The sequence below is a fragment of the Loxodonta africana genome, chromosome 8 (assembly GCF_030014295.1).
Source record: "Loxodonta africana isolate mLoxAfr1 chromosome 8, mLoxAfr1.hap2, whole genome shotgun sequence".
Taxonomy (NCBI): domain Eukaryota; kingdom Metazoa; phylum Chordata; class Mammalia; order Proboscidea; family Elephantidae; genus Loxodonta; species Loxodonta africana.
Genome location: NC_087349.1, coordinates 87,868,249 through 87,935,945, shown reverse-complemented (window position 1 = coordinate 87,935,945; position 67,697 = coordinate 87,868,249). Strand labels below are relative to the sequence as shown.

Below are 67,697 nucleotides of genomic sequence, written 5' to 3'. Positions count from 1 at the left end.
GTGTTTGGGCCCTCGATGCTGGAGCACAGGGCTAGGTCGCTAGCCACGGCCGGCAGCGCAGGGCTCTTGATTCCAGGCTGACAAGAAGCTGGACGCACGTGTGTGCTGGGCCCCGGCCCCAGGCCCGCCAAACGCGCGGTACAACCAGACCCTCAAACCTCTCGCCCCAGTGCAGCTGGCCTTTCCCGCCCAGCTTGTTCCTCGGTGGGGTGCTTCGCTGGAGGCACAGCCCTGAATTTGGGGGCTGCCCGGATGCCCCGCGCTCCAGGCGGGCAGGTTTAAGAGCCGCACCAGGCGGTGCCCTCCTTGGAGGTCTGTCTCTGCCCAGCGCGCTTGGGCAGGGGTGGCGGTAACTCTGTTTGGGACCGTGGCTGTGTTGAATTTGACTTTTCTTGGCCGGCTGGGGGTAAACTAGCATCTCCTGGGGGACCGCAGGGATTATTTACAGGGAGCTCACCAACCAAACACAACAGTCTAATTTAACCTTTCCAAGTCCTCGTAAATTTTTGCAGCTGGGAGCCACGGCGAGGCAAACGAATCTGTTGGTCGTTCCCGACTTCCCACCAGCCTGCGTGGCTTCTGAAACAATAACTCCTTATGAAATATCATAAATATAGATTTAAATACAGTAGAGCGAGAATGCTATTTGGCTGCTTTTTTATGGCTTCAATTATTGTCTAATTTTATGTGAGGGGCTCCGCTGGCCGCACTCGCGGGGGGACCAGCGCCTGCCTGATGGCGTGATTAATTGTGATATAAAATAGTCCTCTTAAGAAGTGTGTGTGTGTCTGGTGGGGGGGGTGTACAGAGGCAAGGCCAGATTTGATCTTTTAATCTTCGTTGGCCACAATTAAAACAAACCTGATCGTGGAGCAGCGCGATCCCTTTGCATAAAAACATATGGCTTTTGCTATAAAAATTATGACTGCAAAACACCGGGCCATTAATAGCGTGCGGAGTGATTTACGCGTTATTGTTCTGCCGGAGGGCACGTGACGAGCGTGGCCAATGGGGGCGCGGGCGCCGGCAACTTATTAGGTGACTGTACTTCCCCCCTGGTGCCACCAAGTTGTTACATGAAATCTGCAGTTTCATAATTTCCGCGGGTCAGGCCGGGCCGGCCAGGCGTGGGGCAAGGCGATGGCCACCACCGGGGCCCTGGGCAACTACTACGTGGACTCGTTCTTGCTGGGCGCCGACGCCGCCGACGAGCTGGGTGCTGGCCGCTACGCGCCGGGGGCCCTGGGCCAGCCCCCCCGGCAGGCAGCGGCGCTGGCCGAGCACCCTGACTTCAGCCCTTGCAGCTTCCAGTCCAAGGCGGCGGTATTCGGCGCCTCGTGGAACCCGGTGCACGCGGCGGGGGCCAACACCGTGCCCGCCGCGGTCTATCATCACCACCACCACCCCTACGTGCACCCCCAGGCGCCCGTGGCCGCGGCGGCTCCGGACGGCAGGTACATGCGCTCCTGGCTGGAGCCCACGCCCGGCGCGCTCTCCTTCGCGGGCTTGCCCTCCAGCCGGCCTTATGGCATTAAACCTGAACCGCTGTCGGCCAGAAGGGGTGACTGTCCCACGCTTGACACTCACACTTTGTCCCTGACTGACTATGCTTGTGGTTCTCCTCCAGTTGATAGAGAAAAACAGCCCAGCGAAGGCGCCTTCACCGAAAACAATGCTGAGAATGAGAGCGGCGGAGACAAGCCCCCCATCGATCCCAGTAAGTGCCTCCTCTCTCCAGACCCGCCACCGCCTCCACGCCGGCCACCCGGATCTGTCGGCCGGCCAGCTTTCTCTCGAGCCTGCCTTCGCTCGCGCTGGGGGCCTCCTGAGCGGGGGCCGGGAGCCAGAAGTTGCAGTTTGGGACGTCTCGGACGGGACCCCAAGTCCGGGGAGCAGTTACGATACGGCCCCCAAGGGGCTCGGGGGGGAGGGGAGGCTGCTGCTGCAGCCGCGAGAGGGGGCGGGGCAGGGCGCTGCTGGAGGATCCGAGACCCACCGCCCCTCTTCTTGCTGCCCCGGTCCAGGACAGAGATACTTTGGGTCATTCTTCGAAAGCAGCGCGGCGGAGAGAGTCTTTGTGCGGCTAGATTGTCCCGGAGCAGCGGCAGCAACGGCGGCTGGGGCAGCGTGGCCAGGGGAGCTGGGGGGAGATGGCCGATTCCCTCCTTCCCTTGCCTTCAGTCGGTGGCGGCGTAAATCCTGCCTAAGATCAGGCTACCCGCGACCGCGCTAAGAGGGTTCCCATCCCAGATTATGCAAATAAGTTGGAGAAGTGATCAACGCCCTTGCCCTTGAGGCGCCCAGTGGCGCGGGTCCCGCCTGCCCACCTCCCACGGGCTTCCAGGGAGGTCAAATAAGGAGTAGGAAGAGTAGAAGCAAAGACGAGGAAAGAGAGAGAGAGAAATTCAGAGAGAGAAAAGAAATACAGATCTTGCTACACCAATTCAGAGCAGCGTGGTTGGTTTCCCTCTAGACGGCAAGAAAGAGATCTGTTTTCAAATTTCATTCTTTACACAACGTGAGGAGAGTGGAGGAAAGAGAGGAGGGGACAGGAGGACGGAGGAGAGCCACGGAGGGGAGGGGGTAGCCGAGGTTTTACAGCGGGCGTGCAATTGTAAGTGACCATCCCTGTGTCTGTCTACCAGGGTTCCATTGTGTCCTAGGCTCCTTCGCCTTCCCTAACCTATTCAGCGGAGTCCAGCACTTCAGCCGGAGTCCCCAGGAGGCTCCCTGGTCCCCAGCCTGGGGCGCTTCTCCCCCTCCTAACACTGTGTCTCTCTCCCCGGCAGATAACCCGGCGGCCAACTGGCTTCACGCGCGCTCCACGAGGAAGAAGCGCTGCCCCTATACCAAACACCAGACGCTGGAACTGGAGAAAGAGTTTCTGTTCAACATGTACCTCACCAGGGACCGCAGGTACGAGGTGGCCCGGCTGCTCAACCTCACCGAGAGGCAGGTCAAGATCTGGTTCCAGAATCGCAGGATGAAAATGAAGAAAATCAACAAGGACCGCGCAAAAGACGAATGATGCAACGGGGGTTCATTTAGAAAAGCGAGCGAGCTAGAGAGAAGGGACTGCCTCCCTTTTCCCTTCTCCCACCCCCGCCCCAGCCTCCACCACCCCTCACAAAGCGGCTGTAAACCCCAGGCCTCATCTCCCCCCTGGCAAACCCTGCTCAGGCTGGCTCCTAGGCCTGCTGCTTTGATGGAGGAGGTATTGTAAGCTTTCCATTTTCTACAAGACGACAAAAAGGGGGCATTAGCGCTGATGGCTGTGTGTGGTAGCTTGTATATATTAAAAAAAAAAAAAAATCTACCTGTTCCAGACTTAAAGCAAAAGAAAAATAACTACCTTTTTGTAATGCACAACTGTTGACGGCAGGCTGTATAGTTTTTAGTCTGTGTAGTTAATTTAATTTGCTCTTTGTGCAGCGGAGCGATCTGCTGAGATACTTGAACACTGTGTTTTATTGTGGTAATTATGTTTTGTGACTCCAACTTCTGTGCTGGATGACGTACCGGTTGTGATTGTGGAAGCTAGAATTCAATTTGAACTCAGGTTGTTTATGAGGAAAAAAACAGTTTCATAGAGTATAGCTCTGTAGTAGAATACGTCTTCTGTATAACTAGGCTGTTAACCTTTGATTGTAAACTAGCCGTGAGGATTTCCCAGTAAAATTAAAAAAAAAATTTTTTTAATAAAGGATTCTCCGGAATGCAAAGATTCATGATTCTCTCCACTTTTGAAATGCAGGCATTTTGGTCTCTACACCCTCTATTGTCCTGTCTTATCTCTTGTCTCTATCATCTGTGTATTAAAGAAAAAGTACACAATCAGACAAGCTTGAACATTATTTTTACACCAGAGAAACAGTGAGTAAATGCGGAGCTGTAAGTATGTGCAGAAGGTTACTACCTATGGTTTACGTTTAACTTTAATGGGGAAAAATGAATGCTTATTGTAACGGAGTTAATTTTATTGATAATAAATTATACTCTCTGAAACCGCCATTGGGCTACTGTAGATTTCTATCCTTGATGAATCGGGGGTTTCCACCGGGCTGAACAGACACTGTATATTTTGCAATAGTTACCTCAAAGCCTACTGACCAAATTGTGTTGAGATGATATTTAACTTTTTGCCAAATAAAATATATTGATTCTTTTCTATTTTTTGTGGGTCGGCTCTTCACACCTTCTTCTCCAGGACAGGGGAGCCTGGGTAGTCTCTGGGCGGGGGGCCGGGCTAGGGTGGCTGGGGACCGAGCCCAATTTTGTCTCTGGCGGACTTTTCGGAGTCCGGACCTGCTCAAGCCAGCCCAGGCGGGCCTACGGGCTCCAGGCCGGTCCGGCTGCAGCGGCTGCGAGAGCAGCCGAGGAAGGATACGAATCCCGGCGGAGAGGCCGGCCTCCCAGCTTTGTGCCTATTGGGAGGGCGCAGAGGAGCTGGGCTGGGGACCCGGGCATCGCTGGTCAGTAGAGGCGGAAAGGCCACTCTTTCATCTTGGTGCCCTAAGAAAGTCTCCAAATCCGGGCCGCAGGAGACTTCTGGAGGCCTTTCCTGGCCTGGAGAGGGAAGGTGGGGCGGCAGACCGAGAGCCGAGGGTCAGCCTCCTAAGGAGGCTCAGAGGAGGGAAACAGGAGCCCGGCAGCCCAGAGGCCTAACGTGGCCGCCTAGGCAGAAATTTAGGGGTACCGAGGGGACCACAGGCCTGCGCCCCCGCACCCCTTGCATCCTGCCAGCGTGGCCCGGGGGATTCTGGACCCTGCACCGCGTGCCCCTCCCAAGCGACAAGTCCTGGCAGAGGCAGGGCCCAGGCAACCGACAAGCCCCGAAGCGCAATAAAAGAAAATGAGGGCTGTTACCCTTTATGGGGTGTAAAGGGCTGCGGGGGAACAGCCACGACTTCGGAGGCCTGAGCGCTTTCCAGATGTGGCAGGGGCGGCCAGAGGGCTTAGCCTTGCCTCCCCCTTTTCTTGTATCGCCCTCTGACCCCCGCCCCCCGAGACTTCTGTAAGGTTGGCGGTGTTTAGACGCGATGCGTAAAAGGAGAACCAGGACGCTGGAGAAGGAGCATCCCCTCACCCACCACCCCCACCCCGCCGCCGGGCTGGGACGCCCTCTGTTGTTGCAGACAGAAGGAACTTCAAAGAATGGGCAGTAAGGGTGTGCCATAAAGGCCGGGTCTGCGAACTGTCTGGAATTCGGCCCTTAATGAGTTTACAACTGTCCAGCCCCAATTAGGATTTTCCACCAAAGCCTTTTCATTTGTTTGCTCTGTCTGCTGCCGATAAAGAGGCTGCGGAAACAGCTCTCTTTTATAGGCACTGCCCCTCGGTAGCGTAGATTCCGGACTCCACGAGGCCACCCGGGGACTGGGCCCCAGCCGCCCATCGGGAGTGGGGTGCAAGGCCCAGAGGCCACGACGGCGGTAGACGAAGTTCAGGCCGACCTGGCTGCAGTGCCTCAGTGCGGCCAGCAGATGGCAGTGTGGCTCCACGCAAGAGGTGTCGGCGCCGCCATCTCCCGCAGCCGCGAGCCTGGGAAGTTCCTAAGATGTCGACTTGACGCGAGCCTTTCTGGAATGGGAGCCCCAGATTTGAGTGAACGGCAGCCGTATATTTTCGGTGTTGCTCACACCGGGCGGGAAGCTGCTCTGGCAAGTTGCGGGGCTCGCCTGGGCCGCATCGCCCCCACCTCCGCGCCCCCGAAGGCTCCGCGCTGCGGCGCTGCAGCGGTCCGGGTGACTGCGGGGCTGTAGCTCGTTGGCGGGGACGCCGCCGGGGTCACCGTGCCCAGCCCGGGACAGGCCTCGGGGCAGCAGAGAGCGCGGGGACCCCAGGTGGCCGGCGCACGGACTCAGGGACGGACGCCTACAGCCCAGGGACCTGGTGCCCCCGCCCCAGGGCGTGCAGAGGACACACACGGAGGCAACCGGGCCGTGGCGGAGCCGGCGGCCCCGAAACCCGCGCCCCGGCACAGGCCCGGAGAGCAAGGAACCCGTGGGCGAGCCAGGACCCGGGACTCCGCCGGCTTGAATTCGTGACTGTAAAATTGGGCGTAAAGACATTCTTGGTGACTGTCCGGTGTGGGTCCTGCGACCGAGTTGGCCGGGATGGGGAGTCCCGGGGGCCGGATCGGGAGCTGCTTTGGTTATTCTAAAATAAATGTGACGTTCAAAATAACACTGAAAATAACTACCCCACGCACGCTCCAGGATTGGAGCGCACGTCGTGGGAGCCGCCCGTACTTTCTCTCGCGTCTTATTATTTCGGCAGTGGAGGTACCGAGGCTGCTCCTGTGTCCCCGGTTTCAGGGACCGGAAGGGAGGAGACCCCAATCCTGGCCCGCCGCTTCCCGACCCCGGGAGGGTAAGACGCTCCGAGCTTCCCTGAGGCGGACCTGAGCCTGTCCACAGATCAGCCCCGGCCTGCGGCGGAGTGGTTTCCCAGGGAAAAAGGAAAAGCAAATAGAGAACCCTTCGGAGCACCTCCAGAGCCATGTGAACACGCTGCGCGCTGCATTTATTTGGGTCGTAATAGTCTCCGCCAAGCCCACAAAATGTTTATGACCCACATCTCAGCGCTGTACACGTCGTAAAGCTGGGGACTGAATTTTGGCTGACATCTCTCCTGGTGTCTGTGTGTGTCTGTGTGTGTGTGTTCTCTCTCCTTTTCTCAGTCTGTATACCCAGGCAGGTATTACAGACACACGTCTTCATTATATTTTTATATAATACACAATATTTCTCAACATCTGAGTGTGCGAAGGGTTTTATAGCTTCCCGGAAAGTCACGCGTGGTTGTGTATCCAACTCACAGATTTTGTAAAGCTCGGTTTATGTAACTCCAAATAAATGGAGAAGGAGCAGATAGGTGGCGACCACTTCTCTCCACCGATCACGGAGGCTCCAGGTATGTGTAGGCCTCTCCGGGTGTCAAAGGCTTCATGACCACCTAGCTGACCTCCCTTGCCCTTGGCCGGCCGGCGGCTGCTTGGCGGCTTTCTCTGCCTAGACCGCAGGGGAACGGCTTCCCAGCAGCGGCCCGTGATCTTTTGCTAGTGTCAGGACCCGACTGTCACTGCGCCCAGGCCGCGACCTCTCCGTGGGTGGAGAATAGACGCTCAGCCCGCGTGAGGGGTGAGGGTAGAAACGTTCGGAGATGCGAAACTCGAATCGAATCGTAGGGCTTCCAGGCAGGAACCATTCGCTGCGGAGAGCTGGGTTTACATATCTAGCTGGATTTAAATATTGAAGACTATTTGTGTAGCAAGAAGCAGGGGAAACACTCTCCAAATACGTAGGAACCCAGCCCTGGTAGAGCAGTGAACGGTGTCTTTATTTAAAGACAACTAGGCCGATTGGAAACCGGCCTACATGTGCCTGCGCCGGGTCGAGCGTCAACGAGCATTTCTGTGAATGTTATCACACATAACCAAGTGCATTTCTGTCTTTCAGCTAAATTACTAAGGAACCAATGGTTCTATGACATGCGGTTAAAGAGGCCTTATTGAAAGCCTGACTTTGTCCTGCCTTTTCGTTTTAAAACCCGGCCACAGAAGACGGGAGGGAAGAAGCCCAGGAACGAAAAGGAGGTTTCAGTGCCCGTGGGACTCGGCCTAGATGGCTGACTTCGGCCTAGAGGGACCAAGGCCTTGAGGGCAGGATCCAGATCCACCTTGGCCGGGATGGAAGGGCAGCGCGTCCTGCCAGGGCAGCATGGATGCGCGCCGGGCAAAACCCGTGCAACGATGAGCATGAGGCTTGGGCGGCCAGCCCTGCCTCCGTGAGGACGTTTGTTCCTTCCTTCCCCAGTTCCCTGAAATCTCTCCCCACTCGGGCTGTCAGTTCGCCTCGCTCAAGGCAGGTGCTACTTTAAACACCTTTGCTATAGGCAGCTTGGCCGCCTGAGTCTAGACAGAAGGCGGCGGCGGCGGCGGGGCAGTGGTCTTCCCCTTTGCGTCTTGCTCTGTGTCACCCAAGGAACAATTTATTGGTCTAAAGCCGCCTAATTCCGCCTCTTTGATCTCCTAGCTTTCTTCTTGTTTTCTTGTCTCCCTTTAATTTTCTTAGGTTTTTATTTCTTCCCAGAAAACGATGCAATTTGAAATATTTCTTTTCGTCCGACCCCCTCCATTTCCCATACAAGCTATCCTCCTGAACCACTATAAAGGGACATCCTTGGATACTGCCCCCCAGGGCCTGGTACCCCCTCCCCCCCCCACGCCACTGGTCTCCCACCTGTCTCGGCAGCCCCGGCCTCCCCACCCACCCCCAGCTCGTCCCCTCTACAGGAGCTGGGACTCATGCGCTTTCTGGTCTAAATCCTCCCGCCACCTTTTGTGCTCCCAGGACCCCCTGATAGGGTGCGGTGAACTAGGGGCAGCCGGGACCCTCTTAAAGTGATGGAAAGCGCTTTGTACACAAGGACCAAACTCTATAATTTAAAGAATTTCCGGGGCAATTCCATTGTGAGGTAGGGTTTATGGTGTGCAATCGAGCTGGGCAGTAAAAGGCGTCCTGACCCGGCAGTGGGGCTCCCAGCGTGGCCTGGGCAGTTTATGAGGCGTTTAGAGGAAGGGTTCACCCCACCACCCTCTCCGGAGCGGTGGGCCGCAGGGGCTTTGGGGCCCAACTCTGCCTGTGCAAGGGTGAGAGGCTGGGAAGGTAAGCGCCGGGAGTTGGGGGCCAAGTTGGGAGGGAGTGAGATTACTCTGCACTCCCTCTATCAGGGAGCTGGCTTTTGGAAAGGTGAAGCCTGACAAAGCTAGGTGGCTCCTCTGGAGGGTCTCCCTTTTATTTTTGGCGTCTTCAAAATAAACGAAGGTCCGCAGTGGGCTGTAACCCTCAGGCCCTGGGCCTCCTCTCTTCTCTCCCAACCGGGCTCTAAAAAATGCATTGCCTCGAGGCACCCAAGTCCACGAGGGAGAGCTGGGGTGGAGGTCCAGAGGTGGCTGGGTTGAAGGCTGCCAAAAACCTCAAGTTGCTAGAGGTGCCCCAGAAGTGTGCGGGGTCTGGAGTTCTTTCAAGCTGGGGAAAGGAGACCCGGCTCCCAGTGAGCCAGGGGTTGCGGGAAGGACAAAGGAGCGTGCAGCCATTTCTGCGGCTGCCGCGGCCAGCCAGGTGCCCAGGAGCAAACGCACCGAGCCTGCAGGGCCGCGGTGTCCGGGAGAAAGGGTGCGGGACTCCAGTTAATAAATCTGTTTGCAAATGAGGCTCATTAATAGATAAATACTTCACTGTTGCCTTTAGGAAGGAAAACAGTCCGCTACCGATTAAGGAAAGGAAGCTGGAAGATGTTGACTTTATTTGAACCACATGGTTCTAGCTTGCGGTGGCGTTCTCGCTGCAGCTGGAAGTGATGCTGCACCTTCCCTGTCCGGATCCGAGTCCAAGTCCGGCTTGTCGCCCACTGGACCTGGGTGGGGGGGACACATAAGAAGAGTCAATTTGCCCAAAGCAAGACCTGCCCGCAGGACCACTGTGGGGCGGCCGGGGGCGTGTGCTGCAGAGACCCTCCCGGGACTGGGTCAGCAGGCTGAAAGAGGGACAGAGAGAACTGGCCGGCTTGATCCGGGGTTCCATCCCCTCTGGGTCCCCAGACTCCGCGGAACAGGCAGGAGGGGGCTAAGTCGGCCAGACTCGCGTGGCGTCCGCAGTCCCCAGCGCCCGGGTTGGCGGCCGCTGGGCGCTGTCGCGGGGCCCATGGGCCCTTTTCCCACAGGACACTGCCTGGCCTACCCCGCGCGGGCAGGTTCGTTGGCCACATATTTGAGCCTCTTCCCCTTCCATTCTAGGCGGCCGCGGGCCCGGCGGAGCGAGACCACCTGTGAGGGCGGCCGAGATTGGCGGAGGCGGTCATGTGGGCGGTCACGTGCTGCAGCGAGCTCCGTCCAAAAGAAAATGGGGTTTGGTGTAAATCTGGGGGTGTAATGTTATCATATATCACGCTACCTCGTAAAACCGACACTGAAAGCTGCCGGACAACAAATCACAGGTCAAAATTATGAGTTCTTCGTATTATGTGAACGCGCTTTTTAGCAAATATACGGCGGGGGCTTCTCTGTTCCAAAATGCCGAGCCGACTTCTTGCTCCTTTGCGCCCAACTCGCAGAGAAGCGGCTACGGGGCGGGCGCCGGCGCCTTCACCTCATCCGTGCCGGGCTTGTACAATGTCAACAGCCCCCTCTATCAGAATCCCTTCGCGTCTGGCTATGGCCTGGGCGCCGACGCCTACGGCAACCTGCCCTGCGCCTCCTACGACCAAAACATCCCCGGGCTCTGCAGTGACCTCGCCAAAGGCGCCTGCGACAAGGCGGACGAGGGCGCGCTGCACGGCCCGGCCGAGGCCAATTTCCGCATCTACCCCTGGATGCGATCTTCAGGTAGGCGCAGCCGCTAGGCGGCCGGGACAGGCGGGCGGGTGGCCGGGAGCTGGGAGCCGGAGCGGGGAGTGCGGGGCCCGGGAGCGCAGAGCGCGGAGCTAGGCGGCTGTGAGGCGGCCGCCCTGTGACTCCTGGCGGCGCTGCTTTTCTGGTTTTAATTAAAGCCGAGGCGCCATTGCGTGGAGAGCCCGTAGCATTGTATGTAAATGAGGCTCATAAAACTTTTTATGGTCCAATTAATGGGTTCGATCCTCGTAAATTTATTTAACTCCATTTGCCTTGGAATTTTAGCATCAAGTTTGTTCGCTATGCTCTCTCCCCCTCTCTCTTTCTTCACTCTCTTTAGTCCTCTCTTCTTTCCTCCTCCTCTCCCTTTCAGCCTGGCTTTTCTTTCTCAAAAGCTAGGAGAGCCCATCTCTCCAGGGCTCCTCACACGCCTTGGTGCCAGGGGCCATTTCAAGGCGGGGGGCCCGGAGGAAGTGGGAGACAGAGGGTCGGAGCTCCCTAGGAAGAGAAGGGGGCGCGGGCTGCCTGGGAAGGAGGGCGCCCCAGGAGTGCAGGCTGCTCAGGGGTCGCCCACTTGCCCACAAGGCAGGGAGGCGACCGGCTCGTCTTTGAATGGCCAAAGCGCAGTGTCTCCCACTTGCCCACTCTCTATATTTACAATTTCCCTTTGTCAGGGGGAAGCAGGACATTGTGGAAGCGTAGCCGGCTGGAAAGAGTGGTTGTAAAGTTGAGAGTGCGCTTTCTCTCCTTACAGAGCTGCCTGAGCTTCTGGCACAGCAGTTGGGTCTGGTGAAAACACCCGCCCGCCCTCCTCCCCTAGCTCAGTCCTGGGGCACGGGGTGGAGCGGAGGAGCATCTGGGTCAGGGCGGGGAGGAAGGTGCAGGCTCTGGGAGTGCAGGCTGGCTAATGCCCTGTCCTATCCGTGTCTCTGTCGGCATGTCTATCCATGTGTGCGTGTGTCCCCACGTCTGCTCCAGGGCCAGACAGGAAGCGGGGCCGCCAGACCTACACGCGCTACCAGACGCTGGAGCTGGAGAAGGAATTCCACTTCAACCGCTACCTGACGCGGCGGCGCCGCATAGAGATCGCCCACGCGCTCTGCCTCACCGAGCGCCAGATCAAGATCTGGTTCCAAAACCGCCGTATGAAGTGGAAGAAAGAGCATAAAGACGAGGGGCCCACCACTGTCGCAGCCCCCGAGGGCGCTGTGCCCGCTGCCGCCACCGCCGCTGACGCCGCCACTGCCGCCGCTGACAAGGCCGACGACGAGGACGAGGAGGAGGAGGACGAAGATGAGGAGGAAGAATGAAGGGCCAAGGCAGGGCCCTGGCTGCACCGGACAGTCGGGAAAGCATCTTTAAGAGACTAACTGGTTTTATTTCCAAACATGAAAGAAAAAAAAATGTTTAAAAAAAAAAAAACAGCAAAACACCCAGCTCCCCTAACCCCAGTCCTACCCGCCCCATCACCGACTCCAGCTCCCAACTCTTCTGAACTGAGCGGCCACAGAGACTGGGTCCCCTTGGGGACCTCCTCTGGCTCCAAGGACCCCCCAACAGGTACCCCTCTCAACCCCAGGCCGATGGCCAGGCGCTGGCCCGGCCAAAATACTACCTAGCACAGGCCTCGGCATGAGGCACTCCCAAACTACCTATGGGCTCAGCCCTAGCGGGCCTCCACTCCCAGGAAGCCCCAACTGTGTCCCAACACTGGCAGACACTCAGCACCACTCCCCATGCCCCCCAAGGACCTGACTCTTTCAGTACTACCTATTTGCCCCAAACTACCTATTTTGTGCTTGCTGGCTCGCCTGCTACCTAGTGCTGGCCCCACCCCGGGCCAGGCCCTTGCTGCTTCTTGCAGGCAGCCTTTGGGGTCCCTGAAGGCTGCACTGGGATCCGGGGAACAGGGCTTTGGCTTCTATTTAAATTGAAAAATAATATATTTATTCCAAAGCATTCTAAGTGCTGCAACCTAGAGTCCCTCCTTCTCTGGCCTGGGTACCCCAAGTTCAGGCCCATTACTCTGCTTCTTGAAGGGAGCATTCCTGAGCTGGCTGCACACCTCTGGGTTAGCTTCAGCTTAGTAGGACTATGGAGATGCTGCCAGCTATACTGCCCCTTTCCCTGGCCCCTGTGTTCTACTGTCCAGCCGTGTTGAATATGTACACCCTGACTTTTCCTACAATAACAAATCCTGTATATTTGAACAATTTTTTTTTTTGGTCATTTATATAGTCTTGGAACTCATTTGTAAAGCAATGTCTTGACTCCGGAAAGATATGTTAATGGGGTGACTTTGTAGCATGGTGTGTTGTCTTGACCTAACTGTAGCGGGTAGGGGGGCCAAAGCCCTCCCAGCATCCTTCATCATCTCCTAGTTGTCCTGCATCCCCCTGGGCTCCACTCCGAGGTTCAGGGAAGGCACGCTTCCCATTTTACCCAGCTAATGGTGTTTTATGTATCAGAATAATAAAGATGCTTGGTAACAAAGAAACACAGACTGCTTGATCCAGAAGGGACCTGGGGGAGGCAAGAGGTGAGCATGGCTGGATGACAAGCCCTTGTTGTGTCTGTGCACCCAAAGGGGCAGTGGGGAAGCAAAGGTGGAGTGACTTTCCTTGAGTCCAAGTGTTGGGTGTCATGTCCTTTTGTGTGTGTGTGTTTATGTGTGAATATGTGTGGGTATGCAAGTACCTATATTTATATTTGTTTTCATGTATGCATATATTTTTACATGAGTCCATAATTATGTGTATTTCTGTGTCCATAATTGAGAGTGTGTTTCTGTGCCTATAATTGTATATATTTCTCTGTCTATAATTAAGTGAATGAGTTTCTGTGTCCATAATTGTATGTATTTCTGTGATCAATATTGTATGTATTTTTGTATCCATAATTGAGCGTATGTGTTTCCATGTGTCTGTAACTGTATGTGTGCATTTCTCTGTGTGGAGATGTTTGTCTGGTTTTTGTATGTGTGCAAAAACATCTTCCAGATCCCTTGAAAACAGTCTTCGATGGATATATCCTAGTCTGGGAACCTCCCTAGAAACCTCCATAAATTCTGTGAGCCGATCCCAAATCTGCCCTTTCTTCTAAGGCTGTGTGAGGTGGGTTTGAAAAGGGGGACTACCCTGCCATTCATCCCTGATCCCCCATGTGCCCTGAACCCAGCCCTAGACTAAAAGGTGGAATTCGGGGCATCTGCTGCAGCGGGCCACACTGCGGCAGAGGAATGCCGGGAGGGGCAGGGGTGCAGATCTCCGGCTGCGCAGCCTGGCCGGGGTGTCAGGGTTCCGGCAAGGACCAGGGACTGGGGAAAGGACGACGGGTGGTGGCGGCAGAGCAAAGTAGCCTCAGCTGGGCTGCCAAAGACCTGTACTCCGGTATCCTTACCTGAGCAGGGCCCGCCTCTTACGGTTTTTTAAAATAAAACCGGGCCCAGCCAGGTCTGTAAAATTCGCTGCCCCAAGTCGGGGAGGCCTGCGTGGTAAGATGGCGCCGGTGGAAGAGCTGCCTCCTCTTAGGGATGGGGAAAGGGTCATAAATCCGTTGTTGTTTATGAAAATTTACAACTTTGCAATACAACTTTATGAGTTGTTCGGCCCTTCCATTGGCCGCTGTCGGTCATGTGGATGGGAACCGTGAACATGAACTTTTTTATAATTTCCCTTGCGAGAATAGAGCCGCATTCTTTTGCTCGCCTCCGTCCTGCCTACTTCGGAGCTCTGCCTTCCAGCCGGGCTCGACAGCGCTTTGTCCGGCGATGGCGAGCGAGGGGAGGCCCAGGCCGGGCCCAGCCTGGCCGCTCCCGCCGGAGGTGGGGCGTGTGCAGCTCCCATCGCCGCAGCGGCCGCTTTGCAACTCGCAACCTGGCTAATTTCTGCGTCCTCTGGCACCAGGAAAGTGGACAGTTCGCTTCCCCGGCTGCTCAAGCGACAGCTGTCAGAGGGTCAGGAGCTTCTGGGAGCCGCCATCTGAAGGTGAGACATGCGAGGAGGAGACAGGAGCAAAGGTAGTGAGATGCAGCCTGCGGCGGCAGCAGTGGGAGAGGGCACCCAGGGCGGCTTTGGAGAGGGGCGCTTCACCCTCAGCCACATACAACAGCCCACATTGGCCCCCCCCCACACACACACTACGGCCCCCACACATCACTCACTCACACGCACGCTCCCCTCCCTGGCTTATTATGGAGTAAATGCCCTCCTTCCCTCCGTGGCACAGGGCCCGGGCACAGGGCGGCAGCACTGGGGTCTTCTCCCTCGCTCCCCAGTGACCCCACGGAGCCCAAAGGGAAGTGGCCCGTTTCCTCCGTCCCCCACCGGCCTCTTGGGTTTGGATTTTTATTTTTTCATTCACTACTCAATTGGTTCGATTGAATTCTCTAACAGCAGGAGACAGTTTCCGACCTGGGAAGGTGAGATGAGGTAGGGGGAAAGTGAAATAATCGACAGGCGTCTTCCTAGCTCCAGCACGGGGGGACCTTCTACTTTCTGTGAGAGCTGGTTTCTGGAGAGAAAGATCGAACGGCGGGGAGGAGGGGAACTTACTAATTGGGCCAGAGACCGCCGCTGATTGCTTTCTTCCCTCCGCGCCGTTTCCTGATGAGAGAGGTCTGAAACGTTGGGAGGGGGAATAGGTGCGTAGATGGGATTCTGTATCGGAGGAGAAGATGGGGTTAATTGGTTGAATGTTGCTTGGCGGGAAGCTTCTGTGCAGAGAGCGCTGTGGGGTTAGTGCGGGTGGCAGGGGCCCGCAGCTAAGGTTGAAGGAAAGGCGCGAACCGGGTCTGGGCGATAGGGGGACCTCCACCCACCCACCCATCCCAGCGCGGCGAGCTGGAGACAGCGCGCCCCACCCTCGCGAGCCGAGAGAGGACTGTGCGGCTGCCTGGAGGAGGCGCAGAGGGCACCGCAGGCGCTGACTCTACTAGCAAGGGGGGCACGGACCCGACCGTAGGTCGGTTTGGGTGTGCGTGGTGCCAGATTTGTTCTGGGAGTTCCCGAGACAGCTACAAGGAAGGAGCCCGAGGTTCTGGAGTCGAATTCTTGTTTTGTTTGTTTGTTTTTCGTTTTTGGTTGTTGTTGTTGTTTTCCCGTCTTGAGACGTTATCTTGGTATTCATTCGATTATGAAGAAGGGATGTTTGGGACGTTCGCCCGCGCTGTGGGTGCGCTCCCGCGGGATAAAGAGGCGTACTGGCATCGCAGGGCGGCCCGCCGCCTGACTGCGGCTGCCGGGGGCGGATTATTTATTACTGCCACGCAGGGCGCTCGCTGCTGCCACGCTGTGGCCGTCGCCGGGACCGACGCCAGCCGCAGCCCAGCGTCGTACAGCCTGGCGCGATTGCTGTGCGGGCCCCTCGGAGATTCCCCAGCAGGCCGGGGAGAGAGGGGTGAGGTGGAGGTGTAGGGGGCGGCATCCGGGGGCCCGATTGGCCGGGAACTCTCCCCCCGCCTCGGCCACCCCACCGGAGCTGGATGCCGGACTAGACTCGGTGCCCCCTCCCGCAGGGAGACCGGTTGCACAGGCGTCACGTCATGGCTGCTTCTGTCCAAACTGCGCGTCCCAAGGCGCCCCAAGGGTGCACGCTGGTTCGGTTCGGGGAGCTCGCCTATTTTGGGATTCTGAAATCGGAGACACCACTTGTAGTCCTGAGGCCTGTGAGCCTGGCTGGCCCTGAGGAGGACTGGCTATGGCAAGAAAGGCGGGCTTTAGCTCCAGGCGAGGGCCTGCGACGGGCAGAGGCCGCACCTGTGTGCGACGGGCTCTGGACTGGGCTAGAGATCTGAGCAAGATGGCCTTCCAGCCCCTTCACACACACCTGCCCGGTCACCTGCCCCCGGCCAGTGGAGGTCGAGGAGCTCAATGGGCAGCTCCGCGAAAGGGCGGGCGGTGAAGCCCTACTCGCCATCCTGTCCCGCCCCCCCTTGGAGAGCAGCTGAAAGGTAAGTGGACTTTCTGTGTGGCTTTGACAGAGGAGAGCTCTGGGTGGCCATTCTCACCATCCCAGAGAGACTCCGGTGGGTGTCTGGGGCTCTTGTTTGCCTGAGTGGATCTTGGCATATATACACGTATATGTATGCATGTGTATATATATATATGTATATATTTTCCACGAATAGCACCTAAAGCTGGTTGGAGAAATAGATTGGTCTGTTGCCAATATGATATTGTGATATGCACCAGCCTTGGCTAAAATGTAGGGGTTTCCATTTAATTTTTTTTTCCATCTTAGTGCCTACATAAACTAGAAATATAATATTTTTGGCTCTTAGCTGTGAAATCAAATTCTCTGGTTGGCTAGGACAATGATTAGATTGAGACTCCAGGTCAAAGCATAACAAATAATAATAATAGTAATAAACTGTCACCAGCCCCAACGCTGTGTAGGACATGGAGGAATGAAAGAGAAATTATAAACGGAAACATTTATCAACATCTCCATATGGCTATTATTTTCATCTTAAATAATAATAACTTGCTTGAAATCATTGTCATCAGATGGGCTTGTTTAAGAAACAATAACTTAAACATGCTTTTCTTCAAACATGGATTTAAAGAAATAATTCCCTTTTTAATTTTTAACTGACTCCTGAGCTTTCATCTTTACCTATCAGAGCATTTCCATGATGAAATACAAGGGAAATTTCAAATTCTAACCTCTCCTACAAGGCCGTCCTTTATATCTGCAAAGGAGAAACTTTCCCGGGCTGGACTGATTGGGGTGCAGCCCCTTTGCAGACAGAGGGCAAGCCACTTGCAGGGGTGTCCGAGTGGGCTCTGTGGAGGCCAGCATTAGGCCAGCCCCTTCCCAATGTTTTTCCTTTGAGGAGAAGGAAGGGTAGGGAAAAAATCGGAAAGCAAGGAAGAGATTAAGTAAGTCGTCGCCAGATTCCTAGTGGGCATTGCCCCTCCCCAAGTCCTGAACCCCTTCAACCTGCATTTGCCAGGGTTTTACAGTCTTATAAACACCCTCCGGAAATTCAGCCAAATCGTATAAATAGTTTTTCCTCAGCCACCACAGAATTGAGGATTTTAAAGCTAATTCAAGGGGTTTTACAAGCCCAACAAACACAGTCATAAAAATGCCACTGGAACGATATCACATTTTACAAAACTAGATTGATCCGTGTGCTGTAAAAGTCAACTATCTCGAAGGCACACCTCTCAGGCAAGAGCGAGCAGGAGGACAGGCTTTTCATGTCTTGTCTGGGGACAACCAGGCCTGGAATGGCAGCGAAATCAGTTCAGAGGATTTCTGGAGCCGGTGAGACAACTGTTCTCAGTCCTGGAGCAAGGAAGGGCGGCAGGCCCAGGAGCAGTCCCAAGAAGGGCAGGAGTGAGAGTCGACCAGGACAGCGCTGGTTGTCGGGTACCCCGGATACCAAGCTCATCAATTATCTCTCTGCCTTGGGCCCTGCAGAGCTGCCCTCTCTTCCCTCGCTCCGCCAGGAGCCCTGTGTCTCCTGCGCCTCTAGGATGAGGACAGAGAGATTCCACATCTGGATTCTGATCTCTCTCAGCTCGGAGTGGTCCTAGCAGTGGAGGGCAGAGTCCCAGGACGCTGGGTGAGGGGAGCAGGTTCCACAACTGGCTTTGCGAAGCTCGGTCTCAGGGCTGCTCTTCTGTGGGTCCCTTTCTTGTTGAAAACACTGGTTTCTGGCCTCTCAGTTCTCTGGGTTCAAAGGCAGGATGGGGGCGCACAGATGGCGGGGGTGCTTGGAGGCCTGGCAGGCCGGGTAATTGGAGGAGCCCAAGGGAACCCAAAGAAGACGTGTATGAGGAGGGGGCAGGCGGGAAGAGTCTATGTTTGGTCGTCGGGTCCTGGTCAGCATGAGGTGGGCCTTCCTCTCTCGCCAGGCCCAGACCCCTGGTGGGGATGAAAAGGGGGGAAGGAGTAACGCATAAATAATTCCTGAGGCGCAGGAGTGAGGAGCAGGGAGGAGTAAAGGCCTGGTTTCTCGGAGCCCCTTCTCCAGCTGTGGAACCTGCACCCAAGGGTAGAGGTGCTCAGGGGGAGGAGCAAGTCAGGGCCAAACAGGGAGGGAAGTCCCGCAGGGAGCAAAGGCGTCCTTGTCACCGCCCCTCCTGGCGCAGGGCTGTCAGGTTTCCTGTTCGGAGGAAAAACCCAGCAAAATCCAACAAGGCAAAACAGCGGGCCTGGCGAGACCTCTGCGGCTGCCCCGGTGCCTGTGCCCCTACCCTGGTCTCTATGCCCCTGCCCGGGCGTGCCCGCCGCTGGCGTTCGGGAAGGGAGCCGGGCCGGCTGGCTGTGCGCGCCCATTAATCTGCCGGGCGGGCGGCGGGCGGGCGGGCGGGCTGGGGGCTGTTTGTAACTTTGCTGCCTCGGTCGCCGCGGTCCCCGGGGAGCGGGCTCCGGCGCTCGCTCCCATTGGCCGGCTCCGCGTCAGCTGGTGCGATTTGCTGCTGTCGCTTTTGGCGTTCGGCCATCCAGAAACAAACCAGTTCGATGACTACTAATAGTTATAGCCAGATGTACTAATACACAACAAATCACAGTCCTGCAGAGGGGTGCGCAAATGAGTTCCTATTTTGTGAATCCCACTTTCCCCGGGAGCCTGCCCAGCGGCCAGGATTCCTTCCTGGGCCAGCTGCCCCTCTACCCGGCCGGCTATGACGCGCTGAGGCCCTTCCCGGCCTCCTACGGGGCGTCGAGCCTCCCGGACAAGACGTACACCTCACCTTGTTTCTACCAACAGTCCAACTCGGTCCTGGCCTGCAACCGGGCGTCCTACGAGTACGGGGCCTCGTGTTTCTATTCTGATAAGGACCTCAGTGGCGCCTCGCCTTCGGGCAGTGGCAAGCAGAGGGGCCCCGGGGACTACCTGCACTTTACTCCCGAGCAGCAGTACAAATCCGACAGCAGCAGCGTGCAGGGCAAAGCCCTCCATGACGAAGGCACCGACCGGAAGTACACGAGCCCTGTTTACCCCTGGATGCAGCGGATGAACTCCTGCGCGGGTAAGGCATTTCCCTGCAGCTCCCCCAGGAGAGTGGAGGGAGAGGGGAAGGGATCAGGGAAAGAAGGAAAGAGAAGGCGGCAGAGAAAGTAGACAGTGAAATACAAAGGAAGATTGAGCAAAGTTTCTTTGGCTTTTTAAGGAGATTAAAAAAAAAATCCCAACGGGGCAATCAGGCAGTGGCAGAGAAAAGACAGGGGCTGGTGTCCATGTAATGTGACACCTTAGGGGAAGGAGGGGGGTCACTGCCACTTTATGTGAGACCCATTACAGGGGCAAACCGAACAGAGGGGGCAAGAAGGAAGTATACTGAATGGGAGGGAGAGCCTGCCCAAGGTACACCCTGGTAGCACCCTGCACAGGTTTCCAAGCTGAGAGGGCCTTCTGCACCATATCACTGATAACTTCACTTTACCTCCCAACCCCCCCAACCTACTTTCTGCCCTTCAGAAACCCGGGTAGTTAGAGGCCCCCATCTGGCCTCTTCAGTATCTCCCCAAAGCCTTGGAGGGCCACATCCCCAGCCTCAGAATTTTTTTTCTCTCTCCTCCCTTCCCCCCTCCCTCTTCCACTCGACTGCTTACTCTTAGCCAACTTCAGCCTCCTTCTGAGCCCTTGTCTGAGCCTCACACACCCTCATACTCCCGGACTGGGGAAGTCCCTCACCCATGGGCCCCTTTGGCACCAGAACAGACAGCGCAACACAGTCCTACATTTCCAGAAACGCCTATTCGTGGGTAGCTCCCTCTCTTTGCCTTTGGTTTCCAGAAACTCCAACGAGGAAGCACCTTTTCCCTTGGAGCAGGACAGAGTTTAATATGGATTTAAAAACTTATAGTGTTTTGTTTTAAAATCCAGCTCTTTTTTTCAAGGGAGCTCAGTGTGACTCAGAAGGGCCATATACTTTTGGGGGACATTGCATGGATTTGACAGGGCCGACCATTTTTACCTTTCCAAGGAGCATGCTGAATCTGACATGGCTGGCCATGGAAACATGCTCACAGAGACCCTGTGTGAATTCAGAGTGTCTACACTACTTGCAGGGCTGCACACACATCCACTCCCAGGCACACACACTGCACCCCCACAAAAACACAAATCGGGTGCCCTGAATTGAGAACAGGTGTTCTATTATTTTGCCTTTAATGGTTTTCTTAGGAGTCAGATTTTTCAAAATCAGCAACTTCCCACCTTAAGTCGTTTAAGGTGGAAAAAAGTCTTGCTTGATAGGAAACAATCTTCTCCCATCCAGTCTGCTTTTTCCGCAAATATAGTGGAAGAGGCTAGAGTGGAGACCGGGTAGCTTCCTGCGCAGAGGCTGGAGGAGCAGGGTGCGGGCTGGCTGGTTCGGCGCTGCGACCCTCGCTTACCCGCGCCTGGCCATTTCTGCCCGCAGGTGCTGTGTACGGGAGCCACGGGCGCCGAGGCCGCCAGACCTACACACGCTACCAGACGCTGGAGCTGGAGAAGGAATTCCACTTCAACCGCTACCTGACGCGGCGGCGCCGCATCGAGATCGCCAACGCGCTCTGCCTCACCGAGCGCCAGATCAAGATCTGGTTCCAAAACCGCCGCATGAAGTGGAAAAAGGAGAATAAACTCATCAATTCCACGCAGCCCAGCGGGGAGGACGCAGAGGCAAAGGCGGGCGAGTAGACGCCCGGGCAAAGAACAGGCCAGCGCAGCAACCACCCTCGGCTTTGCCCCTTTGCCCTTGCCTGCTCCCCAACTTTTCTCCCGCCTGCTCCCATCTGGGGGCTGCAGCTTCAGGGGAGCCTGAAGCTTTGCAAGCGTCTGGGCATTTCTTACCAAAAAACAAAAGCCTCAAACACCCAATCTGAGTGGTGAAGCCGGTCGCGCTGCGCACATACAGTCCCGCTCCCCAAGGCTGCCCAAACCGGTTCTGGGGTCCCCAGGCGCGCCGTAAATTCGTCCCAGGCTCTTGTGGGAGCATCTTTCCGCGTCCTGAGCTCAGAGTTTGGGGTTCTTGTCGGTTTCTGGGGAGGAAGGAGACCGGGTCAAGCCCCATTTGGGGTCTGGGCGTCTCTGCCTGTTCTCCTGCCACCAAGCCCCAGAGGGCACCACAAAATCAACTCCTGCCACTGGAAAGAGGGGGCCTACGAACCTGGGTCCTAGCCCTGCCATGCCCTCCCAGGCCACCCCCAGACAGAAAGGAGCGCAAGTAACAAAGGGGGCCCTCGAGAAACCTGAGCCTCTTAGCCCGGTGTGCAACCGCCAGTGCACGAGAAGTAGCCTCAGCCAAGTCGAGCCAACCTGGGCCCGCGTGGAATTTTACAGCCCGGGAAGTGACCCGGCTGCCGAAGGCTCCCAGCTCTCGATTCCCGCTCCCCGCCTCTGACTCAGCGCCGGCGCCGCTACCACAGCAGCTTTAAGAGCCAAGCAAGGGGGCCCAGGGCCATGGGAGCGGCTAGAGACCCGGCTTCCAAGCGTGCTAGTGCTCCTGCGATGCCCAATTTCCAACCGGGAGGTCCTCCTTGCCTCTCGGCTATATTTGTGATTTGCTTTCGTCTTCCGGAGTCCAGGAAAATAACCACGGAGCTACTAGGCACTGCAACAACATGCTTCTATTAGCGTCCTCCCTTAACCCTTGGAGGTCTAAGCAAGACCCCAATAACTCGGCCTACGGATCCCCAGCTCCCAAATAGCCTCTGCAGCCACGGGGAGCCTAGGCCCACTTGCTGGGCTCACAGAGAACCCTCAGACTTGGGGCCCGGCTGGCTCGGGAAAGGGGACCCGGCGGTGAAGATTCTCCCGGCTGGATACTTAAGCAAATCAAATAGCAAGCTAGTGACACGAAAACCGTATTTTCACTACAGAAGAATCGACTCCGGTCATAAAAGTGTATGGAATTTGACCTCGTCTCGGAAAAACACTACACAAAAGCTATCTTTAATAGACGTCTGTCATTTATGAGCTGCAGGGACACCGTCCCTCATGCGCTCACAAAAACAGAGCCGTAATTGTAGCTGCTGCTGCTGCTGCGGGCAGGATTTATTTCACCAATTGGCTAAACGGCCTCCCCCCTTCCCCGAAGGTGATATCTGTATTTTCAAAATTCAGAGCTGCCGGCAGGACGGGCAGAACCGAGCTCAACCTCGACACAAAATCAGAGGGGCTGCAAAGCGGGGGAAATAAAGTTGTCGTAAATAACAAAATTCAAGCCACCATCTCCCCCCAATCCTCTGCATCCTGGCCGGGCGCACGATCGGCAGCTGACGGCCTCACAATTGGTACATCCTAATGGAACTGCGAGGGAAATGCAATAATTTTGCCGTAATGGGCTGTAACCTCAATTCGACCCCGGCCCTTGCAGCCCGGGGTCGGAAGCGGGGCGATGCGCCGTGCCTCCAGCGGGTGGCGCTCGAGTCCGACTGAACGGCGGCGGCCGACGACGGGCACGAGCCCGGGGCGCGCACGCCACCCCTCTCGCCTCCACCCAACTCCCCCATTAGTGCACGAGTTTACCTCTAGAGGTCATCAGGCAGGATTTACGACTGGACAACAAAAGCACGTGATTCGAAGTCGTACCCCATATTTGGGTGCCTACGTAGGAGGGAACCAAGTACATGTCCCAGTCATTTCCATAATTCATCATAAATTGTGCAAGGGTGCTATAGACGCACAAACGACCGCGAGCCACAAATCAAGCACACATATCAAAAAACAAATGAGCTCTTATTTTGTAAACTCATTTTGCGGTCGCTATCCAAATGGCCCGGACTACCAGTTGCATAATTATGGAGATCATAGTTCCGTGAGCGAGCAATTCAGGGACTCGGCGAGCATGCACTCCGGCAGGTACGGCTACGGCTACAATGGCATGGATCTCAGCGTCGGCCGCTCGGGCTCCGGCCACTTTGGCTCCGGAGAGCGCGCCCGCAGCTATGCGGCCGGCGCCAGCGCGGCACCCGCCGAGCCCAGGTACAGCCAGCCGGCCACGTCCACGCACTCGCCTCCGCCCGACCCGCTGCCCTGCTCCGCCGTGGCCCCCTCGCCCGGCAGCGACAGCCATCACGGTGGGAAAAACTCCCTGGGCAACTCCAGCGGCGCCTCGGCCAACGCCGGCAGCACCCACATCAGCAGCAGAGAGGGGGTTGGCACGGCGTCCGCAGCCGAGGAGGACACCCCCGCCAGCAGCGAGCAGGCGAGCGCGCAGAGTGAGCCGAGCCCGGCGCCGCCTGCCCAACCCCAGATCTACCCCTGGATGCGCAAGCTGCACATAAGTCATGGTAAAGCCAGCCTTTTTCTAAATTTGCGGGGGCGCGGCTCTCGGTCCTCTCTCCTTTGCTGCCCTGTCTCCTTGCCTCTTCCCTGGTCTTCTCTCTCCCAGCCCCACCGTTCTCCCTCCCCTGCCTTGCTGCTTCCTCCTTCTCTTCTCTGCAGCGCCCGGAGCTCGCAAATGGGGGGGGGGGGGAGGAAAACGGCCGCTGACCGGGCAAGTTTAGACGTTAAAGGGGGAAAGGAAAAAAAAAAAAATCTCGAGCCCCAGCGCTTCGGAACGCGCTCCTCGGTCAAACCAGCCGAGTAGGATGCAGAGAGGTAGAGGATGGCAATAGGGTCCGTGAATCGGGCTTGTCAGGGTGGATAATTTATGAGAAAGGCTACGCTGGGGAAACAGCGTTACTAATTAGAGCCCCCGAAAAGGAGCTTGGAGGGAACAATCGAGGGGAAAGCCGGCGAGATTCTGAAGTTTGGGGGCAGAAGGGAGAGAGAAGATAAGAAAAAGAAAGCAGGCGCCCCAAGCGTGCAGGCTGGAGCAGAAGGCGGATGGCGGGGCTGGAACTTTAAGGAAGGGTGATCTGGAGGCCACTTGGGCGCTTAGGAAAGGGCCGTGCTTTGGTGGCTTTCTGAGCTGTGGGCAGCCTGGGAGGGCTGTGCCCCGGCTCGGGGCGCCCCAGGGGCAGGGCCAGAGGGCAGGAGAGGGGCGAGGGCAACCCGGGCGGTCCTACAGGACGAGGTTCCAATGGGCCAATTGTTCCCAGAATCCAAATCGTATTGTTTTCTCTCTAGAAAGGAAGAGGGAAGGAAATTCGAGAGGGGTGGGAGGGCATGGAGGGAGGACTTGTTGAGCCTCTCTCTCCCGTTCACTGCTCAGGACCCTGGCTCATCCATCTGGCGACTTCGGAAGCCAGGGGCTGAGGAGTTGGTGGCTAAACCACTGACTTTTCTGTTGCAGACAACATAGGCGGCCCGGAAGGCAAAAGGGCCCGGACGGCCTACACGCGCTACCAGACCTTGGAGCTGGAGAAGGAGTTCCACTTCAACCGCTACCTGACCCGCCGAAGAAGGATTGAAATAGCACATGCTCTTTGCCTCTCCGAGAGACAAATTAAAATCTGGTTCCAAAACCGGAGAATGAAGTGGAAAAAAGATAATAAGCTGAAAAGCATGAGTATGGCGGCGGCGGGAGGGGCCTTCCGCCCCTGAGTATCTGAGCGTTAAAAGTACTGAGCAGTATTAGCGGATCCCGCATAGTGTCAGTACTAAGGTGACTTTCTGAAACTCCCTTGTGTTCCTTCTGTGAAGAAGCCCTGTTCTCGTTGCCCTAATTCATCTTTTAATCATGAGCCTGTTTATTGCCATGATAGCGCCTGTATAAGTAGATCTGCTTTCTGTTCATCTCTTTGTCCTGAATGGCTTTGTCTTGAAAAAAAAATAGATGTTTTAACTTATTTATATGAAGCAAGCTGTTACTTGAAGTAACTATAACAAAAAAGAAAAGAGGAAAAAAAACACACACAAAAATCCCCCTTTGACCTCGTTTAGTGCCAATGTTGTGTGTTGCACTCGAGTTGTTTAACTGTGCATGTGCGTGGGAGTGTTTCTGTCTCAATAGCTCCAAGCTGTTAAAGATATTTTTATTCAAACTACCTATATTCCCTGTGTAATTAATGCTGTTGTAGAGATGACTTGATGAGACACAACTTGTTTGACGTATAGTGACTAGTGACTCTGTGATGAAAACTGTGACTCCGAGCGGTGTGTCCCTGCGTGCCTTTGTAGGACCCTTTGCACGAACTCTGGAAGTGGCTCTTATAAGCGCAGCTTCAGTGATGTATGTTTTTGTGAACAAAGTTACAAATATTGTCCAAGTCTGGCTGTTTAAGCAAACTGTGATCAGCTTTTTTTTTTTTTTTTTTTGTATTTGTTTTTAAGAAAAAAATACTGACTGGAAACAAAAAATAAACTTTCTATTGTAAGTTCTCTTGGTCTGGTTTGTGCCAACTAGTGAGCGGCTCTTTCTGCTTTTCTGCTTTCCTGTCTCTCTGTCCAGCCCTGGAAGCCAGAGAATGAGGCTACCTGAGCAGCCTGCCTGTGCAAGGAGGCCTCAGCCCAACACCCTGACCCGCCGCCTCCTCCCTCTGACCCATCCGAAAGCTCAGGGCAGAAAGTGGAAAAAGCTGCAGGCAAGTCCAAAGCCTGAGTCCACCTTGCCCATCTCTGAGAAAACAAAGTTAACTTTCTGGGTACAAAAAGAAGAGGTGGAGAAAGAAAAAAAGGAGGAAGAACCCGGGGCTTTGTTAGCAGTCCTCAGGGCCCACACAGGTCCTGCCTCTCTCCTAAGGCAGTCCTGGGCCTCTGCTTGCTGCAGAGGCTGCTATGCCAGGTTGTGGCCCCCAAACCCTCTGCCCCAACCCACCCCAGCACCCCTTCCCCGCACCTCGCTCTGAACCCGGTTGGCTTCTTTTACTACAATTAGTTGGCTACAAATGGAAGGTTACTTACCCCATCCTAGCTCGATTGGGAAAACTCCTCAGAGCAGCTAAAGCGCAACTAGAGATTTGCACATTTACCGACCGCTTACACTGATGCCGTCTTTCCTTTTAAAAGTTATAAAACAGTAAACTTTATAAGCCCCAGTTCCGGCTATATGACATTTGGGTGCCAAATGAATAGGGTTTTGTCTATGAATTAGATCGTAAAATCATCCATAGCACAGACAGATCGGCTCACTGGCTATAAAACGTCACGTGGGGCCATTAAAGTAAGTTTTATGGTTTTGGGGAGTTGACATCCAACATTATATACCACATAACATATAATCTCACTGACGCTGGACTCCATTTGACTCTTTTGCAGGCTACGTGTGCCGCCTGGTCATTCAAATTGTCAATTTTAGGTCCAGAAGTGCCCAAACCACAAGTTCTCAAAACTCTGAAAAATGCCTCCCTTCAAGTTAAGGTAAGCTCGCCTTCTGAGCGCTTTCAAGTTTATTTGTACCCTGAAAACTTTCTTCCTCGCTCTCCCTTTCTCTTACTCTCTCTGGTTCCCTAACTCTGAGGCTGCATCTCCATTCAAAAGCGGGAGAGCAAACTTTTCCTCTGCCCAAATCAGCAGCGCCAGGAGCCTCTTGGCGGAGGCACCAGCCCATAAAGGGCTTGTGGCCGCGCCGCATCCCCAGGCCTAACTTTAATTGCTGCACCACCGCGGATGTTAATGACTTCCGCTGCTCTCGCCGGCGTGCAAAAAGATGATTTTTTTGAGTGCGAATGGGCCTGTGTGGGGAGAGTTGGCAGGGCCGCCGCCCCCACCAAAGGGATCTGGCCGGGTCTCGGCTCTTTGGGGGTCGTGGAGCCCTGGGGTGGGGGCTGGGAGACAGTGGGGCGCCGGCTGCGGGCGCCCACGGCTGTGCTGCGCTTAGGAGTTTGAAAGAAAGGCCCGGGCAGGGCCGAGGCAGACTCTGGCGAGATTCCTTATGGGGCTGTGGCAATATGTCTTCGCGGGCCGGGGTCATTTGGCAGGACTAAATTGAGGCGGCGGCCTTCGGGGCCGAGTTTCAGACTGGCTCGAAAGCGGTGGATGGTAGCAGAGGCCGGCCGGGCGCAGGTTGCGCCCCTGGATTGTGAGGCCGAGCCCAGGCTGCGAGCGCCGGCAGGGCGCTGAGGACCGTGGCTCCCCACCTGGGAAGGGGGGCTAAGCACCTCCTTCCCCTCACCCGGGACCAGGCCCTGAACCCTGTTTGCCTGCACGTTCTTTTTCTTTCGGTGGGACTGTTCTCACCCGCCTGTGAATCCGAAGCAATAAACTTTATGGCCGGATTTAACTTTAGTCTTTGAATCCCCAGGCTAAATGAAAGGGGTTAAGCGCTTTCTTTTCTTCCGCCTGGCTTTTCTTCTCCCTCTCTTCTTGCCTTTTCCTCTGCTCCTTTGTAGAGTTTAAACTTCTGCTCCCAGGACCCTCAAAAGACAATTTAGGAGTCCTCCTAGTAACATTAAAGATTAGAGAAATTTACTCTCCCTCAACATACAAATTCTCTCTCTTCCCAACTGTGCCCTAAAGTTTGAGGGGAAATCGAGGTGCCTTCAATGCCCAACTTAAAAGTCCCCAGAGCTGTTAGGTTGTTTTTCCTGACACGTCATAAAGGGTAGTTAGGAAAGAAATGGGTCGTTTGTCAGTAGGAGATTTCCACCTTTCTTTTGTTAGCTGCTCTTTCTGTTTGATCTCAGGAAATTTACATAATCTATGATTTCCAAAACAGTCCCCAAAATTGCACCAACGGGTGAAGTAAGGTGAAATAAATTTTTCCTGGGTACAATTCCAGCTTGGCCCCAGCTACCCCTTCCTGCCCCACCCCTCCACATTCTTTAGTGGGGATGATGTGGCCTGTCCTGGGGTCTTTCTCTGGACGGGCAACCATGAGAGATATAGCAGATTTCTCCCCAACCTTCTGAGGAATTAAGCCAAATTCTCCAACTGGACTCAAATGAAACAAAAAACAAGATCGCCTGTCTCCACATGCTTTTCACTTTAGGAGCTGTGTAGTTTTCTGCACATGTACATTGGTGACAGTGTTTACTAACAGCTTAAAGTGAAATTGTTAAAAGTATATATTTGATACCTTATTGTGAGGAGGCCCCTACACTCACCGTAGGTCCAGTAGATGTCCCTAAAGCCCAAGGTCCACGAATCAAAACCTGGGAAGCTTTTTTAAAAAACGGGACCCTCTCACGTTTTCCACTTCTCATGAATAGTGGCAAGGCAGATCGTTTTGTATAACCTAGTAGAGTGACCGTTAAAATTTCAGCATTCGGGAAGACGTATTCACATCTTAGTGGACATCAGAATAAGAACTCTATTTGAGTGTGGATTCTCTTTTATTACTATATGTATCTGTGAGAATTCTGAATTCTTTACTTTGCTGCTCGGAGTTTTGGGTTCTTTATTGGAAAACCTTGGCTCAAGGTCCTATTTTAGTTATTCATTTGGTGATCTTACTTGACTGATTTCTTGGTGACTGATATTAGAAGCAGAGAAAAGAGCGATAGGGATGCTGGCAGGTTGGTTTGAGTATGACTTGCATAGAGAAGGCGTCCACACCACCTCTGTGGCCACATCCCACCCGAGGGTGTGGGAATGGGCAGAAAGGTTGCTTTGACTCATAGCCAACGTCATATTATATAATCTTTCTCATGAATTAAAAAAAAAAAAACTCCAGGTTACAAATATTGTCAGCTTGCTTATTTTTGTGTGTTTTAGTCTTTGCAAAACTTAAGTGGAGTTTAAGAGAGCAGGCCAACCCACATAGAGTTAAATGACTTTTTAAAAATTCAGTACCCAGTCAGATTTCTGTGAATGTGGCTGGAGGATTTCCCCCCCTTTCTTCCTATTTTCATAGGAAGCAGACTAAAGAGGATGGCTGGTTATCTGTTCTTTTTGTAGATAAGTTATTTCTTCTCATGCATGCTTTTGGGTTGTTTTTGCTGAGGGGAACTTACTTGCGGGGGGAACTCTGTCACTGGGGGCTTTATGAAGACATCCAGTCTCAGCCAGTGGCAGAGTGTATTTGTGCTCCTTGCCATATGAAAGCAGAAGGCATCTGAAATGTGAAGGGCCTTGTTTGTTTCCACAAGCTGAAGAGACAATATTTCCTGAACTATAAATATAATAGGAAGCTTCTGGTCACACTTACTTAGGGATTTGTTAGGGTTTTCCATGGTCTAATTTCACAACATTATGCCAAGATTCCTTTTCTCCTGCTCTTTCCCCTGCTTCATTGTTGGTGACTCTGGGAGAGCAAGTCAGAATTTCCTACCAGAAATGGAGTCATATTAATTTGTGGAGATGGGAAGATTCTATATCTGAACAATTAGTAAGGAGAAAGCAAACCACATGTTGAAAGAGGAGCTGTTAAAAAGGAAAAAAAAAATTTTTTTTAAGCTGAAAAAATGCCCTTCTCAGCCTCTCCCCCTGTCTTGGCTTTGAGGGTCTGTCCATGGCTTGCCCACCATGGAGAGTGCAGAGCTCTGTGTCTTTGTCCCTTTGGCTTATCAGGGGGAATTTCCCCCTAGTTAATGACAAAAGTATAAACGGGGCTCCCAAGCAGGGCTGAGGGGGTCAGTCCAGGCTCCCACCCACATAGAAGAGGAGACCCAGAGTCCTTACCACTCTAAGCCCCAGAACTGGAGGATCCGCCCAGGTTTGTTTTGTGTGGTGTTTTTCACAAAGAAATCTGTTCTTCTCACACCAGGTCCCCTCCCCACAAACCAGTCTTCTCAATAATAATATTTGTTATGAAGGCTATTGGGTAATTATTGCGATTTTGTGAAGCAGCCCTTGCTTGAGGTGAAGTCTGTCATCGCCTAACAAATGACTCCCGCGCAGTTCACTGCCGGGTTAAGTAAATGCAGAGAAGATAAATCTGCACACCCTAGGAATCGCCAGCAGAGCACGCTTTAGTACAAGTTCACAGTCAACTCTCCCGCCTGGGCCAGCTCTCCCAACAGTTAGGGTTGCGTCTTTATTTTTAAATAAAGGAAAAAATGTCTCAACTCACACTGCCCACTTTTTCCTATCTTTCCTTCCCTTTCACCTTCTGCAACCTTCCCCCATCCCACTCCATATTTTCCTTATCAATGCAATCACAAGTGATTTCAAGTTAATCTAGTTCCTATCTAAGCTCTGGCAAAAAGAGATGGGAGAATGATTTGACAGGAAATAGTTACAAATTCAAAAAAATCCCGTTCATCCTCTTTTTTCAAAAGTCAGTGGAAGAAGCAGGGCATCCCTGAGATCCTAGGGGCCCCCTTCCTCTTGAAAGAAGAGGCGCAGCTTTGTGTATCTTTGTGGTTAGTGCGTTACAACTGCAGGTCAAAAAGTTGAGGGTCAAAAGTTTACATTGTGCAGCACTCTTAGTCATCTGCCCAGACAGAGTTTGATGTCAATGTTAGAGCTGCGATCTTGACTATCAGCACAAAAGATAAAATGGCTTGGAGTGACGCGTGTATCACAGTATGGACTCCAGGTGAACCCTAGTAGTTGAATGACCTCAATTACGGAGGAAAGGATAGAAAATTCCTCTTTCAAGAGTAATACACGCTGTATTTCATCTTGAATTATCGCCCCCATTCTGAGGGAATAGCAGCAGGTAAATAGGCATAGATTACTGAAATACCAACACCTTAGATGTTAGAGAACCACGAATCTTGCTTGTGGGTTTGTCACAAAGCAAAAATGCTCAAGACTCAATAGTGAACCCTTAAAAAATAATGTAGCAAGTTCCCAGTGTTCCATTATAGCTTCCAAGGCAAGGGAATGGTACAAGAAACCTCCATTATTTTAAAAAAGTGATTTTCATTGGCCAGTTTTTTTTTTAATACATAGAATGACCCCTAAAGTGTGTGAGAACATGGGCAAACACAGACACTTTATTCAAAATGTATTCTTTGCAATTTTTAAAAGTAGAGAACGCTTTCTGTGGAACTGCAACCCATTGAATACAAAGGGTTCTCAGAGTTGGGACAATGAGTGAAGGAAGTGGATATCTTCCCAAAAGGGACAGCATTCTCCCCTCCTTGTCTTTAGTGAGAAAAATGTTTATTGGTACTACGAAAATGTTCTTGTTGTTTACATTTTTTTTCATTATCTCTATTGTTAAACCTCAACTGAATGTAAGACAAATCCTAAAATCTATAAGCAAATAACCGAACTGCAGAGAATATGCCATGTGAGCAGGAAGGTGGAATTCACAAATGCCAGGCCACTTGGTAAGACCACCGTGGCAGATTTCGCCAGAAAATACTTTTAAAAAATACATTTGGAATAAAAGCTAAGGAGAGAGGGAAACAAAAACTAAGATGCAAGAATGGGAGAGTGGAAAAGAAGGGGAATAGTGTATTAAGGAAGCAGACTGGAACCATGTCTTATGTGTGAGTTGCAACTGAAGAGCTAAACGATATTTTATTTTTCATGCATATAGATTAGCTGTAAGTGTTGGTGTCATTAAAATCTATTTTCTGGAGGACATAGTTCCTTTTCTATGCATTGACCTTCAGTCTAGGAAAAGAGAGAAGAGAAAGATGAAATTTTTTCTATGTTTTTTAAACATTGAAGATAAGATAATTCTACTGCTCAAAATGTAGGCATTTGCAGGGATGTTTAAGATCATCCCAGTGTATTCTGGTTGCCTGGATTTAACGGTGCCAGGTATGTTCAGTAGTAAAGTAAATATTTCTGAAACACTGCCTTCATGGAAGTAATCAGGTTGCTTCCACTGTGCAATGTGTAAAGTTTTCACTGTGGCCAAGAGCTTGAAGCCAAATGGGGGTTTGCCAGATGAAAATAGAAAAAGAGAAACAACTGCGGCGATGGCTGTTCCAGCAGTGAACACTTTACCACATCTGGGCTAGTGAACTAAAGAAAACTGAAACCCTCCCTGTTACTCACCAAGAAAATTACGTGTCTCTTCGAGAAAACCTTTTTATTGTATTTTAGGTTAAAAATGCGTGATGTATCTTGGAAATAGTCAGCTTCAATTATCATAGACACCTCTTAACTAGTCTTTAATTTAAAAGAAAATGGAACCTGCAGAAGTTATTGCTTTAGAGTGCTTACTTCTTTATCCTGAGAATTCTGATCTTTAGGCCTTTCACACAATCCTGGTAAAAAATCATGTATGATCGTAATGTAAATTTCAATCCTATGCCTGGGTTGTGTGTACTATTTTAAACTACTACAAGGAAATTGCCCCAAGCAATTAATTGGTCAAATGACTGGTAAAGTGTTGATCCTCTGAAATCATAAGACTAGCAAAGGTGGGAGGAAGCCCTCCAGTGCCATCATCAGGCATTTTGAAATTCAGCCATTCCCGAGTTTGCTCTCTAGATAGAGAACAGTCTGGGGGACTCTCGGTCTAAAGAACAAAGGACAAATACAGTCAATACATTCCATAACGTTTACATTTCCTTTGCTTTTCCCGCTTGGTTTTCCCTGAGAAGGAGTGACCTGGGCAAAGCACCCTGCTTTCTAAAAGACACTGTATAGACCTTTTAGAAGCGCAAAGTCCAAGGCCGAGGTGAACTTCAGGTCAGCGCGTCTAACAAATATGAAAATGTCGGCTGGTGAAGGGCGCGCCTTGTGATTTAACAAAGACTGTCAACGTGTAAGATTAATAAGAAACAAAATGCACACGGTGTCACTGTTCGGTCACTTTGAAACTTGGGACAGGGTTGTATTCAAGAGGGGAGGCTGTTCCAAATATATTCAAAATGATTCAAATCAGATTCAAACCAGGCTGCAAAGGCTGCCTCCCTCTCGCGCCCTCCCTCTCCCTCGGACTCCCTTTGCTCTCCTCCATCTGGGATGCGAGGACATGATGAAAAGTTATTTCACTTAATGGGATTTTTCGAAAGCTTTTGTTGGGAATATATGTTATCCCTGCACGTGGAAATGAGCAAATGTGCTTACTAGTTTCCCAAGGAAAGGATAACGCTTTCACCCCGCTTGGGACTGGAGCCAGTTGGTGTGTGAAGATTAGCACGCTCTCTCTCTCTGCTCGATTTCAGGGCATCCCATCTTTTCTCGGGCGAGATCCTGCTGGTAAACTTTGGTTCATTTATTAATTGAGTTAGTTTTTCTCTGGCTTTACTTTGGTGTCTTGGGTCTTATGCTAAAGCAAGAGGCGTTTTTTAATGCTTTTCAAAAGGTTATTTGATTCAGTGGAATGATGCTATGGCTTGCAAAGGGAGATTGTGGAAAGATGAGAAAAGGTACTGAGATTGTTTATTACAGCCATAAATCTTGCAGTAAAATGTCAAAATGTCGGTGTGTGAGATAACACTTGGTGGTCCTGGCTCCATTTGTGTTTATGATACAAACCACAAAGACAAGTTACAGGCCTTGGGGGATTCTGTGTAAGCCCATCTTCCTAAAGTAATAGAACCACATGAAACACTAGGACAGTTAACTCGTTTAGTTTAGCCATATACAAAACAGGCCCAGTGACTCGTTAATACTTAAAAATAGAAACTTGGTAGAAGGTTCTGAGGTTAAACAACATGAATTTTGTATTTTAGTGTCTGTAAATAATATTACACAGACATGGTTAAGTCCTAGTACTCAAGGCTGATGACATGAGGAAGGCAAGATTTCATTGTCATTTTTCTCCCCCTGATGTTTAGAGATCCCAGATTTATAATATATATCACAATATATTGTATAATATATGTACACATTTATATTATATACGATATGTGTATATATTACTTTTCTTGCTGTAGAAAGATAACTGGTTTAGGCAGCTAGACTAGATTCTTTTTCTGAGTCTAGAGAGGATGTCTAACGATTATACTCAGCGTTGATTTCTGTCTGCAGCTCAGATTTCATTAAATACAAAGAAATTTCAGGGTGCCTCACATCAATGGACAGCACTCTACACACACACACAGACACAATGTGCGAAACCTCTTTGTACCACTTCAGGGTGATTCCAGTTAGAAAGCTAACAGGATCCCTTTTTTAACCTCTTTTCCTAAATTAGTTTAAAGATTAGTCCCATATTATAGGCTTTATGTAGCTAAGCATTAAATGACTATCCATCAAATGGATATATTCCAGCATTTAGGAACTCATATGAGTAACTGATATAAATGAAGATAGGACTGACATTGCTTTTGAAGTGTCTCCAGGCTTAGGCTATAACTTTCCTTGTCTGCTTCCAGACTCAGTTGTTAGAAGGCTGTTTATATATTGCTCTTTAAGGAATCAACTAAGGTGTATCAGCTGAAAAATCCTTGTTTTGCATGCCAACATGCAAGTATTTTTAGAATGGTGATTATGCTAGTTTGCACTGCTTTAATCCAGGCAGAAAAGTAGAGGATCTAGGTGTGTCTGTGACTCAGAAAAGTAAAGAGAAAGTACATAGCACGAATAAGGCATCAGTATTTACTTCAAAGATCAACATTAGGTGGAATTAGTAAGTAATTTATTTGTTAATAATGGCGCAATTAGTTTACCCATCAAATTTCAATTACCAAATGGCAGGCAACAGTCCCCTCTCTCCTCTTTCCGGAGCTACTGATATGGTTAATATGCTAATTTTCAGCAATTCAGAAATTATAGGCTGTTCTGCAAACATAACTCTAAACTGAGAAAGCAGCACCCAAAAGAAAACATAAAATTCCTAGCTTGAAAAGACCTGCCGGCGACCAGGCCGAGCGGTGTTTAGTCTATCCTTTACTTTTTTGGGGGGATTGTTCTGAAATAGGAAATTGTTGACTCGAAGCTCGGTTTTGTGGAGTCGTCGCTTCCATCTATTCCCGTCCTTGGGCCACCTTCTCTCTCACAATGGCACCTCATAAACGCGGGGAAGTTTAGCTCTCACATCGATACTTCCATCAAATAAGATGTTATTAATACGATTCAATTTTTTTTAAAGAAAAGAGGTCCTATTTTTAAAAGAAAAAGAAATGGCCACCCGGTTACGTTGAAATTGTCTCGCTTTACATGCTAGGGCCAATTTCCCTCAGCTGCGCACCCACCCACCGGTTGGGGCTCCTGCCGGATTTTTCAACGCAGGAGATCTCAGACGCAGGAACAAAAGTGTGGGAAAGGGGAACTACGGACGAGAAAACCGGTCTGTCGGCTCATTCGTTTTACTCCGGGCCCAGGATAAAAATCAGGATGTCCCCTTGGTCCAGGCGCCTTTCTTCCCCTAGACGGCCTCGAACCCTGGAGGGCACCAAGCAAGAATGGGCTGGGCCTGAGGTCAGTGTTGGGCCGCGACCGGCCGTAAGGCTGCCCCGAGGCCTAGGCCAGAGACAAGGCACGCACAGGACACCGCCAGGGCATCCAAGAAGACCAGCAGCCGGACGGACCTCGAATTCCTAGTGGTACTCAAAGTTGGGGGGCTGGGGTCCCAAAGCGCCTGCTCCTTCCCACTGCCCCCGGCCGGACAGCAGCATCCATCACCCGCCCGCGCGCTTCCTGATCCGGGTCCGCGCGCGCGGTGCGCCCATTGGCTGGGAGTGGCCACGTGGGGTGCGGGGCGGGGCGCGCGCGGGGCCGTGGCGAAACGCGCGCGCGCGAGCGGGCGGGAGAGTAGCGGCGCGAACTTTGCCAGCAGCAGCCGGGGCGGCCAGAGGGGGAGGGGCGGGCGCTTGACAGCGGGGGGAGGGGAAGGGCGCAGAGGAAAGGGGGGATGGGAAGCGAAGCAAGAGGGGGAGGGGCCTCGAAGAGCCCAGAAAAACGACAACGCGAGAAAAATTAGTATTTTTGCACTTCACAAATTAATGACCATGAGCTCGTTTTTGATAAACTCCAACTACATCGAGCCCAAGTTCCCTCCCTTCGAGGAGTACGCGCAGCCCAGCGGCCCGGGCGGCGGAGACGGCGGCCCTGGTGGGGGCCCTGGCTACCAGCAGCCCCCGGCGCCCGCGGCCCAGCACCTGCCGCCGCAACCTCAGCTCCCCCACGCGGGCGGCGGCCGTGAGCCCCCCGCCTCCTACTACGGTCCCCGGGCCGCCCGCGAGCCCGCCTACCCCGCGGCCGCGCTCTACCCCGCGCACGGGCCAGCCGACACCGCCTACCCCTACAGCTACCGCGGCGGCGCCAGCCCCGGGCGGCCGCCACAGCCTGAGCAGCCCCCGGCGCACGCCAAGGGCCCAGCGCACAGCCTGCACGCCGGCCACGTCCTGCCGCCTGGGCGCCAGCCCCCGCCACCGCCACCCCCGCATCCCCGCACGGCGGCCCCAGTGGCCCCGCGCCGCTGCGAGGCGGCCCCAGCCACCCCGGGCGCCCCGGCAGGGGGCAGCGCCCCCGCGTGCCCAATGCTCCTGGCCGAAAAGAGCCCGCCAGGCCTGAAGGGCAAGGAGCCTGTGGTGTACCCCTGGATGAAGAAGATCCATGTCAGCGCGGGTACGTGGCACCGCCCGGGAGGTGCGGGAAGGGTGGGCTGGACAGAGCCCGGGTTCGAGGGTCGGGGCGGGAGTCAGGAAGGAGAGGGCGAGGAGAAGGGGGCCTCGGGAGGGGAGCCCTCATCTGGCCAAGGCTGCAGTGGAGTGTGGGTGTGTGCGCTCCAGCCTTCTGAGCCCAACGTGAGAACCCTTTTGTACCCCGGGTCCCTTTATCTGGAGATTTACGAGACGCCAAACTGTTAGGGCAGTAATTATAGCCCCCATAAATTTAATTGCCCTGGCAGAGGCTTCGGGCCATGTGTCTTTGAAGCTTTTCTTCAGCCCCAATGCTCAGCACCATTCTTTATGGCTCTCGGGTGTTTCCCGTTGTCAGTAGCCTGTGAAACATTTTCTTTGCCGTTTTATGTATCTTGCGTGAACTTGGTGTCAGGTTATTATATAATGATGATGTCCAATTGCTCTTCCCCACCCCACCTTCTCTCTCCTCCTCTTTTGCCTCTCCTTTCTTCCACTCCCTCCTCCTTGGCCTTCTTCTCTGGGGTTCTGGGCGTTCAGTCAACTCCAGTTATAACGGAGGGGAGCCCAAGCGCTCCCGAACCGCCTACACCCGGCAGCAGGTCTTGGAGCTGGAGAAAGAGTTTCACTTTAACCGCTACCTGACCCGGCGGCGCCGCATCGAGATCGCCCACACGCTCTGCTTGTCTGAGCGCCAAGTCAAGATCTGGTTTCAGAATCGGAGGATGAAGTGGAAGAAAGATCACAAACTGCCCAACACCAAGATGCGCTCCTCCAACTCTGCTTCATCCTCAGCTGGACACCCCGGGAAACCACAAACTCAGAGCCCCCACACCCATCCCCATCCCCACCCCCACCCAGGGGCCTCCACACCCATTCCCTCCTCTATATAATCCTCTATAAAGATCTAGACCACTTCCTTCCCTTACTTGCTGTTCTCCTGTCTTCTTCTGTCCCTTCCCCTTTCACTCCTCCCTGTCTGGATCATAACAGACACCAAACCAAAACCAATTTGGTGAAAAGCGTAACAAAAAAAGAGAAATATTATCCCGGTAAGAGTGTGTGCTGGTTGCTATCCAAGAGAGGACAATTGGCCAGGATGCTGGCTGGTGGAACAATCTGCTGGCCGAACAGGCTGACAGGTTCAGGTACTTGAGAATGACCACTTGGCATCAAATACTTTTGAGATGGCTGAAGTCAGTTGGACAGCCCGTGCTGACTGGGGACATGTACACTTATATTTGTGGCAAGCAGAAGAAAACAGACCCTTTCCCCACCTCACTTCCCTCTCCCCCATTAAGGCAACTCATACAAGGTTGTACTGAACTGAATAAATGAGCAGACATTGTGGACCTCACAAGATTATTTAATTCTCAAAATGTATAGACCTTGGTGGTAGGTGTGACATGTTAGTTTCTCTTCCTTGCATTTATTTAAAATATTGTTATAGAGATATTGTGTTATCCTGGGGCAAAGTCTCGGGGACAGGGGAGTGCATTTACTACACCTGTGTGCAACTGTACAAATTGTGATGTGTCTATATAGGCAGCCATGTGCTAAGAATAAACTGTTTAAAAAAACATTAAAAATCTAAAACACAGATTTGTGTGTTTCCTAAGCTTTTCATTAAAAAAAAAAAAAAAGTCCTTTGAGATGGTTGACCTTGCATGTAAAAACTTTGTAGATGGCTTAAGTTGTGTTCACTTGGATTCTGACTGCTCACATAATTTGTGCGTGTGTGTGTCTTCAACTTGAGCTGAACTCTTGTCAGGCTTGACCCACTGTGGGAAAAGTTCCAAAGAGCAGAAAGGCTTTTTAGCACTGAGAAGGCTCCTCTTCTTCCCAAACTTGGCCAGGCTTCCAGGCTTCAAGCCTCTGTAAGGCATAGAAGAGTGTCCTTTCCCGCAATGAAAGGTGAAACCGCATAGTGCTGCGGGCCCTGGAGTTTCTGCAGCTGTTCTACACACGGAACTCTGAGCGCACTTGGAAAGAACTGGTCCCTTTGGTGTTTATTGCACCTTCCTACTTAATCTGCCTGTTTCCCTGGAGATAAAAAATAGTTTGTTCAAAGGGTTGAGATTGCTTTTTGTTTCTTGGCTGTTTTAAAGGTCTTCTTCATTAACTACAGCTTGGGGATTTTTGTTTGTTTGCTTGTTTGTTTCTGTCTCTCTCTCTTTGGAGGAAGAGCTTATAAAATGACGTGCATATTCTCAGTACACCCTCCAAAGTTTCCTCTGAGAAAAAAAAACATAATGACACCCCCAAAGTGTACCCCAATAGACCTCGAAGGGTTCGCTGCTGGAAGAAAGCCAAACTCTGAACTAGGATCACTTTCCTCAAATGTTCTGGCATCTTTTCTACTCAATCCCAGAGATCTAGATTAAAAAGGTTGAAAATCAAAACCCACGTCTCAAATCTCCATGACTTTCATACTTATTTACTAATTTAGACTTGGTGCTCAGTGAAGGGAGCTCCCTGCAAGGAGACACACAAAACCAAAGCACACTAACCCCAGAATATTAGAACCATCACCTGGGCCTGAATGAGAGCAGTTTTTATTTCATGTAATTTAGCAGAGATGGTGGGAGAATGCTTATCCATCTCTGAAATATCAGAGGAATTTTTTAACACATTGTTCCGTCACTGGCACAACACTTAGCCAGTGATCAGTGCTGGTACCTCTACTTTCCCTGCTGCCTGTGATAACAGGCAAGGGTGATCAGCTCTCTCTGAACAAAACCAAATCTGAGAGGAAAGTGATGGGCATCAGTCTCTTAGGAACCTCCATCCCTCCCAAAGAAAACTCTGGGGCAAACGAATACCCGTGTGCCTTCCCAAGTCAGGCCGCCGAACCTGGCATAAAGTGCATTTTATAAGGTGTGAACGGGTGCTAGGGATTTCTGGAGGCACTGCAAATGCTGCTGAAAATTATTAACCCTCCCCCTTCTACATGCACTTGTAAAACGAAATTAAATCACGCTGAAAATAGCAATTTTCCCAAGAATCATTAATCACCTCATACAATAAATACTTCTTTGTAATTCAACAGCAATTCTGAAAGGCATTCTCTGGGAAAAGTCTGTGGAGGAGCGAGGGATCTTCTTGCAAATAATGTGATCTCAGGCAAAGACACAGCATCTTGGCTGTCTGCTCAAAAAATGTCTAGATTCTCGGAAATTGAGTGGCAAACTGCAAAACCTCACATGGCAGATTATCATCATTACAGGTAAAGGCTTATATTTCTTTGCGGGGAGGAGAGGGTGTAGGGGCGTTCATTAGGTTCATGCTAGGAACAGTTGTATGAGGGTGAAGGGGGTGAAGAGAGTAACTTTCTTTCACTTGCTCATAGTTTACCCAGGAAAGGAAGAGAGGATTGAGATCGTTTTTTCTAATATTCTAGGGCAAAACAGCATTTTTCCCTGGGTGGTCTTGATTATTAATGTATTGGTAAATTTTGCAAAACTAAACTTATCAAAATGATATAAATGATTATGACATTTTTTCAATGTTTTGCCTGTTTCAGATTTGGCCTTTAAGAGAACTTATTATAACATCTTAGAAAATACCACTTTGTGCTTCAAAATTGTGCATGTCTGCCCTTTGCGAGGGCAACCATAAGAGTTCACCCAGAGGACAAATTTTCTATCTCATTAATTGTTTTTTTTTTTTAAGCAAACCCTATTGGCCCCTCAAACCCTTGACCTTTGAAGACAGTATTTTGTGTAAGCTCTATAATTCTCCTACCAAAATGACCCTTATACGTGCTCTCTTCTCTCTCCCTGTCTCCCTCCCTCCCTCAAATACACACTCGTCTGCTTTAGTCACAGACCCAGGCTGTTGCAGACTCGGAGATAAAACTTTTGTCAACCTCTGAAATCAACCTAAATCGGATAGAAGACACTTTAATGGTCACAGTTTGAATTAAGTACTTAACGTTCTCCCCCTTGAAGAAAAATACCACTTTGCAGGCTCTCTTCCCTAGTTTCACTGAAATCTACAATATACCCAATGTTTTATTACAGCAGGAATTCAACTGTGACAGGCATAGTAGAGTACTTAATACCCAGGATGAAGCTCATGAGAAAAATACCTAGATATGTGGGGGGTGGGGAGGTTGAGCCCTCTCACAGCATCTCTGATTTTATAAGCTGCTGTCCCAAGGTGCCTTCATTCCCTCCGCCTTTCAGCCTCCTCCCTATGTGGTGGGTGCCACCATCTCCCCTCTGTCTGCTGTTCTCCCGTGCTTCCAAACTCTCCTGCTCTTCTCACCGCTAACTTCCCTCCCCCACTTTTAACACAGAAACAGATCCAGTGACTCTTTAGAGTGGAATTGTAGGAAATCACCCCCTCCCCAAATCAATGTAGCAAACAGAAGCCTGGGGCTTCCTGTCTGAATGAGTGGATTCTGTGCAGGCAATAGGCCCTCCGTTGCACTCCCCTGATGTCTGTATGCCTAGCTGGGGTCCTGCATTGGAGAACACAGGCTCACCCTTCCCAGTCACTGCTCTTGTTGCCCCTTTTCTATATTATGTACTGGCCCAAGAATAACTGCCTCCTGTCTCAAAGAGTCTGGGTTGGGAACAAAACGAGGAGGAAGAAACGTGTATTCTGTCTCCTTGGTAGCATCAGGAGGGCTGCTGGGGCTACTGTGAAACCTTGCAGTCTGGGACATCTAGCTTGGAACTTCAGTTTCTCTTCTCAAGGCCCCAGACTCATGGCATAAAAGGTCCTCCCCACCCCTGAGGCCAGACCTACTCATTCTGGGGTTGATTTTTGGAGATGAAAGAGGTTCCCAGATTGAATGTCCCAGCCAGAAGAGATGGTGGCCCTTTTGGTTCAGTCTGCTCAGTCTGCATAAGGTAACTGATGCAGAGAAATGATCCCCCCATGTTCTTTATGTTAATGAGTGTATAGGTTGAGTAAAGCTTTTGGTTTCATCCTGGATAGGGGTAGATGCATGAGCATCTTTCCTCTGCTGTAGTCTATTCCGCCTGCAGCGGATATGTTTATCTGGGCTTACACTTGAGTGTACCACCACAGGTGTGTGGTGGGAGGGTGGGGAGTAGGGGAAAGAGTGGTGGGTTCTTTCCTGACTCACCAGCAAAGTGGCCTGGGAAATTACGTAATCAAACTGCCCTAGTCAGGGCACTTAGGTTTGACTACTGAGATCCATGGCCTGGGAGAGCAGTGGGCTTCCCACTGTCCAAAATTCTCACAGGCCCAAATGACTAATTCTAGGCTTGAGGGGCTCTCACCCTAGGGCATCAAGGGCAGTAACTTGCCCAGGATCGGAGAGTGTGGCTGTGCTCAGGAGGCCTGGGGAACTAAAAAAGGCAAAAAGGACCCTGGTTGTAGCAGATAAAGGTGTAGCGCCAGTTCCAGGGAGATATTGAAATTGTAATCTTTGGGGTCACGTGACTCATTAAATAATTAATGCGGATCCTCAGGAATGGAACGAGTCGTCAGGGCCTCACTAGGAATGAATCTCTCAGAAGTGAGACCCTAACTTCCTACTTGATTTTTAAAAACACACACTCTCAGAGTTATCTCCAAAGGCGTTTAACTCCTTCAGGAAAGCAAGAGTTAGCCCTTCGCCGGGGAGCACTGGAGCTGGCGGGCCCTCTCTGGGTCTTGGGGCTTTTTCGCGGGGTTTCTGCGATTCCAGGGAGCGCACCGCGTCCGGGGAAACGTGAGTTCTGGCTCAGATTTTCTGCGGTCACATTCTGGCTTTGGCGATGAAGTGGGACGTATGCGCAGACAGTTGGTAATGTTCTGATTCACACTGGGGAAGGCTGCAGAGATTACCATAGGACCGGCGCAAGGCTTTGTTCAATTTTCCCGGCGTTCATAAATCACCCGCGCCAGGCGAGCGACGGAGCAGGCGAGCGCCAAAAACGCGGAGAGAGGCCACAGCGGCGGCGGCGCCGGCCATTGCAGAGGGAGAGACCTAGGCAACATCTCTCTGTGACTCATTAGTCTGAACGATTTATGAGGAGCAGCAGCCATGAATATTAGACTTGAGGATAAGGAAATAGCAACAATAATAATAGCCATAATAATTACAATACTCCTAAGAGGTGGGGACAGGCAGTGGATGGTGGCAAAGTGGATCTTTCTGGGGCCAAGTTGAGTTGCAGAGTGCAGAATGGCCAAGCCCCACCTAGCTCAGGCACCCCCTTTGGGAACACAGAGAGCACGTTTGAAGAAGAGAAAGGGGCCCAGCCTGAATTTCCAGTCCTAATGTCTGGTGGAGGGAGGGGCTTGCAGGTCAAGGTGGTGGCAGAGAGCAGTTGCTGGTTTGCCGCCACTTTTTAGCGTGCTGGGTGCTGGGGGGGGGGGCCCAAAGCCAGGGGTGCGGGGATTGTCAGTTATTTCGTAGCCCCACTTGGCACTACCAGCAGGACTGCATGGACACAGGACAGTCAGCTGAGGGCTGGCTTTGGCAGGCTGGAATGGGAAGAGGTTCCCTGGGGCCTGGGTGACGGAGCAGGCCGTGGCAGGGATAGAAGCAACTGGTCGGACAGAGTCCCAGAGAAGCGGGAGAGCATATTAAAGCCAGGGCCCAGTGCAGAGGACAATTCTTTGCTCCTTTCCCAATGTTTCAGTCCCCAGAAGGTTGGCTGACTGCTCAATGACAATTTGCTGGCCAGAGATCAGGAGAGGGTTGCAAATATTCTGAGGGGTGAGATTGCAACAGAATTAGGTTGATGAGCCTGCTGGTTGGTCCTGGGTGAGACTGGGCTGGATGGGGCTCCCTGAACGGGTATTGCCCAGCTCCCGTGTCATTCCCAGTGTCCAGCAGTTGTAATTGGTCCGTTCTGAGGGATTGGGTGCTGTGGTAATCCTGCCAGCCCACTGGGACCAAGAAACAGTGCGCCCAGGGCTTAATTAACCAGAAGACAAAACCTTCCAAGACTGCCCCTGGCCCGGGTCTGATTTCGCGCCAACAGAAATGAACACTATTAGTGAGGTTTCAGGAGAATCGGTGATTGAATGCTCCCAGACAAGGCTTCCCTTTGTTAGCAAAAGAAAATAAAGCATGCATTCACATTCCCCAAGTTGGGGTGCTCCAGGAGCTTTCCCAGCGGAGCCGGCAGTGCTTCAAAGCTTCTTCTGCCTCTTCACCGTCCTCGCCTCCCTCATTTTCCTCCCCCTTTCCTCTCCCACCCACCCACCCACCCCAAAAAAGAAAGAAAAAGGAGAGAGTGTGGGTGCGGAGATGGAGTATGTATTTATTTTACAAAAATAAATTACCATCTCCAGGCCATTTGTAGACTGGAACCTTTCGAGCAATGAGTGCGCCGCATGGACGAGTGCCTTGGCGACTCCTCCGTGCCCGTGCCACCCCAGGGGCCACCCGGACACCCGCGCCGTCCATGCGTTCTACTCCGATCCTCCAACTCCCTTCCTTTGCAGCCACCGTTCACCCTTTGCTGTTTATTTGTCCGCAGAGCGCCTGGGCACCGGAAAAGGCGATTCACTGTACGCCTGGAGCTGGAGACAATTCCTGGTTCTGACTTAAACTTCTTTCGAGGTAAGCGCTGCATCAAAATTCTTAGCCACACCATACTTTGCACCGAGCTATTGGAATGAGTTTACCCTCCCCGGCTACAGTAACCGCAGCCCAGCCGTTTGAAGGAGATTCTGGTCAATATTTAACTCCTGAGGAGTTATCCGGCTTTAGCTGCACGCCGCCCGGAGAAGTGTGGGGCTGCAGGCAGACAAAAGGTTTGCCACCAAAGCCGGCGGTGTGCAGGAGGGTCGTTTGCAGAGACCAAAGATATGGGGGGAAAGCCAGAGGAGGGGGTGTTTGTTTCTTCCTACAAGCCCCAAACAAACCACCACACAGAACAGCGGGGCAAAAGCAAGTGGAGGCCACAGGCGCAGTGGCCGCTGCTTGGGCCGCTCTCCGTGTTGACAACCGTGGCTGCAGAGGCTGTGAGTTCAGAAATGGTCGTCAGACCCAGATCTCCATTGAAGAAACTTGTTTTGCTACCTTGCAGTTTCAAAAATTGTTTTGTGTTTCCTTGGCATGAGAGAAATTGCTGTGTTTCGAATGTTTAGGCCTTGGCAGCCAGCAGGTCTTAGTTCATTTATTGGTGCTGATCTGCGGTCCTCCTAGGCGAAAAGCACCGGTTTTCTAGATCTCCGCGTGTTCTTCTCCTATTTAGAACAAGAAAAAAACTATTTAAAATTCTTTTCAAGTTCTGGCTTAATTTGTTCTCTTAGTTTGGGATGCAGGGAGGTAATTACTGTGGTTTATTACCTTGTAAAAGATCCATAAATTACGTGCCTATTTGGGGGAGGGAGCTGCTAGAGTAGCTTTTGAAAGCTTGGTAAAGAGAGTATGAAGGAATGGGTTTGCTTTGTTTTTTCAGGAATTACTTCTTTTTAAAAAATTTTCTCTAAGATTTTGTTTTCTCTTCTCTAAGTCTCGGTCTTCCCTAAAATTAGCCCCCCAGATAGATATCAGATTGTTAATTAATTACTGCATGCTATTCAGTAGCTCTCTAAGGCTGATATGGTTGGTGTCCTGGATACAATAATTTTTTTTTTTTATCAGATATGAAGTAAACAGAGTGAGAGTAAGGCTGGGTTACTTTCTCTCCTACTGTATGTTTATCTGTTTCTATCAAGCATAGGTGGAGCATTTCAGGAATTTGCAACTCAGTGTGTATACATGGTTTGCATCTCTGCAAACAACAGAACCACATGTATAAATATAAATAGTGCAGGAGTTTGAAGCCATGAATATAAAATGATATACACATCCACATGTGTCCAGAGAACTTGAAGCTCATTTGCACTGCAGTTGCACCCACAGGAAATATCTCATGTTAAACAATGATCTATCACTTCCACAAAAAAAGTGGGCTAAGAGAGCCTTACCTGATGCTGAGCAGAAAAATCACTAGAGCTAACTAAAGGGAGGAAAATGGTAAGTGTATTTTTTGATAGAGAAATCAGATTGCAGTGTTTGAGTACAGATATATCTAATCTGCCAACAACTTTACAAATATTGACTAAAGGTCTGTATCCTTAGTCACCTGCTCCTGCTAAGCCAGCTTTCCCCTATTATGGCCCTGGTGACCTCAATCACTGCATGTCTCCCCAGCCCTGGCCAAGCTGAGGACTGGGTAGTGAGTGGAGGGGGACTGGCAGCTCAGTTTCCCCAGCCTGTGGACCAGGTGCTAGAGCTTCTCTATTCTTATTCTCTGGAACTGGGTTTAAAAACAGTCACAGCCTTGCTCTAGGAAAGTGGATTTCAGAGAGGATGAAGGAAGAGGACTCTCAGCTGCTGGTTCCTCAGGTGGCTGGACAAGGCAGTTCAGGGAGCTAGGTTTGCTCAGCCCAAGCTCTGCCTTAGGGAAGCTGTTGAAATTTCCTTTGACTTCCTCAGATTCTCCCTTCTCATCCCACCAAATCACCTCATCTTACCCCAAGTCATCAATTGTTAAACAGCAGTTAGAGCATTAACTGGGCTGTTAGTAGAGGCCAGGAGGCTCCAGACTGGAGCAAAGATGCCCTGGGCCTTGCTGGCGTTAAGGCATTTCTCTGTAGCAGTACCAATGACCTCTATTGATTTATGGCCTTAATAGTTTTGGTTTGCACCGGACTGTTCTGAGAGTTCTGAAGGCGGCCCCTTCTCATCTTCGGGTTGAAGCCTTTGCAGGAACTTTGGTGGTGGTGGTGGGGCAGTTTGCCAGCAACTCAGCACTACTCCAGGCCCTTTCCTTGGATATTTAGAGAGGTCCTTGTGAGTGATTTGGGTGGCGGGGGGGCGGCAAGAGGACAGTAAGGGTGAGTAAGCTGGGCTACAGAAGAGTCCTTTTTGGAAATCAGCCTTTGGTCCTGTCCCTCATCCCTCAAACCTGGGAAAGGCAGGTTTTCACTTTGTGGCCTTGCTTTCTAGCTTGAGGCTGGCTGGAATGGGGGGCAGGGGGCCTCTGACTTTAGGTCAGAGCTGGGAAAGTTCACGAAGAGGTCCTCTCCCAGCTATGTCACAGACAAAACTTCATTAGAATACTGCCATCAGCTTAGGCCAGGGCTCATTTCCAAGTGGGGGAGGTCTCCTCCTCTTTTATTGCTCTTCTTATTTGGACACCCTATAACCAGGCCCCCTTCCTGAGGGGCTTACATTCTTCTTAGGCCTCTTCTGTTCCCCTTCAGAGGAGAAGGGGAGGGAAGCTGCTACAAGTGAGTCCTCACACTTAGGGAGAGCAGGCTGAAGACCCACTCAAGGAAAAAAAGAGTGAGACAGGAGGATCTCCTGGGCCCCAGAGCACTCCCAAAGTTCAGAAACTAAGGCCTAAAAAGAAGAACTTTTTAGGTAACTTGTAAGAGGGTAAAGTGTTGAAATCAGAGGGCAATGTCAACAAGCAGAAGGCAGGAGTAGGGGTGGAACCTGGGGGCAGGGGAGGGAGGGAGGGCTTATTTGTTTCAGCCAGGTCCCTCTTGAGCAGAGTTGATCCCATTCAGTTTCTGCTGGTGGACAACGGGGTATCTTAGGGGAGGGCGGACAGACCCACCTGTGGAGAGGGTCCCAGGTTGCCTTGTAGGTTAACTCAAGGGACACCATCGAAGGTTGATTTTTTTCTCTTGCGGAGACAGTTAGATCATTTCCCCTTACATTTTTCATCACTAAAAAAATTATAGAAACCTATAATTTCTTGTATCACTCAGCTATGCACTGAGGAAATGCATAAGCGACGGTTTGGCAGGGCACTGGGTCCCTCTAGATTTTGCAAAATCCTGACCCACCACTCTGGAGCCAAGCACATCCTTCCTAGTGGGCTCTCATTCACCAAAACCAACTGGACTTGAAGGAGGTGCTTTACCCTTTTGTCAGGTAATTATAGGCCTTTTTAGTTTCTCCAGCGGCTGTGGTGTATGGTGTGGGTGTTAGCAAACTCCATACAATGGCAGGCTGCGAGGGGGTCCACTGAGCAGGCCAGTTGTTCCTGGATTTTTTTTAATGGAGACAGGGCCGGAGCCTTGCCTTTTGATGGACTGGCCAGTGGGCCAGAGGAAGTTGGGGTGCCTGGGTGTGCTGGATTTGGCCTGTTTGTGGGTGGGAGGCTGTAAGCAAAGTTAAGTGGACTCTGAGAATATGGACAGCACTGCTGTTCCCTTGTGTTTGGAGTGTGTTTAAAGAAATATAAGCGGAGATAAGCGGCCTGGTGAAGTGGGGGAGGGGAACCAGAAACCCACCCTCCCCCCCATCTTCCCCTTGCCTGAGACAAAACTCTTCCCGGTCCCTGGTCAAGACCCTCCACCTCCCCTCCCTCAAAGCTAAATGTTCTGCTTGGAAATCTAGTTCCTTCAGTGATTCTCTATTTCAAATAAAAGGATTTAAGTTGACGTATGACCACGTGAGCACATAATACAGCGCATTATTGTGGCACTTGGAGCGGAGACCCGGGCGGGCTTCGCCGGTGATTACGTTTTTCTAGATTCTGTACTGAGCGAGCGCTTTTTCTCCCCCACCCCCACACACCCACCTCCTCCTCCTCCTTCCCTTCTCCTCCGGAGAGCGCTTTCCGAGCAGGTTGCAGTTTTCGGCGCTCATGGAGCGGTTCTGGGCAAGCTAGCTGATGGGACGAGAGGCCGCACGAGGAGGATGGAATTTATTTTAAGGTATTTCCGTTGATTGTTCATATCTAGAATGAGTTATGGCTGCGAGAGACAAAGGTCAGGCAAGGAGACCCAGACTCGCGGACGGGACTCTCAGTCCCTCTCTTCCTTTGCTTCTCATTTTAGAACCGAAACCATTTGAGAGATCACCAGTAGCGCCTCAGACTCTGAGTTTAATTCCCTGGAAAGTGTTGGGAGGCGTAAAGAAGGGGTATTTGGGGGCTACTAGGTGGGCCCGCGGCCTCCAGCACGCGGGTGGCTTTGTCCACTGCAACGGGGCAGGGCTGGAGTCCCAGGAACTGATCCCCAGGCTAAGAGAGGGTCCCGAAGCGCTGGCGCGGGCCGAGGTTCCCCGCGCAGCGATAGCAGGGCGGGCGAGGACGTCTAGGACAAGTAGGGACTGGATGGGTGAGAAGGGGAAGCTCTCCCCGGTTGGCGCGGTTTCTCGGCGGGCCGGGATGGAGGGTGACGGCTGACCTGGGCAGCTGGAGTAACTGGGAGAGGGAAATCGATGAGTGTGCAGATGCGCTGCCATCTTATCGATGATCTTTCGGGCCACTTTGTTCAGTGTTGAGTTGCAGGGAGCACTTCCCCACACGCGGGACCGAAGGAGCCGGACGCAGAGGGCGGGCCATTGTTTCCCCGTGCGCTAGCAAGCTCTGCCGGGGAGGGGTGGAGAAGGGCAGTTCAGATCTCAAAGGGACCTGGGCTGGAAGTAGGCGTGCTGGAAGCCGGAGCCTCGCTTATTCTAACCTTAGGAAGACAGAGGAAGGAGCGAGCCGAGGCTGGGTTTGGGGATGTCTGGCTTTATCAGTGCGCGCACGGCCTGGGCGTCCCTTCTCACGCCCCGACCGCCTTGGAGAGTTCAGGACTAGCTGGTGCTCCCGGGGCTGGAGCGACGTCCAGAGGAAGGTCCGCATGAAGCAGAGGCAGACATATCTCTAGCTTCAAAGCCCCTGAAAAGGCGCTGTAGCCAGGACGGAGGCAGATGAGAGTTAAATTGCGTGTTTCCAAATTATTGGGAAAGCCCGAGCTAATAGAGCTTTGGGGACCCCACACCCCAGGAAGGGTGGGAACTCCTTAGGAAGGCAGAGGAAGCTCTGCTTTCCTCTGCTCCTTAGAGTAGGGGAAGGGGTACCTGCAAGGAATCGGGGATCGGATTTGCCCCCACTGCGGAGTTTTTTTTTTTTTGAAAATAGTATTTTCCTTCTGCACATGAAAAAAGAAAAAAAAAAAATCAAACCAGGCTTTCCCTACTTGAGTGGGATTTTGCTTCCCCAGAACAGAAGGGCCGCTTTTGCCCCACCCCCCTGCTGCCAGCCTCAGCGGTAACCGTGTTTAACTGAGGCCGTTTCAAGTGCTCTAAAACACCCCTTGGAAATAAAATGTAAGCTTTAATTGCTGTTCAATTACTTGTCAGCATTTCATATGATTTATGACCCAGTTCTGGCTGATTTTTGACCCAGTTAAAGACTCATAAATAATATAGTTTCGCTAGAAAGAATGAGACAGGGAACGGAGGTTTGTTAGAGGCATCTTTTTATTGTCGCTTTACTGCCAGCAAGCGGAATAAATACCTAACGATGAACTCTGGAGCGAGTTCTGTAGAAAAGCATGCACAGTGAGAAGAAGTCAGTTGTGTTTATAGAAAGGAAGTTGTGTTTCCTCCCAGGAAAGAGCCAAAGCTACCCCATTATAGCTAAACTAGAGCTATAAAAAGAGCTGGTTTCTTTCTACCCTCAAAGTCCCAGCCTCGCCCTCATGGGCAAGTGTAGTTCCACAATAATTTGACGCCTCTTCCCGCCAACAATTTTTCCTCACCTTCTTCCTCGGTTGCACAGAGTCCTGGAGCCCCCCGTGCCCTCTCAGACATGTTCACAGGAGATCCCTGTGAAGGGTAGAAAGGCCCCCACGGCACATTTCGCTGCTCCAAATAGCCTTCTAGTGGTGAGAAGATGTTTTCTTCCACTCCCTAGTGGGCGAGACTTCTGGGAGCGCGGGGATTTGGGGGAGCCAAAGCGTCCTCTCAGAAAAGAAAACCTCGTGGCTTTGGCGGAGCCGGGAAAGCTGCTGTGGGATTTGTTCAGAACGGGCAACGCGGCGGCAGCGGCGGCGGGGAGTTTCTAGCCGTGAAAGTCGAGAAGCAGTGTATTTTTTCTTATAAAACAGTAACAAACAAAAAAAAACCTCCAACCATTTCGAAATTTTAAAAATCACTTCGCCCGAGCTTGCTCCAAAGCGAGTCCTTTGGGTTTTAGCAGAGAGGCCTGAGGCCGGGGCAACCAGGTGTCTGAGTGCCAGGATGCCGGACTCTTGTCTTGAGGTGGGAGCCCCACTTCTATACGGCTGCTGCGCTCCGCCCCGGAGGCACCTAGTCTGTGGCGATGGAGGCTCAAGCTCTAACTCCCAACCCTGGTCCCCCTCCGCTCCCGCGACGCAGCGGGCCTAGTCCCCGGGTTTTGCCGGGTGTGGTTCACTAGGGCGCGCCGATGAAAACGTATGCGCCCCAGGCACCCCAACCCTGGCTCCGGTGCCCTCGGCCTCCTTGGCCGGCACCGTCCCCTCCCCTGGCAGGTTCTCACGGGCGAGCTGGCCTTCCCTGCAGCTGGCTTAACAGAGAAGGCGGCCACAGTCGAGTCAGCAGTTTGGAGGAGAAAGTGAGGGTTGATTATTGACCCACGCCTTCTTTCTTCGCATGCCACATCCGACCAGGCTGGTTTGAAGAAAAATGCCGGCGAGCGGATTTTTGCTGCCGGCTTTCGCCTCCTACGCGGCCCGACTCCCCCTTTCATGTTGTGCCGCCGCAATATGCCATAAGGAGCAAGTGTTTGCTGTTTTGTGCTCTGTTTACAGCTTTGGGGCGCCGAGTCATAAATCTTGCCCAGCCATAAATGACAAAAACCATTGGTATGCATGAGGCCACCCTGGCCCAGAGTGCTTTTTGATTTCTGCCTTTTCCCCTGTTTTTGTTTTTGCTTTAAGGTGACACTTTGGCTCCCTGACAGTTTAAACATACTGCTTATATTTTTAACACCTTCCTTTGAGAAGGACCGGCCGTTGACGCCTTGGAATTGCATGAAAGCTCCATTTCTCTCTTTGCCACACACTACCCTTGCAGAGTGGGCTTTTGAACCTGGGGAGCAGAGGGAGGCTTGGGGAGGGAGAAAGACCATCCTCCTTAAAGTTATGGTGATGTTACTGGGCAAACGAGCTTTTCCTCTGCTCAGTTCAGGGTCCCCCACCCCACTAATTAGGGACGAACATATTATGGGTGTCAGTTTATGTTGGGGTCAGAGCTTTATCTGTGAGCTGTGTGGCTGTGCTGTGAAATGGGCACGAGAGGGCTAGAGACTTAGGTCCTATGCGCCCTGGTGTCTACCTGCACCTAGAGCATCTGATTCCACTGCCCAACCAACGTGCATCTCCCTCTGAGCATCTCCCTCCTGGCTGCCATGATTTCAACCAATTTATGTCTAAAAATATGACCCAAGGCAGCGCAGGGTGGCTTTTTGGGAGGGCTCTGGAAAAAGGAAGCCCTATCCCAGCCATTCCAAGACTGGCTTTGGGGTGTCTGAACTGGGGGTGGCAGGCAAGTTAAGTGTCCAAAGTCTGGAGAACTCCTTTCTCCTGGCACTGTTTCCCTTTGCCCCACAACTGGAGATGTCCAGGGCAGAGGGTTATGTGGATCTCAAACAGATTCCTAAGAAACAGAGCCCGGAGCCCCTTTGTGAGAGCCGTTTGTCCTCATTAGCATAATTTTCCTGGACTTTAGTGACGCCTAGGAGCGAGGAAAGGGAGGGCGTTGGAGGGTGGGGGAGGCTGCCCTCCTCCTGCCGCCGCTGCGCTCCCCCCTCTCTCCTGTTCCTCCCCTTGCCTCAGCCCCCATCCCCCCACACCGGCCCGAGCTTCCCCAGCCGCCTTGGCCTCCCCTCCCGCCCGCCCACAGCACCCCCTACCGCACCCCCCGACCAGACGCTGCTCCGCGTGTAATATTCATAAGAAACATACCCAAGTCTGTGCCACTAGCCCAGGCAGAGCCTCGCGCCGCGCTAGCGCTTATCTCCGGGCCGCGGCTGCTGCCCTCGGGAAGGGCAGGGGGCGGGGGTGTGGGGGAGGGAGGGGTGGGTGGGTGGGGTGGGTGGGAGGGGGGGTCCAAGCCGCCCCAGTCCGCCCTGGGCAAGCCGTGCCGGAGCAGCGAGGCGGCCACGCTCTGCGCGGCGACGTTCGGGCCTCGGGGTCTCCCTCCCGTCTGCCGTCTCGGCTGATGCTGAGGGTCGGTGACCATCCTGCGCCGAGGGGACCCGGCTGGGCCACCAAGCCGGGCCGGGGACCGGAGTCCGAACCCGATCTTGCGCTCGCGGCGCTCGTCAGAAGTTAAGGTAAGCAGGGCCACAACCGGCCGCTCTCAGCGCTGAATGGCGGAGTTTATGTCTCGGTGATTTATGGCTGCAGACTTAAATCTCGGTTCAAGAAGAGTTCACAAGCCGGAGCTTCCTTCCCGGCAGTGACTGATACCCTTACACTTCGAGTTCAGGCCGCTTTCCCATCCCCGCCCCCACCTCTTCTCTCTCCCCTAGCCCAGCCTCAACTTTTCTAGGGTTGGGAGGTATAGAGCAGAGTGGGAGAGGGGATGCAGGGGCTCTTTCCCTATATTTCTCCTTGGACTCCGGGTGATGACGGGCTGAGGAACGGGAGAGAATGGCAAGAGGGAGCGGTGTATTAAGGAAGAAGGTTGAATTTGGGCAGATCTTCAAGACAATAGGCTAGCTTCCTGCACTCAGTTTAGCCTCCTCAATTCTTCTTTAGCTCTTAGACCCAGGGTTTATTATCCAGAAACAGATCCTTGCAAAACAATTCCTCCCCAGACCTTGCTTGTGGTGTACAAAGCAAAGTTTCCTGGCTGGGAAACCAACTTCTTCACTAGATTACAAACTTTGGGGGCTGGGTTGGGGGAGGTTGTGTGGGTCTCAAGGTGGTTGTCTGCTGACCTCAAACAATAGGAAAGGCTTTGGTGGGATTTCAGAGGTGAATTCATATTTTAAATTTATGGGAGCTGTGCTGTACTCTTTGTTTTTTAGACATGTTTTTGTTATTTTGTAAAACAATGCACAACTTGATGAAAAGGCTTCAGTAAGCATCAGGCCAGTGTAGCTTCTGATAATGGACTAGCAGGTCACTTGAAATATTGCACGTTCAAAATGAACTTAATTTTTTTATCTGATATTTTGCTGTTCAAGTGTCTGAAGTAATTTTCTTAACATGACGTTTTATTTTACATAAGCTTGGTATCTAAAAAATTTATAATGGCAGACATTAACACTGCCAAATGTAATAGGAGCTGTTTTCGGTAAAAGAACAGGAAATTGAGACATTAAATTACTATTCCATTTAAAACTTTATTTTATCCTTTATTAGCTTTCAGTCATGGTATCTGTAGTTCTGTATTTCCAAAAGAGAAACAGTATTCCAGGACTCAGGATCATGCCCAAGAACTCTGGATAAGAGATGCTGTAAATTTAATTGAGGTTCTGGAAAATTAATTGTGCTTGGTTTCCAGATGTTGGTCAGAGTGTTGGTTTAATAATGAAATCCAAAGAAGTCCATTATTAAAAACAAAATTATAATCATCCATTGGTAGATGTTTATTACATTATGTTTTTTCTAGTTAGCAAAGTATCTGCTGTTTCCTGAAAAACCTGAATAATTCTAGGATTCAAATACATATAGTTGGGGCATGAAGTATAAACTGTTTTCTTCTTGAACCTGTGATTATAATTGTTTTTGATGGCCAGAGGGACTAACATTCTGAAGGAGGGAAAGTGTGTGTGAGAGAGGATATATGGAACCCATAGGGAACTTTTCTGAGCTGAGAAGCAGACATTGACCATGCAAAGGCTGAAAATAAAAAGAAAACAGGTTTCACTTCTGTAAACTGATTTCTAAATAAAAGACGATTGAGAAGGCTTCCAATTGCTTTTTAGGCTTCCAGCGTTACCCTTTACTGGCTGTTTCTGAAGCAGGTAAATAATCCAAGTTAAAAATAACAACAACAGCACACAAAGATCAGGGAACTCTGGCAGGATTTTATGGCTTGTGCTTCCATCCCTCGTCCGGAGCCAAATGACCCCCATACATCAAATTACATAGCAGTTTCTAAGACAGAACCTATTATCGTTAAGTTGGAAGGAGAGTTCAAGCCGTGGTCATGGAGATGAACGCTGGTTTTTCAGGTTCCTGGTGGGTTGTTTTTTTCCTCTAATCCATCATGTTTTAACAGGTAGAATTTGATAGTTGCCCTGAATAACAGCACCTCAGAAAGTCCAAGGCAGGAGGGACCTCTGTAACTAGGGAAAAGAGGTGGTGGATGCTTGCTGGGATGTGCCTGAGAAATAGTGGGAGAAAGTAGAGTGCTCTCCTCAATTTGAGTTGTGATTTGCTGGGGCAGAGGTGTTGTTGTGCCTGCTCCTGCATGCTATTCCATCCAAAGTTTTTCCTTCTGCCCTCTTAGCCACGAGGGGCTCATTTGGAGGAGGTGGGTCATATCCCCTCACAAAGGTAGATTAAATGCCTGACAAGCTGGGCTTCTGAATTCCAGCAGGGTCAGGTAGGGCAGCTGGCTGAAAAGGTTTTGTGCAAACCTCTCTTGGGGGCAGGAAGGTCCAAGAAGGGTCTGGATGGGAAGTCACTGGGCTTAGGAGTCTTTTGGCAAATAGAAGACCTAAAGTGAGGGGGTGGAGAAAAAATTGGCGATTCAGGCTCCCTGATTGCCGTCTCGAGGGCCCCTCTTCCAAAATCCCCAGAGGGGAAGCAGTCGTGGGGCCATTGGACAAGGTGAAGGAGGAGAGAAGAAGGGACACCCCAAGTTCCCCCTCCCCTGAAAAAGAAGGATCCCAACCCTGTTCCTTTCCAGCCTGTCGGAGCATTCTCCTTTTGGATCCCATATCCCGAGGCTCGGCTTCCAGCCCTCACTCACTCTCCTTTTTGCCCGGAAAACCCCCCAACTCCAGACGCAAGTTAAGCAAATATTTGTAGCTGCCAGTAAATTCCAGCGGCTTTTTATAGCTTGGCTCCCTGCGCCCGGGGCCAAGTCGTGCTGCTAAATATTGCTGACCACTTTTTCTTTTATGGCTTTCATGTCACTTAGCTATTGAGAGTAAGATGGATTTGCGCCGAGCCCTCACCGCGCTGCTCTTCTCGCCCCCCAGGTCTGCGCGGGGCGGCCATTGGCGGCGGAGCGTCACGTGACCGCGGGGGGCGTGCCAATGTGCGCCCTCACGGGTGTTAAGCCCCTGTCAGAGTGTGCGATCTGGATCGTGAAACAACGCGATGCAAAAAGCGACCTACTACGACAGCTCGGCGATCTACGGTGGCTACCCCTACCCGGCAGCCAACGGGTTCGCTTATAATGCCATCCAGCAGCCGTACCCGGCGTCCGCGTCTCTGGGCGCCGACGGCGAGTACCACAGACCCGCCTGTTCACTCCAGTCGCCCGCCAGCGCTGGGGGCCACCCCAAGGCGCACGAGCTGAGCGAAGCTTGTCTGCGCACCCTGAGCGGTCCGCCCAGCCAGCCCCCAGGCCTGGGCGAGCCTCCCCTGCCCCAGCCACCGCCCCAGGCCGCGCCCCCTGCCCCACAACCGCCTCAGCCCCCGCCGCAGCCTCCTGCGCCTGTCCCTGCCGCGCCCCCGCCCCCTTCTTCGGTCTCCCCGCCTCAGAATGGCAGCAGTAACCCCGCCCCCGCCAGCGCGGCCAAGAGCCCCCTGCTCAACTCGCCCACCGTGGCCAAACAAATCTTCCCCTGGATGAAGGAGTCGCGGCAAAACACAAAGCAGAAAACCAGCGGCTCCAGCTCAGGTAAAGCGGTGTCTTCTGGAGGACAGTCCCCTGGTCTGGCTTCCAGGCTCCCAAGCCACCTTCAGCCACAGCCAGCATGGTCTGGGAGCGCTGGAGCATTTCTGGGACGTCACTGCCCCACCCCCCCAAAGTTTTCCAGAGTCTTTGTGACTAGGGAGGTGCCAGGCCTGTGAGCCAGGAACCCCCAGAGAGGGAACTGATAGGGGTCTCTGTGAAACTCTTCAAGGGCAAGCGGGGCCTAGTCAGGTTGAGACCTCTTCTTGTTTCACTCTTGGAGTTAGCCCTCTAGGCAGAGCCAAGCTGAACTCCACTGTCTCTCTTTTTAACTCAGCTCCTCCATTTTAATGAGAGAGTGACACCCTCTCCATACTGCAATGTGGCAGAATAAAAGAACTAACTAATCACTCTCCAAGTCAGAATCAATGTCTTGCCTATAATCAGAGCTTATTTTTGCTCCAGTAGATGGAGTGGCTGCCTTACCTCTGGATAGGCCCTGCTCGGACTTAGTACCCTGAAGGCAGCCTGGGATCTCCTGGGGGAGGGGATGCAGGCTTTTCATCCTAATGGGAACCACATGCGCCTCCTGGATCCAGCCTTCAGTGGAGGAAAGGCTCCACCTCAGCCTTGCCGGCATCTTGGGTACTTTGGCCACTGCCTTCTCCGGTTGCTAGTGCTCTGCTCTGAGCCTGACCATCTGGACCCTCCAGAGCCAGGCTTTTGGGGGATCAAGGAGGATGGAAGGGTACAAGATTCTGGTGTAAACCTGAGCCAGGCTGCTTGATGACGTGGGAACCCTAATAGGACCCAGCATCAGAGCCCTGGTCCTCCCCTCTGGAGATGGATTACTTCAATGGGATTTCTTCCTTTGGGCAGAGAAGACCTTTCAGGTTGAGGTTTCCATTCTGCCCATCTCCTCTGGATAGATATAAATGAGTGGCTAGTTGAAGCAACTGTCTAATCATTTAGTCAGGCAGTGAGAGAGGGAAAGAGTTTTTAGCCTTATATGAGGAACTCCACATTCCAGTTACTGTGAAAATGGAGAGACTTGCCCACAGGGAGCTTGCAGTCAGGCCCAAAGGCCATCAGTAAATAAGGCAAAAAGTGATAACTCCAGGAAGAGAATGGGAGGGGGCAACTTGGGGGTTCTGCTTTTTCTGTCCCTTGGCCCTTGGAGAAGCCTGTGGTTTGCCCTTTCAGTGAAGGGAGAGCTATTACCCCACCAAGAGAGAGGACAGCATGTTGTTCCTGACCTCCACCCCCGACTCTGGGCTCTGACCCACGGAGAGATCTGTGGGACCTGGAGGAAGGAAGAAGGGGTTGGGCTGGGTGGAGGGGGGCGGGAAAGGCGGGGCCACTGGCAGCCCCTAACTCCATCTTCCTCTCTCTTATGTCCTCCAGGCGAGAGCTGCGCCGGCGACAAGAGCCCTCCAGGCCAGGCGTCGTCCAAGCGGGCACGCACGGCCTACACGAGTGCACAGCTGGTGGAGCTGGAGAAGGAGTTCCACTTCAACCGCTACCTGTGCCGGCCGCGCCGCGTGGAGATGGCCAACCTGCTGAACCTCACCGAGCGCCAGATCAAGATCTGGTTCCAGAACCGCCGCATGAAGTACAAGAAGGATCAGAAGGGCAAGGGCATGCTGACGTCGTCGGGGGGCCAGTCCCCTAGTCGCAGCCCTGTGCCGCCAGGCGCTGGTGGCTATCTGAACTCTATGCATTCGCTGGTCAACAGCGTCCCGTATGAGCCCCAGTCGCCCCCGTCCTTCTCCAAGCCTCCCCAGGGCGCCTACGGGCTACCCCCTGCCTCCTACCCCGCGCCCCTGCCCAGCTGTGCACCCCCACCGCCCCCACAGAAGAGCTACACAGCGGCAGGGGCGAGCGGCACCCCCGACTATGACCCTCATGCGCATGGCCTGCAGGGCAACGGCAGCTATGGGACCCCACACCTACAGGGAAGCCCCGTCTTCGTGGGGGGCAGCTATGTGGAACCCATGAGCAACTCCGGGCCGGCCCTCTTTGGCCTGACTCACCTCCCCCACGCCGCCTCGGCTGCCATGGACTACGGGGGCGCCGGGCCGTTAGGTAGCGGCCACCACCACGGGCCGGGGCCAGGGGAGCCACACCCCACCTACACGGACCTTACCGCCCACCATCCTTCTCAGGGAAGAATTCAGGAAGCGCCCAAGCTCACCCACCTGTGATGGTGGGCCAGGAGCTGCGCGCCAGGAGAGCCCCCCACCTTTCATCTTAAGTTGCTTTTTTTTTTTTTTTCAGTTTAAAGTTCTTCATGCGCCTCCCTTTTCCTTCTCCTCCGCCCTTCTTTCTATTCACTCCTCCCCCCCAGTTTTGTTTTCTTCCGTAACGCGTTTTTATAGTTTATGTGACGTAGCAATCTTGGTTGCTGGAATGGCTGTCAGTATCAGTAGCGATATTTATCTCCTTCCGCCCCTCGTTCGGCCGCCGGCCCTGCACCCTTTACCTTCTCCACTCTTCGATCAGAAACAGGGTATATGAACAAATTTTCTAGCCGAGTTCTTCAATGTGAATTTGTTCGTACATTATGGTTCCCGAGGGGAAGCGATTACTTTTTTTTTAATTTTTAGATTTTTGTTAATTGCACTTCTAAAGAACGAGAAAAAAAAAATCAAAGGCGCTTTGAAACAGGGGCTCCCTGTGCAAGGATGACTAAGTGTACGTCTTTCCGTGTGTGTATGCTGGTGAACAGTCAGATTTATTTATATTTTTTTTGCAAGCATTGAATAATCTAAGTTTTAAATATTATTTATCCCCACCCGTTCGTATTTATATTAAAGAAATTCTGTACCCTGATTGTTCAGAAGGTTTCTTGGGCCTTTTGTTCAATGGTGTATTGGCGTACATAGAAAATTTATTTGAAAGGGAAATATAGTTCCTTTATAAAAACGGTAATGATGCAATAAAACTTGAGAGGATCCAGCTTTTGAAAACAGTGATTTAGATTCGTAACATCCGGCGAAACTGAAAAAACAGTCTGTGAAAAATGCTAATTTGTTTTGAGAGTTCTACATTCCTTGCTGCTCACATTCTGAGAAACAAAACAAAAAAATAAAGTTTTTATTCTGAGTAATATCCATGTTCCAAAGGGGTTCTTTGGCCGAAGACGGGGGTCTGCGCGGAATTCAGGCGGAGGCTAGCAGGCCGCAGCGGCCCTCCGCTCGCCGGAGCAGGCTCTGGCGTGGGGCCTGGCCAGGCGGCGGGCCTGGAGCATCGCGCATTCTCGGGAAAAGCGGCTGAAGCGACTGGCGGCGGCAGCTCTGGAAACGGCCTGCGGCCGGCCCAGCTGGGCTGTCTGGTTCCCAGCTGCCGCCGAGGCCTGCCGAGGGCATAGGGGCTGTGCGGCGCCGTGTGCCGGAGAAACAAAGGCGGCCGGCTAGAGGAGCGGTGGGGGACGCACAGGTGCCCTCACGGCCCTGCAGGGGGTAAGCCAGGTCAAACCTCTCCTCCATGTTCTTCCTCAGGTCAGAGCTGACCTGCCCACGCCTTCATCCGGGAATATCCAGCCTTGCGAGGGATACCGAGCACTTCCATGAGCAATCGGACTTCTTGGAGTCCTCCCTGCGGTCCATTATCGCCCCAGGAGGAAAGAATCGCACCAAAAATCACCGCTGGAAGCAAGGCAGTTCGGAAGGGACCGGGGCTCACCCAAGTCCTCAGCAAAAACAGAGGCTCAGCTCAGTGGAGCCTCCCAAGCCCTTCCTTGGGCTGCCAGAATCGCAGCATCGGCTTCCTCCCGGAATTTAGTACTTGGCATCTACTGGATTTATTTCTTCTTCCCTCCCGGCTTCCCTTTTATGGCCCCAGAGGGAGGAGAAGAGAGAAAGGAGATTGGTATCTTTCTAATAAAAATGCAATTTTATAAGTACTTCTTTCATTTGATGCTACAGGAGCTAAATATTACATTTCCACTTCTGGATTTAAGATAAGGTGCCTACAGACTGGCCGGCAAAGGCAAATGCAGACACAGTAGAGGGAAATATTCTCATCTTCAGATTAAGGAATTGCTCAGAGAAGGCACCAAATTCAGAAAATGCAAACCTCAGATCTGCATCCCCACTCAGAACTAGAAGCAAGGAGCTGCCTGCATCGGGAAATCGGGAGCATCTGATGTGAGAAATAAACCTCCCTTCTCCCTGGATTGTATCTTTCAGAGACAGAGGTGAATAATGTCGCCATTTTGTTTGCAATCCAAAATATCCATCATAATGGCCTCTATCTCCACCCTGAAAAGCTCCCTTAGATGATCCTTAGAAACAGGCACTGGAGCCACTTCTGGGTACCTTCTGGGCCTGCTGGAGCTGCCTTTAGGGAGCCTCCTTACGTTTTAGGAAAAAGAAAAAGGCTCTCGAAGATGCAAAACCAGGCGCTTGTAGAGAGCTGGGTGTTTTTCTCACACCCAGAGGTGCTTTCCCAGGTCTGTCCTGGGGCTCCTGATATGTGTATATATACCTTTTCTTTATAAAGAGTTTGGTCTGTGGAAGTCATAGGTTTCTTCCCCTCACCCCCAACCTCCCTCCTGAAATATGGCGCACCTCAGAAATGCAGAGGCTAGGAAACCAGTCTTTGTGAGAACTGGAGCTTCCGCCTTTCTGGTTGTTCACACAGAGCAGACACAGGAGTCTTCTTTTAAGTAATCATTTTAGAGACGAGCATAATATTACCTGGGAAAATAAGGAATAGTGTCTCTGGAGAGAGGGAGAGAGATCTTCCATCCATCCAGGGAGAGAAATCTTTCAGGGATACTACTATTTTGAACCTATGTTTAAAACCCACCCTTTAGCTGAGGAAGGAATGGTTTGGGAGGTTCCTCCTTCCCTCAGGGTAAGATTTTAAAATTAGATTCTAATATGATTTCCTATATCTTGCCAGTGAAGACATTCATTTTGGCTTTCAAAGAAAAAATATTGATCTCTCCCCAGCTTCCTAGATATTAAAAAGAAATCCTTATTAAAATATCTCCTGAGTTAAAGTAATAGATTTGGGGGAGATTTTAGTGTTGAGCAGTCAGAGGAAGGGTTTTCCTCCAGATGGTGTTTGAATTAAGGCCGATGAGTCGGGCAGAAAGCTCTCACCCACGCAGCTCCTGACAAAGCCTCAGCGATGTGGGGGCAGCGGTTGCTCCCTCTCCACAGCGTCCCCTTCCTTTAACTTCTCCAGGCTTTCTGGTAAAAGCAAATTCCAAAAGCCACCATCCCAGAGTCCGCAAAGTACCTTTCCTAAAAGCACCCCTCTAACCCTTTCCACTGCTAAAAATTATCTTTAAAAAGACCAGTTTTCCTTGTTTACTTGCGTTTCCTGCTTGCCTCTTTGCTCGGCCACATTTGATCTTGGAAAGAGCTCGAAGCTGAAATGTGTTCTTAAGGGCCAGAAGCTGTCAAGGCTTTTGGTGAGCAAGATTGATCGTGCCCAGACTTCCTTCAGAGCTTTGTTTGCAATAAAAGCAAGAAAACTGAAAAACCTCACATTTTCCAAAATAGCATCTCTATCTGTAAGACATGCTTAGGGCTAGTGAACGATGGAGACTATCTCATTTACAACCCAAACCCCTTTTGATGCCTCAGAGATGGAGTTCTGCCCTTGCGCCTTGGTCGGCCTTTCTTGTTTTCTATGTAGATTTTTCTCCACCAACAACCTCTCTCTCCCTGGCCATCAGAATGATTTATTTTCCTGCCACCTATGTCTGCCTACCGGCCTGGGGGAGTCTGATCACTTGGTCCATTTCAAAGGAAGCAAAAGCGAATCACTATCCTTAGGGTTTGGGAAAAAGAGGTACCTTCAGATCTCTCTCTCAGCTTCTTCCCCCTTTCTGTGTTGGTGGATTTTTAAAAAGTTATTGTTTGGTACCTAAAGGTGTTATCTCTTGAACCCTCCAGCACTGTCCAAGATGCGCTCAGTCTCAAGTCTCCGAATTGGAAAAGACAGTGAAGAGAAAGAGAACCTTCATAATCCCTCCTTGGGTGCCTTCTCTCCCCAGCGGTGGTAGGTCCTGCGATATAAGCCGGATGCAAACATGCCCGGTGCTCAAGGAGCAGGATGGTTCGGGAGGCAATCAGGCTGCCCAGGGGAGCACTGGCTCCATCTCAATCTACCAGCCTCCAATCGCAGCGACAAGGACAAGGAGAAGAGAAAAGAAAGAAGAACAAGCACCTTCTCCCTCCCTGCTGCTAACTTCCACCAGACTTCCTGGAAATCGGAAATACTCACCGAACCCGAGCCCTACGGGTATGAAACCCAGAATGCCAGGAGCCACACACGCCTGCTCGGGTTGGCATTTCTTTGGCTGGCCGCCTCCCTGGCTACTGGGGATTTGGACACATTGGCTTGGGGCTGTTGTCTCTCCTGGCACATGCATCTGTCTTTCTGGAGCCACTCCTGAGAAGTTGATGGCGCAGGAAGGTCGGGAAGCTTCGAGAATCGCCTCCCGTTTTCCGCTTCCCGCCGGAGCCAGATGCAAAGCTGCCTTGGAAAAGCCGGCTAACAATGGGCAATGGGCCGGGGCCGGGGCCAGGGCCCAGGGGCGCGGACTACGGGCTGGGCACTGGGAGGGGGGCGAGGGGCTGCGGTAAAGGGTGGGGGGGGGAAGAAGGAGGGGAGAAGGCAGAAAGAGGCAGAGAGGGAAAGACAGAGACAGAGGAAAACAGAGACAGAGAGCGAGCGAACAGTTCTGAGATATCCAAGAACTGCTTTAGAAAAGGTGGAAGAGGAAAAGAGAAGAAAAAGGGAGAAAAAAAGAAATCTCTTTCTTCGTTCCCTCTTTCTCCGTCTCTCTCTCCCCCCTCCCTTTTTCTTCTCCCTCTCTCATCTCCCCTTTCCCTCTGCTCAGTCCTCTTGCTTTAGCAGAACTTATGTGACTGGGATGCGGGGGCCCTCGGGTGTCAAAACTTTGAAGATTAATGGATTACTTTGTTAATGACTGCAGGCGTCAGACTGAGGTGCTTAAATGATTTGTGAGGTGCGAGGCGTCTTCCCGACAGTCCTAAACAATGCGCGGAGTGTGTGGGGGAGGCAGAGGGCAGCTGCCGGCGGGACCGGCAGCAGAACTCACACTCGCTCACACTCACGCACTCACACACTCCCAAGCGCATGCAGCAGATCCTTGCTGATCAAGAGGCAGGCAGGCACTCTAGCCCCCACGCACTCCGGGGCATCCCATCCACAACCACATATATGTATTTTTGCCCTGAAAAAGTGTAAATAAAGCCTCGCTGTCCCCCAATGAGGCGTTCCTTCCCGACTTTTTTGGATCAATCAAACAGACAGTGGCTTCTTTTGATTAAAGCCCAAATTGTCATTGGGCAGAAGCAATCATGTGACAGCCAATTCGGTCCAATTTCAACCTTGTCTCCATGAATTCAATAGTTTAATAGTAGCGCGGTCCCCATACGGCTGTAATCAGTGAATTAGAAAAAAAACACCCCAGCAGCGATCTTCTATGATAGATTTTTTTTTCCTCCGCTCTTGCCTTTTTTCCTGGGCCTTGCCCCCCCAAAGCCCCTCCAGAAGAGGGAACTTTTTCTCCAAGGGGGCTCCAAGGAGAAGGCCATGAATTACGAATTTGAGCGAGAGATTGGTTTTATCAATAGCCAGCCGTCGCTCGCTGAGTGCCTGACATCTTTTCCCCCTGTCGCTGATACATTTCAAAGTTCATCAATCAAGACCTCGACGCTTTCACACTCGACACTGATTCCTCCTCCTTTTGAGCAGACCATTCCCAGCCTGAACCCGGGCAGTCACCCTCGCCACAGCTCTGGCGGCCGCCCCAAGCCGAGCCCCGTGGGCAGCCGCGGCAGCCCGGTGCCCGCAGGCGCCCTGCAGCCGCCTGAGTACCCCTGGATGAAGGAGAAGAAAGCAGCCAAGAAAACCGCTCTGCCGCCCGCCTCGGCCACAGCCGCCGCCGCCACCGGCCCTGCCTGCCTCAGCCACAAAGGTCAGTGCGTAGACTTGGCCCCAAGTCCCTGGGACCCTCTTCCCGCTCTGGACTGCCCCGGGAGCGGTTATGGGGGAGGGGAGCGAGGGCTGGAAGAGAAGGGGAACAGGGAGAGATGCTTGGCTGCCTTTTTCCTTCCCCTGTGGGTTCAGGAGTAGATTTGCTGGAGAGAGCAGGGCTCCTGCACTCCACAACGAGACATATATATTTTTAGGGAGGGGGGGGGAAACTTTCCCTAACTTGTGTAATGTGGGATGATTTATTTGAGTTGGAACTGACCTCCTCTTGTCTCCTTGTCCTAGAGTTTGGCTTTTTGACAGTAATGAAGAGTGATAGATCGCTCTTGCTCAGCTAAGCAGCTGATGCATTAATTATAAATTGTGGTGTGGCTAATATAAAGTTTGCTCCCGGATGGGGGGGGGAGGGCTACAGGCAGGAATTTGATGGAGGTGGAGGAGATGGGGTCTCCCCGGGCTGGGCTCCCAGGAAAGGCAGCACAATAGCTGTGCGGCATCCAGGGGCGGCCATTTTGTTGCAGTTGATCTTTTCTGCTATATTTATTCTCCAGTGGAATAACCCCGCTTGGACCCTTCCACCTCCAACTGTGCGTATGTCTCTTGTTGGTTTCCCTTTCCGCAGAATCCCTGGAAATTGCCGATGGCAGCGGCGGGGGCTCGCGGCGCCTGAGAACTGCTTACACCAACACGCAGCTTTTGGAGCTGGAAAAAGAATTTCATTTCAACAAGTACCTTTGCAGACCCCGAAGGGTGGAGATTGCAGCGCTGCTGGATTTGACTGAGAGACAAGTGAAAGTGTGGTTTCAGAACCGGAGGATGAAGCACAAGAGGCAGACCCAGTGCAAGGAGAACCAGAATAGTGAGGGGAAATTTAAAAGCCTGGAGGACTCCGAGAAAGTAGAGGAGGAGGAGGAGGAAGAGAAGTCACTCTTTGAGCAAGCCCTGAGCGTCTCTGGGGCCCTTCTGGAGAGGGAAGGTTACACTTTTCAGCAAAATTCTCTCTCTCAGCAGCAGGCTCCCAATGGACACAATGGTGACTCCCAAAGTTTTCCAGTTTCGCCTTTAACCAGCAATGAGAAAAATCTGAAACATTTTCAGCACCCGTCACCCACTGTTCCTAACTGCCTGTCAACAATGGGCCAGAACTGTGGCGCTGGCCTAAACAATGACAGTCCCGAGGCCCTTGAGGTCCCCTCTTTGCAGGACTTTAACGTTTTCTCCACAGATTCCTGCCTGCAGCTTTCAGATGCAGTCTCGCCCAGTTTGCCAGGTTCCCTGGACAGTCCCGTAGATATTTCAGCTGACAGCTTTGACTTTTTTACAGACACACTCACCACAATCGACTTGCAGCATCTGAATTACTAAAAACATTAAAGCAAAACAAAGCATCACAAAACAAAAACCCCTTTGGCCAGGTGGTTTTGCCTTCTTTAATTCCGGGAGTTGATTTTTATTTTATTTTCTTCTTGACCTATCCCCTCCTTCCTTTAAATGTTGAGGATTTTCTGTTTAGTGATTCCCTCTGACCCAGTTTCAGAGCCATCTTTTATAGATTATTTTGGAGTTTTAGTTATTTTAAATTTAACCCAGCCACTCTCTATGTCATTTCCTGAAAGCAATCTATGAGGCCTGCAAGAAAGTGATCATATAATGGTATCTTCACTTTCTTTTTATTTTTGTATTACATTAGGATGCATTGTCATGCGTATTTTTGGTAGAATAAATTCTCCTTTGCTACAAGTAGCTTTCTATTTTTTTCTCCCCCTCTTTCTCATGGCTCATAATGGTTTCTTTTTCTTCTTTTTAGTCTAACTTGGTAAATAAAATTCTAGTCACAATTTATCTTCTTTTTCAATTTTAGTACGTTTATTAAGGGGCATGTTTAAAGTCTTCTTTAGACAGCATCAACAATAACAAAAGAAAGCCAGAAGATGGCTACGGCTTCTGAGAAATGTTTTTTGTTTTGAATGGAATAGATTTGGTTTCAGCGTAGAGGTTCTAGCCATAGATTTGAATGGGCAATAGAAACAGGATGGGGCAGAGAGAAGGGCCAAACTGAAGCTTTTCAAAGTGGAGAAATAAAGTGCCTACAGAAACCTCCCACTCCAGCAAAGAGGAACGTGGAGTTTCTTTAACAAGCTACCAGTCTCCAGGTCAATAACTAAGTTACCAGCAATTCATTTATTTGTACACGTTTGTTTAAAACATCTACATTCCAGCCCCTCCCCCACAACCCCCCCTCCCCACACACACATTTTCAGAGTGGTTGATTCCTCTCCCAGCTGTTGATGGGTTCAGGCAAACAGACCTAAAAACAAAAATACGACAAAACAATGGTTACTAGCTAGAAGGCGCACTGCAGAAAGTGTTCTTTTCAATCCTCTGGTTCTGTCATTCTAGTATTCTTTTTTTTCAGGGTCAGAAAAATCAATATTTCATTCTTCAACCTGTTTACATTGCAAATAATGGATCATTAAAGCTTTGAAGCCAGGTTAGCAAGTCGAGATTTAAAACGGAGTGTGTTTCTGCACTCTAGGTTATGAATTAACCCAATTTCTAGAGAACGAAAAAATAAGCACTTTAAATGGTACATCAATAAAATATGATCTAGGGTGTGTTATTGGGCTGCTCTTTTTTTTTTTCTTCCCCTTTCTTACATGTTCCCATGTTTATTTTTTCCTTTCTGAGCTCTGTTCTGCAGGCTACTTACTTACCGTGAGAAAATGTAGCGTGTAAGCAACATGTGTGGTGCCGGTTGATTTACCAACCCGGCTTTTAAATGCAAAGGCTTGGAAGTTACAATGAAATCGCGATTTTTCTCCAACCATTTGCTCCCCACTTTCCCCCCGCCCCTTTACCCCCTAAATTCCGGCAGCGGCGAGGTTGTGTGGAGATTGCGCCGGGTTTCCGGGCCCCAGACGCGGCGCGGAGCAGGGCGGCTCAGCCCCGGCCAGGGCTGCGCGGCGGCTGGATGCGATTCGTCCTATGCTCATAAATCAACCGCTTTCTATGAATGAGAATGTCATCAAAGAGATCAATTGCAGGAACACATGCACAAATAAAAATCCTCTTACGTATTTGCCGGGGATCCCCATCCGAAAGCATTAAGTTAGAAGGCGTTTAGTCATAATTCATTTTTATTGCTCTTTTAAAACAACAGCTTGGCTGAGCCGCGGATGCCCTGAACAGCTCCGGGCCTCGGCGGCGTTTTGTTTCCTCCTCGCTCCTTCCCTGTATAGTAGAAGAGCCCTGAAAGAGGTGCTTTGAGCCCAGGGAACCTACTGTGGGAGATTATTTTAATCGTGACCAAGCTCGCCTTTCACCCACTCCTCCCGGGCGTTTCAAAGACATTAGCTCGAGGCTGGGCGCTGGCTTGCGAGCCCAGAGGGCCAAGCGTTTCCAATCCTGTAGACCGGGTCCCAGAATTTCTTGGAGGGGGTGGGGAGGTAGGGAAGGAACCGAGCTACGGAAGCCTACGGGCTTGAGGCCAGGGGAGGCTGCCTTTGTGAGCCGCCCGGGGAGAGCGGCGCTCCCGGCGGCCGGCAGAGGAGGAGCCCGCTCGGCTTAGAGAGCCCGGCCTACCGGAGCTGAGAGCAGAGAAGGGATGGTCACCGGCCCGTGTGTCTGCAGGCCTGTGTGCGAGTGTACGCTTCTGACCCTAAGGAAAGGAAGAAAAACAAACCCACCCAG

General features: G+C 51.8%; 7 protein-coding genes across 7 annotated transcripts; all 7 read left to right on the top strand.

Moving 5' to 3' along the window:
• The first annotated feature begins 1,140 nt into the window (after positions 1-1,140).
• Positions 1,141-4,136, top strand: HOXA9 (homeobox A9). The gene is made up of 2 exons (XM_003407056.3): positions 1,141-1,717; positions 2,790-4,136. The coding sequence occupies exons 1-2, from the start codon at positions 1,141-1,143 to the stop codon at positions 3,026-3,028; spliced, it is 816 nt and encodes a 271-aa protein (XP_003407104.1). The 3' UTR covers positions 3,029-4,136.
• Positions 4,137-9,910: 5,774 nt separating this feature from the next.
• On the top strand, positions 9,911-11,729 carry HOXA7 (homeobox A7). The gene is made up of 2 exons (XM_003406931.3): positions 9,911-10,387; positions 11,372-11,729. The coding sequence occupies exons 1-2, from the start codon at positions 10,009-10,011 to the stop codon at positions 11,701-11,703; spliced, it is 711 nt and encodes a 236-aa protein (XP_003406979.1). The 5' UTR covers positions 9,911-10,008; the 3' UTR covers positions 11,704-11,729.
• A 7,209-nt stretch (positions 11,730-18,938) lies between these two features.
• Positions 18,939-21,035, top strand: HOXA6 (homeobox A6). The gene is made up of 2 exons (XM_003407057.4): positions 18,939-19,380; positions 20,776-21,035. Exons 1-2 carry the CDS (start codon positions 18,939-18,941, stop codon positions 21,033-21,035), a joined length of 702 nt encoding a protein of 233 aa, XP_003407105.2.
• Positions 21,036-22,831: 1,796 nt separating this feature from the next.
• On the top strand, positions 22,832-25,492 carry HOXA5 (homeobox A5). Its single transcript, XM_064290100.1, has 2 exons — positions 22,832-23,629; positions 24,577-25,492. The coding sequence occupies exons 1-2, from the start codon at positions 23,068-23,070 to the stop codon at positions 24,825-24,827; spliced, it is 813 nt and encodes a 270-aa protein (XP_064146170.1). The 5' UTR covers positions 22,832-23,067; the 3' UTR covers positions 24,828-25,492.
• Positions 25,493-35,905: 10,413 nt separating this feature from the next.
• HOXA4 (homeobox A4) lies at positions 35,906-37,437 on the top strand. The gene is made up of 2 exons (XM_003407059.3): positions 35,906-36,530; positions 37,085-37,437. The coding sequence occupies exons 1-2, from the start codon at positions 35,906-35,908 to the stop codon at positions 37,435-37,437; spliced, it is 978 nt and encodes a 325-aa protein (XP_003407107.3).
• An 18,067-nt stretch (positions 37,438-55,504) lies between these two features.
• On the top strand, positions 55,505-58,228 carry HOXA3 (homeobox A3). The gene is made up of 2 exons (XM_003407060.4): positions 55,505-56,030; positions 57,429-58,228. The coding sequence occupies exons 1-2, from the start codon at positions 55,505-55,507 to the stop codon at positions 58,226-58,228; spliced, it is 1,326 nt and encodes a 441-aa protein (XP_003407108.1).
• A 5,057-nt stretch (positions 58,229-63,285) lies between these two features.
• HOXA2 (homeobox A2) lies at positions 63,286-66,264 on the top strand. The gene is made up of 2 exons (XM_003407062.4): positions 63,286-63,990; positions 64,630-66,264. The coding sequence occupies exons 1-2, from the start codon at positions 63,606-63,608 to the stop codon at positions 65,370-65,372; spliced, it is 1,128 nt and encodes a 375-aa protein (XP_003407110.2). The 5' UTR covers positions 63,286-63,605; the 3' UTR covers positions 65,373-66,264.
• Positions 66,265-67,697: the final 1,433 nt, after the last annotated feature.

Excerpts from the sequence above, each read along its gene's own strand:
- HOXA9 (XM_003407056.3), top strand. The coding sequence starts at position 1,141 with ATGGCCACCACCGGGGCCCTGGGCAACTACTACGTGGACTCGTTCTTG. Across the intron at positions 1,718-2,789 it reads CAAGCCCCCCATCGATCCCA|ATAACCCGGCGGCCAACTGG; the intron begins GTAAGTGCCTCC and ends TCTCCCCGGCAG.
- HOXA7 (XM_003406931.3), top strand. The coding sequence starts at position 10,009 with ATGAGTTCTTCGTATTATGTGAACGCGCTTTTTAGCAAATATACGGCG. Across the intron at positions 10,388-11,371 it reads CCCCTGGATGCGATCTTCAG|GGCCAGACAGGAAGCGGGGC; the intron begins GTAGGCGCAGCC and ends CGTCTGCTCCAG.
- HOXA6 (XM_003407057.4), top strand. The coding sequence starts at position 18,939 with ATGAGTTCCTATTTTGTGAATCCCACTTTCCCCGGGAGCCTGCCCAGC. Across the intron at positions 19,381-20,775 it reads GCGGATGAACTCCTGCGCGG|GTGCTGTGTACGGGAGCCAC; the intron begins GTAAGGCATTTC and ends TTCTGCCCGCAG.
- HOXA5 (XM_064290100.1), top strand. The coding sequence starts at position 23,068 with ATGAGCTCTTATTTTGTAAACTCATTTTGCGGTCGCTATCCAAATGGC. Across the intron at positions 23,630-24,576 it reads CAAGCTGCACATAAGTCATG|ACAACATAGGCGGCCCGGAA; the intron begins GTAAAGCCAGCC and ends TTTCTGTTGCAG.
- HOXA4 (XM_003407059.3), top strand. The coding sequence starts at position 35,906 with ATGACCATGAGCTCGTTTTTGATAAACTCCAACTACATCGAGCCCAAG. Across the intron at positions 36,531-37,084 it reads GAAGATCCATGTCAGCGCGG|TCAACTCCAGTTATAACGGA; the intron begins GTACGTGGCACC and ends CTGGGCGTTCAG.
- HOXA3 (XM_003407060.4), top strand. The coding sequence starts at position 55,505 with ATGCAAAAAGCGACCTACTACGACAGCTCGGCGATCTACGGTGGCTAC. Across the intron at positions 56,031-57,428 it reads AACCAGCGGCTCCAGCTCAG|GCGAGAGCTGCGCCGGCGAC; the intron begins GTAAAGCGGTGT and ends TATGTCCTCCAG.
- HOXA2 (XM_003407062.4), top strand. The coding sequence starts at position 63,606 with ATGAATTACGAATTTGAGCGAGAGATTGGTTTTATCAATAGCCAGCCG. Across the intron at positions 63,991-64,629 it reads TGCCTGCCTCAGCCACAAAG|AATCCCTGGAAATTGCCGAT; the intron begins GTCAGTGCGTAG and ends CCCTTTCCGCAG.